The following is a 72,089-nucleotide window of genomic DNA, read 5'->3' as shown; positions in this document are numbered from 1 at the left end:
GATGGCTTCACAACATATCCAATGAGCTGGAAATGCAACTCTCGAGAAGAAAAGTTGAAGAAATTCAACTCCAAGGCAAAAAGACGACTTCGGAGACTGAAATGCCTATAAGGAGGCTTTTTAGCTAAACTGGTGACTTTGTAAGTTGAAAACTAGTTAGCAGGGCTTAGGGCACTAGCACAAAGCATTCTTTGCACAAAAAGACCAACATTTCAAGAAAAGACATCAGACGCGTATGATGTCTCACAGCATGAATTTCACATCCATTTCAACATTTGAGTGCATAGCCTCACTCCACATGTTAATCACATCCTATGAACCAAGTATCATGAGAATTGGAGTTAGAAAACCCAAGGAAAACAAAAAAGACGCAAAGTAGGCCATAAAATTGATTTTTGGTCTTAATTTTGTCAAAATAACTCCAAACTCATTGAAACTTTGTAGGATTGTTGTTAAACACATCTACAAGCTATCTGGAACCAAAAAGCACCATTTTGACACAAAAGACATCATACGCGTATGATGTCTATTTGCACTTACAGAGCCAAAACTGCTCATTTGTCATCATACATCCATTATATATATCTAATACATGCTACATATGAAATTTGGAACCATTTGGTCAAGAGAATCACCCCATTAGCCCAATTGAGGAAAATCCTTCACCTAAAGCCTATTTTTGGCCCAAATCCAACATACTCAAGTCCAAACCAAGATTTGAGTAGGAATAGTCCTTCACTAGTACATGGGGAGTCCACAAAACCAATCCCATGCAAAATTGATGAAAAAGACATTATACGCGTATGATGTCTCCAGAGCCATTTTTAGCCCAAAATCTATCCAAACTTCATAAATCCACTGAATAAGCCTATCTAAAGCCAAATCCAAGCTTATAGAGAAATTTGGTCCAAAAATACACTAAAAGACATCATACGCGTATGATGTCTCACTATGTGATTTTGGCACCTCAAGGCTTCAACCACCAAACAGAAGTGATCTACATGCCATTTGAAAGTGAACCACCAAGTTTTATCCAATTTGGATCATAAAATCCAATTCCCTTTCAAAATTTTGCCAAGAGCCGGAACTGGACTAAATTGGCCAAAACTTGACCAAATGGGATCCAAACTCAAATCCAAGCATATGATAATCATGTATACACTATCAGCTACAAGCACAACCAATATGAAGTCATTTTGACACAAAAGACATCATACGCGTATGATGTCTCCAGCATGATTTTGAGCCCATTTTGCATATTTTTTCACCTACCTTGCATCCTTAGGCCCTGAATAGCTCATGTTTCAATTTTCAAGTCATTTGGATAGTTAAAAGCTTCATTTCGGCTTTCAGTACTAAAAAGACGCTAACTTTTGAAATTGGAGTTACAGGATCCATGGATTCCACCAAGTCATCGGCAACGAAGAGAAAAAGACCGACAATCAAAGATGCTATTGCAGAAGCGGAACCATTTGACATTCCAACAGAAACCCTCAAGCCAACCAAAACTTGGGTGGAGGAAGCAGTATTGGAGAAAGAGGGAATAAAGATCTACCAGGGGACTTTCAGAGATCCTCAAGGGCAAGCGGTGGATGTACCGATGATCCCACAGGAATTGGTAGATTATAGCAGGTCAGAAGACATCAGCAGGTACCTGGAAAGGGCAGACTTGCACAGTTTCTTCACCTCGAGACCATCAGGTGTGGATACAAGAAGAGTGTACGAGTTGGCAACATCCATTCAGAAGGATGGAAAAGCCACATTGACAGCCATGGATGGAGAGAAGGTAGAAGTACAGATCACTCCACAGCTAATTGCAGACGCATTGAAGCTGCACAACAAAGGGAGCTCGATCAGGGAAAGAAGAGAGGCCATAGAGGTCTATGGGCCCAAGAAACAGAATGCGACCTATGGAGATATGGCGGACCCAAGAGCGGCAACCCTTTGCCGACTGTACAACCAATTTCTTCATGTTTGCAGTAAAAGACCGCAAAAGTATACGACACCACCCCATGCCATTGCGACCACCATCACATGGGCATTAAAGAGCAATATGCCAAAAGAGGTGAATTACGCTCAACACATCCACGAGCAAGTAATTGCCATGCACAACGAGAAGCCAAAATACATAGGAGGAGCGGAAATTCTGACAAGAATAGCTTATGAAGCTATTGGAGCTAGAGATCAGTGGCCAAAGGCTCCCTCCCAGAATGAGTGGCTTAGAGAAGCCGACGAGGAGGAAGAACAGCCTGAAGTATCCAAGAGGGCATCCACAAGAGCACGCCGGAAACTAGAAGTAGTTTCAAAACCTGAAGAGGATGTGGACGAGCCACTTAAGAAGAAAGTAAAGAAGAAGGTTGCTCCCAAGCAAACCAAAAGTCAGAAAGCGGCAAGGATGGAAAGATTAGTGGAGCAGTTTAGAGCGGAAAGAGCTCTAAAGGGTGACTTTGAAGAAAAGTGGGTGCCAGACCCCACTAAAGTCGGAACTAGCTCGGCCTGGCCACATATTGATCAATACGATCAATATATTAAAGCTTATGAGGAGTCAGAGGCTATTTTGGAGCAGCAACCTGTCGAGCCATACACTGAAGAAGAGGCCCTTGAGGCAGTTTATGGGATCACCCTACAAAAACAAGATGAACGGAGAGGGACAGAGAAAAAGACAAAGAGTAAAAAAGGAAGTGAAGAGAAACTGGACGAACCAAGAATACTAGAAGAGCCAAAGCCAGTGGAGGTGGTGGCGGAAAGAGATTTAGAGTTGACAGATGATGATGAAAAAGACATGCACATGATGCATGAACTGCTCAGCAAGATAAAAGAAAGGTCCAAGGCAAAGGAAGTAGAGATTGAGACAGCCAAACAAAGGGAAGCGGAGTTGCAGAGAAATTTAGAGAATGCTATGACTGAATCTGAAAGTCATAAAGCCTCACTCTATGATGCGAAAAACGAGAGAGACGGCTTGATAATCCAACTAGCCGAGGCTTCAAGAGAAGTAACAAGTGCACAGGAAGCAAGGGAGCGGATAGAGGATGAGTTGGAGGCGGCTAAGGATGAGCTCATTGAGCTAAGGGAAAGAGTCGAGCTCCAAGAAAGAACAATCACTAGACTCAGGTCTACCCCTAGAGCTAGCAGAGCAGGAACCGAACAAGAGGGAGCTATCGTACCAGTTTTGGAAGACCAGGTCCGAAGCTTACAAAGAGAGCTAAGATTAGAGCAAGTGCAAAGGTTGCACATTGCGGAGGGATCATTGGCAGCAGAGGAGAGGCTCACATTAGAAAATCAAACACTACGGACAGAGAATGAGACCCTCCGCAAATAGCTCCAAGATCTACAAGAGCAACAAAGAAGAGAGACAGAGACACCACACGAAGAATCAGGTGGAGCAGCCATAGAGCTACCAGAAACTGGAGAGGCAAGCACAATTGAAGATCCAGCCCCAGCTCAAGAGGTGGCCTCGACTTCAAGAATCTCTGAAGAAGAACAACAAAGGCTCCATGACCAAATAGAAAAGTCAGTAGAGGAGAGTGGCAAGGCGGAAATGGAATGGGAGAAGAGACTCCTAATCTCCATTAGACTTCAGGGACTAGACACAAAAGTGCTCCATGAACAGTGGATGCAACCCAGCCTGCCTTTCCCTTTGATGAAATTTGAAGTGCTAAAGACGAAAAAGAGAATAGAGGAGGAGCAGTGTGTCGCTCTTTACGAAGGCGACATCACAAAGGAGGAACAATCAAAGAAGATAGTAGATTCACAATCTAGATGGAGGAAAGGTTGGCTGAACAAATACCCAGCCTACCTCATCTACTTGGTGGAGGAACCAAAGGAGATTCGGGAGGATGCAACCTTCTGCCTGGTGCCAAGAGTCAGAAACTGGAAAGAGCATGGCAGGATTGCAGAAAGAAGCCAAATTGGCTTAATTATCCCAAGATGCCAGGACCAAAGGCAGGAGAGAGAATAGATAAAGCCTACATGGTGAAAACCCTAACGGGCACCATCAAGCTCTTTACTGGCTCTCCTGACCTTTCATGTCAGATGCTCAAGAAAATCTGCAGGACTCTCTTAGCTTGCATTGAAGTGTTTGCGCCAGATAAAGCCACGACCTCGAGTCTACTATCGACGGTCGACACGGTGACTGATATGATGTATGATCTTTCATTGCAGCCTTCTCCAAAAGTGTTACACCTCCTATACCAAAGGATTATGTTTTTGCCTAGCTTCCACATGCAAACATTCCAAGAAGCTTCCACATGCCTAGCTTCCACATGCAAACATTCCAAGAAGCTTTCTACACCGGCTTTTTCACCCACGAAAGCAAAATATTCGGCCCAACCTTGACCATCGGCAACCTACGATACGAATCACATTTGCAGATGCTCAAGACGATAGGACTTTATTGACCAAGCATAAAATTCATGTCAGGGACGACATGAACGCGGAGGGGAGGGAGTGTTGAGCCAGCAGAGGATCACACCCACATTTTTGCTCACACTCATCATTTTGTAACCATTGATTGTAATAAATGTCTTTCCGACATTAATTTTGATTTGAGCCATTCATTAAGTAACGGGACTCAATTGAGTTTCCAGCTTGTAATCCCGAAGTAATTTCACTTGCTGATGTAATTAGTTAGAGATGTTCTCACCTCCAAGGCTGAGGTATATAAGCCAAAGTTTTTGTAACCTAAGGGAGAGGAGATTATTAATCAAAGTGAGTTTTTTGAGCGCCGTGACTGTGTCTGAGAGAGAGTGAGAGAGAGAGAGAGTCTTATCTACTTGCTACGCGAGCTACGAAGCCACCATTAGAGAAGCGACACCGCCATTGTGTTAGCAACGGCGAGAGCTACGCACAGATACCAAGAGTGCGCGCTATCGGCTTCTATGTGTGGTAAGTTCCTACGAGCTTCGGTGTGAGTTTTCTTCCAACTCGTGTGTCGGAATGGAGCGTGCAGCATATCTATAGAACCACAACGAGTAGAGCTACACATTAGTACCATCGGGGTCAAGCTTCGGTCACCTGTATATTTCGGCCTGTCTTCATACGCGTTTACCGCACGGAGTGGTTATAGGTTGATTTTGCAGTTCAAGTCTTTAGGGTGTTGTTCTTACCTAGTGTATAGACTTTCCCTTGAGTTTGAGATCGATTCAATGATTCTAGATCCTGTTTCGTATAGCATTCGTTCGTAGTACGGATTTTAGTCACTTGCGTATTTTAGAACTTAGATTTGATTTCCTTAGTAGTGATTGTCATTAGAAGGTCGAGTAGGTGATTTGACACCCACCTAGTTGTTTCCATGCGCCTGCGGGTCAAGCTCCGTCCTCGTCTGACAAATTCTGTTGTTGGTTGAGTTCTCGCTATTTAGCTTCCGCTAGCGGCGTAACCGCCCTAACAGGCATTGTGTGCCCTGCCACCAAATTTTCTTATCCTCGAGCGTTGCTATAAGCGTCACTATTTTGGAATCTGCAATGTCGTTATCAGTGTTGCTATATTGGGACCTTGTAGATTTGCTATGGGTGTCGCTATATAGAGACGCTTATTGCGACCCACATAGTGACGCTTCCATTGCAACGCTCATAGCCATGGTTTTAGCAACATCGGGGAGATCCCCGTGTATTTTTGCTAAGGCTGTCACAAGCCTTAAGCACGTCTTGTAGTGATCTTCAACATCGCCAGCATCCTCACAACCAAGACGTACATCAATGACCTACACAACATTCCAAACTCCCTTTGACACAAGAACTGTCACCATATACATGTATGATGTGCGTGAACACGCTTAGGACAGTCTGGGCATTTTTTCCCTCACTATAAGGTTTTTTCCCTCATGCATTGTTCATACGCCCATCACTCTAGGCCTATCTTATCTTTCCATTACATACTGTGTAATACACTCTCTATTGTGTGCCTTGAGCTTCCTTTGTCTTTTCCAAGTTGTGTGTGTTTAACTACAACCCTAATTCCAATAATTGGTATCAGAGGAGATTGTATCCTCTTGGGCTTAGTCATCAGCATAGCCAGCACATGCTTGCTCACTTTCTCAGATTTCAGTGAGCTTTGGTGAGTGTCATCATGTCGACAAATACTTCGGGCAAGCTTGTGGAGTGTGGTCTACTCAGATATTTGATTCGGGCTCATTTCGGCCTCCATTTCCACTACAGGTAGTGCTGCGTAGGCAATTTGTCATTTTGTGCAAAATTTTTATCATTGTCATTTTTTGCATAAGAGGTCCCTTACAGTCTTCTACGGGTTGTGCTATATAGCACGTGTTGGTCCTGCTTAGTTTCTCCTCTTTTTGGGCAGTTTTCACATCAGGTGCACGCATTCACCTTGGCTGACAACAACACAAATGTGTTCAAGATGTTTTTTGTTGAGGATAGATTGGATGGGGACAATTACCCTATGTGGGCTTACATGATGCAACATGTCCTTGTGTAAAAGGGCATTGTGAATATTGTGCAGGGCATTGATGTACGTCCCTGTTCTAAGGATGTAGGCGATGTTGAGGATGTTGCAGGTTTTGGTGGCAGGGTTGCTACTACCAAAGCTGTTTTGCCTACGATTGAGCAAGCTCATTGGGATGTAAGGGATGTGCAGGCTCATGCATTGATTGCATTGTCTGAGAAGCGCACTATTACTCCTCACATTCATTCAGCAAAATCTGCAAAATAGGCTTGGGATATTATGACTGGTCTTTATGCAAGTCGCAATGAGGCTAAAATTGCATTACTACGTGAAGAGATGGAGTCGAAGATTATGCATAAGGAAGATGAGATGAACACTTTCCTTGCTGGTGTCAAGGTTATTAATGAGCAACTTATTTTTGCGAGCGAAGTAATTTTTGACAGTTCCCTTGCAGACTGTTCTTGATGCTTTGCAAGATTCTTACCAGCATTTTGCTAGTACTTGGAGACTTATGACCAAGGAAATCTAGAAGGTTTCAAGTTTGATGCATTATGCACATTGCTATTGCAAGAGTCACTTTCCAAAAAAAAAGGGCTAAACAGCATGCACTTGAACATGCCTTTATTTCTACTCAGAAAAGGTGGTAACAATGTAGCCACTTCTCATGGTTCTTCTATGAGTGGTAAATCACATGTTCCTGATGCTTCTACTGACAACAATTTGTCTGGGAATTCTGGTGAAAAGTGCAAAAAGAAGATGTGTTGCCATTATTGTAAAGCTAATGATCACTTCATCAAGCACTGTCCTAAGTTGAAGGCAAAAGAGGCTAAGAAGAAAGAGGATGGTTCCACTACAAATGCAGCTATTGTTGAGTCTTCTGTGAGAGGAGATTATGATGTTGATGTTGATACAGAATGGGCTTTTAGTGCAGAGTGCACTTATGATCCTTCTATCCTTGATGCATGTATGTCAGTTGCTACAGATGCTCATGTGTGGTACTTTGATAGTGGTGCTACAAAGCACATTACCTCTCATCATGATTTTTTTACCTCTGTCAAGGACGTCCCTCATGGGAATTCATTCACATGTGCGAACAATGCCTCTTATCTATGTAGAAGGACTATATTGTAAGCCTTAATAAACCTTATGATAATTGGAGATGTGAGAAGCCAGCCTGATATTCAAAAATCTATATATGGAGTACTTTTCTTGAATCGTACGTAATAAATGTAACTAAATTCCTAAAACTGTAATACGACTATCGATTGCCACCATCTATGTGTATTCTGAGTGTTTTGCATATTATCTGGGTTCATGAGAGTGTTCTTATCATTCAAGTATGAGGGAGAAAGTGTATTGTTGTTTGTGTTGTTTTAGAGAATTAGAATTCAGTATGATTGTATCTTTTGACACTGTGTTGGGTAGTTATCAAATTCCATGTGTATGTATCTAGCATCTGTGCCAAGATACACATTGGCAATCCTGCATGTTCCAATCTAGAAGTCGGGATTGTAGAATTGGGCAATGTGTGTGATAAATTGGCGTATGCATTCCAAAAGCGATGAATCGAGAAGAGTTCCTGGGGTGTATTTCACCAGGCAAAAGAGTCGCACTTTGCTCAGGAAGCAAGTACTAGTGCATCACCCATTCCTCTTCATGAAGGGCATGTACAGCCTGATCCATTTCAGTATGATGAGGTTGCAAAAATGTCCAGTTCACATTCTGATTATGAAGATTCAATTGTAGTAGAAGAGGGGACAGAGATTATTGAAGAGCAAATTCAGAATGAGGAACAAGGGGTGCCACCTAGTACAGCAGAGGAGCAGCCATCAACATCCAATCAAAATCGGCATGTGGTAAGTCCTTTGTCCTCTAAAGCAATTTTGGGTACATTATTTTCTCTAAGATCTAGAATGAAGTTTCAATTTAATCCATTGGGGGTAAGGCAGAGACAACCAACAGTTATGTTAGGGAACTCAAACCCAATAGTCCAACCAGCCAATCCGACAATTGAGGCAGCAAAGTTTAAAGGGAAGTCCAAGGACTGTGTGGCTAGTGGATATCATGGGATGTATGGGGATGCAGTTAATTTATCACAATTTGCTGCAATATTGGAAGGAAAGGCTATGAAATGGTATACCCAGTATGGGACTGGCCACTTTGCTAACTTTGATGCATTAATTGATGCCTTCTTATCTTCAGAGAGGAGAAGACACCCAATGATGTTTTAAAAAAATTAAAGAAAATGAAGTAGGGGAATATGTTAGTTGAGGATTTTGCTCAGCAATTTAGGGTGATGATAGCAAGGTTGCAAGGTCTTGTTAATAACAACGTTAGCCTTACCTACTAGATAGACTAACAGTGGAGACCTTGGCAAGGTTTTTTCTCAAGGGTCTAAGATCATATATCAAGGTAGCATTGGCTAATGTTGATTTGACCAATGGGTTGCAGACATTGATTACAGCTGCAACAAGAGTGGAAAAGAGGCTTGGGCTAATTGGGAGAAAAAAGAAGGAGAGTTATTCTTCAAATTTAGATAGTAGTTTAGAGTCAGAAGTGCATACAAAAAAGGATTCTGAATCAGACTCATATTTAGAGGATGAGAAGAAGAAGAAGAGGAAGCACAATTCACCTTCCTCTAGTAAGCAGAAAAAAAGGGAAGTCAAAGAAGGCAAAGGGAGTACAAGAAGGGTAGTTGTTGAAGCAACTTAAGGCCTTGGGTTATCCTCCCATTCAGCCCAAGGACAAGCCTTTCTATGATATATGTGAGAGAGAAGGACATCTGACCTTGTTTTGTTAGTATCACCCAAAAATAGGGGAAAGCCTCATTCCTTGAATAGGCAAGGCAAAGATGTGGTTCAGGCAACTCAAGTATACCATGTTAATCAAGGCAGAGGGAATTTCAGAGTTAATAGACCCATGCCAAGATCAGCCTGGCAGGGTCAGGGGCTTGCATATAATCCAGCCCTCATGAAATGTAATTATTGCACCAAGGAAGGCCACAAGGTGGGACTTGCTTGTGAGCTATGGTGTAAACATAGATAAGAAAGAGGCATGCATGTAGTGAGATATGGGGGCCCAATGAGGAACTTACAAGGGAAACGTGAAACTTCTTTTAAACCATTCACTCAGAGCAATGTGGTCTTAATTGACATGGATCGGTTACCTCAAATTAGTTCAGGACAACACTTGAAGAAATTTCAGGAGAAAGGTAAAGCACTGGTCTCTGAAGGGGGGTCAAGTGTTGAATGTGATTGTTCCAATTGCATTATTATTGAAGATGTGGAAGACCCAGGGATGTTCCTGTTATGCCTGTGACAAGGTCTAAGAAGAAAGGTCTTATCCCATGGAAAGATCAGCAAGAAGTCAGAAAGACGATGACTAATAAATTGCAGGAATTACCTCCATTTATGGAGGAAGTTGAGAAGCAATAGGAAGGTAGCTAGAGTTTAGAATATGAAGTTCTAGTGATAGAAAGGATTCCCATCAACAGAAGCTTAGAGGAGTTGACGCAGGCATATATGCAAATTACACTAGATCAATTGTTGAAAGTTGTGCCCAATTTCAAAGAACTCCTCTTTCAAAAATATGTGGGATAAGGAGCACAGGTTAATGAAGAGTTGGAGGCGGCTTACATTGAAGCTCAGGAAATTCCACAGATGAGGTTGACTTTAAAGTACCAATTATTCAGGTTGGGTTTGCAGGAAGAATATTTCAAGAAGTCCTTCTTGATGGGGGATCAGGAGTAAATATTTTACCAGCATTTGTGTATTACAAGCTAGGAGCTCTTAAGTTGGCACCTACTCCATTTCAGGTCAAGATGGCTGATCAGAGAAGATTACAACCAATGGGGATATTGAAGGATCGGGAGATTGTGATAGCATTATTAAAATTCAGGGTTAATTTTGTGGTGTTAAAGATGGAATTTGACAAGGAAACATATCCTATGCTTCTAGGTAGACCTTGGTTTATAACAGCAAAGCTAAAATAGAATTGTAAATCCAATGAGGTGAGAATTAAATAGGGTAATAGAAGGTCAGATTGCCTATGATCAGGGAAGTCAAGCTACAACAATCAAATAGACCATTCTGGGTACAAGCTATTAGTTTGGCACCTGAAGTGGAAGATTTGGAAGAAGAGGACTTTTTGTTAGCAATTTTTTTTGTGGAATGTGTATTTGATATTGATGTGATGACAATATTGGGACTGAAGACACTTACCTCAGAAGGGGAATCATATCAGGGTTGCCAGGAATAGTGATCACTAAGGGTGAATTTTCAATTTTGGAAATGAAGCAACTGATGGAGCAAGAAATAAAAAAGGAAATGGAAGGAGCTGAAGCCATTGTGGTAGTAGAACAGAGGTTTGAGGAGCAGATGTCAAAGTCAGTTAGAATATCAGAAAAAAAATTCCAGGAACTAAATTTAGGGACTGAAGAGGAACCACAAATGGTCAGGATAGGGAAGAATTTGGAGGGAGAATTTGTGAAGTCATTGAGGAAGTTGTCGATGGAGTTTAAGGATGTTTTTTCTTGGGACTACTAAGATATGAAGGGTATAGATCCTAAGTTTGCTCAACATAAGATCAATCTCAAAGAGGATGCAGTTCCTATTATACAACAAAGATATAAGATGAATCCAAATTATGCAAAGCAAGTAAAGGAGGAATTGGACAAGTTACTACAGGTTGGGTTGATTAAACCTATTCATGAAGCAAGATGGCTATCACCTATTGTGGTAGTGCCAAAAAAGAATGGAAAATTGAGGGTATGTGTTGATTATAGGAAGTTGATGCAGCCACTGTATCAGATCCTTTTCCATTGCCACTTACTGATACGTTATTGGATTCAGTTGTTGTTGGAAATGAAATGTATAGCTTTTTGGATGGGTTTTCACGGTATAATCAACTTAGCATGGCACCAGAGGATCAGTATAAGAGTGCTTTTATAACAGAGTGGGGAGCCTTTGTGTATACAGTGATGATTTTTGGGTTGAAGAACGAACCTTCATCTTTTTCAAATACAGCAGGAAAGGTGTTTGATCCCTATCTTACATCATTTATGAGGGTATTTTTGGATGACTTTAGTGTGTTTGGAAAGAAGTCATAGCATTTGGAGCACCTTTGGAAGTGTTTGGAGAGATGCAGACAATTCAGGTTGTCTTTGAATCCTTTCAAGTCAGTTATTGCTATCACAAAGGGAACACTATTAGGATACATAATTTTTGAAGAAGGTTTAACTATTGATTCAAAGAAGATTGAGGCAGTTCAGAAGGTTCCAATTCCTCACAATCTGAAGCAGTTGAGCAGGTTTGTAGGAGGACAAGTGAAGTTTCATGCTAGACATTTAAGGTATCTATCTGATATCAATGCACCATTGAGTCACTTGACAAAGAAAGATGTTCCTTATGTTTGGGGTCCTTCTCAAGAAAGAGCCTTTCAAATTTTGAAGAAAATGTTGGTGGTGGCACCAATTCTTCAACCTCCTGATTGGCCATTACCATTTCATGTATTTGATATTGCAATATGAGCAGTACTTATGCAACAATCAGTAAAAGGGTGGTATATACTCTAAACAAATTCAGACAGTCCTTATGCAACAGTCACTAAAAGGGAAGCTTTAGGGATGGTATATGCTCTAAACAAATTCAGACACGATTTGTTGGGGAATATGTTTATTTTTCATGTGGATCATCACGCATTGCTTTGCTTGATTCAGAAACCATTTGCATGGTAGATTGGCAAGATGGATGTTACTCCTTCAAGAGTTTGACATTGTTATTCTTCATATACCTGGGAAGGAAAATGAAATAGATTTTCTGAGTAGAGTAGAGACAGGTGAACTTGCAGTGGGAATTCAAGATGAGTTATCTCATGCAGAATTGTTTGGTGTGAAAGGATTGATTTCAGATTCTTGGTATGATCAGATGTTAACCTTTTTTACTAATGGACCGATGCCTGATTCTTTTACAACGGATCAGAGAAGGAAGTTTGCTTTAAGAAGTAAGCCATTTTTAGTGATATGAGGAGCATTATATAGAAAAGGCATAATTTGATTATTAGGAGGTGTGTTCTCGATGAAGAACAAACAGTGGTGTTGCAAGAAGCACATTATGGGAATGCAGGTGGACACTTTTAAGGAGAAATAACAGGTAGGAAGATTCTTCAGGCAGGGTTGTGGTGGCCAACAATATTGAAGGATGCTCATACTTATGCAAAAGAATGTGTATTATGTAAGAGAGAGGGCAAGCCTTCTAACTCAGATAGGATGCCTTTAAATCCTGTATAACCTCTATAACCATTTTAGAAATGGGGTTTGGACTTTGTTGGACCATTCAAACCAAGGGCAAAGAATATAGGAAATAGGTACATCCTGGTGGCTACTGAGTATTGCACCAAGTGGGTGGAAGTTGTGGCATTTAAAGGACAATGCAGCAAATTCAGTGGCTAAGTTTTTGTATAAGAACATTATGACTAGATTTGGGTGCCCTATTGAGTTAGTCAATGATCAAAGTGGTCATTTTCTGAATCATGTTATTAAAGAACTAACTCAAACACATATGATTTTGCATAAGAAATCATCCACTTACCATCCTCAAGCTAATGGTCAGGCAGAGAGTTCCAATAAGGTGTTGGTCAAAATTTTGAAGAAGATAGTTTCAGAAAATAGGACTGATTGGGATACAAAGTTGGATTCAGCTTTGTGGTCTTTTAGGATAGCTTATAAGGTGACAACATGAATGACACCTTTCAGATTGGTATATGGTTTAAAAGTAGTGGCACCTATGGAGTTTGTAGTTCCCATTTTGAGAATTGCAGTGCAGAACAGGTTATCACCAAAGGACTCAATTCAACATAGACATAGATATTTGTTATAGCTGAAAGAGGATAGAACAATTAGTGCTTACATTGTTGAAGTGATTTAGAGGAGGAGACAAGCTTGGGTGAACATGAACATTCAATTCAAAAAATTTCAGGTAAATGATTGGGTTATGCTTTACAACTTAAGATTAGGGCCACATACATGAAAATCAAAATTGAGGTACATTGGTCCTTTCAAAATTATTGAGGATCTAGGTCAAGGGACATTCAGATTGCAAGATTTGTATGGTACAAAAGATCAAAAGCCTGTCAATGGTTCCAGAATGAAAAAGTTTTTTGGAAGACCTCCTATTCCTAATATTGTGCCTAAGCAAAAAGAGGTGGTTTGTTCCAATTGTGTAGTGGTGGTACCAAGGTATGTAAGAGGTAAGCAAGGAATCATAAAGTGCAAAAACTTGAGGTCAAAGTGGAGTGGCTATTAAGGTAGAAGGAATTTTTTAGATCAAAGGAGATTGGTAGATCAGTTCAGAGATCAGAATCAAAATGAGTGGTATCATGGGAGTGGAAATTCATATCAATATATTCAGAGTTCTAAAAATAAGCAAAAGTATTGGGTTGAGGATAAAGGACCTCACTCACTTAAGGGATGTACATATCGAAGATATGACGGGGCTAAGTCATTTAATAAACCGTGTTTTAAGGAGGGAATGTATAAAAAAGCGGGAACCCACTATTCTCCTTGTACGAAGTGGATTGACACAGCCCTGTCTCGTATGCATGAAAAGTACTTAACTAAGAGAGTGGGAGTGAAGAGTGCAAAAGAATTTGAGTATTTCCGTCAACCTAAGTGGGAGAGAAGAAAAATGCATTCTACACAGCTTGAGCACCTTAATGCTCTGCGAGCGTAGGTGACACAGATAGAGTCCGAGTTAGCTGAGGAGGGTATGTGAGTGCCCAGTAGAAGAGTATCACCTCAGTTAGCAGCATTGAGCGCGATGGTTCAAATTGGGCAGATGGATTTGACTGAGGAGCTAGAGGAGAATCTTATGGAAGAGATGAGCAGGACTACTAGAGTAGAAGGGGTAGAGCCTCAGTTTGAGTTTAAGCATGACTTGGATCTCACACAAGAGGAAAATCGGGTATGGCTGAAGTTGATTGGACTTTGGGAGTTTGCTAATCTTCCCTGGGATGATTGGTGTTGTAATATGAATACAAATGCGCAACTAGCGTATGTGAGAAGCACTAGGGGTAGGACACTAAATGAGTTGCAGATATCAGAGTCCCTGGTGTCTATTGCATTCCGAATTAGGCTTAGCACTTACAAAATGGATCCAATTTTTGATGTTGAAATGAAGAAGGAGTTTAGAGCTCCAACAACAAGCAGGTATTATTATCAGTTGAAAGGCACTGAAGTGTTTAGAAGAGCACAATTGAGGTGGTATTTGGAAAGGATGTGCTTGCTCATTAAGTTTGACTACATGTCTAAGGAGGCCTATGGTCCTCTCAGAGCGGCTGAGAGGGGGGGTTTCCTGTTAATCGGGTAGGTTACCTATTTGAGAAGTTAATGGGTGATATTGAATTGAAAGATAAGAGGAAGTCAGCAAATAGGTGCATAATTGGACCCTATCTTCAAGCATTGTTTTCAATCAGCTTGGGTCCAGTGCCATTACAAATTGTGGATCTAGCAAAGGAACAACATGAATCAGATCCTAAAGTAGGTAAGATTATGAAGGGAACTTTGAAGAAAACATTTTCTGAAATGATTCAAGGGAGTGTTGATATTGTGGATCAGAAAAGAGAGAAGATGCAGCAGGTAATAGCTAAGGAAGAGGATGTTTTCATTTCATCCTTTAATACAAGATCTGGAGGAATTCCAAAGTTGGGGATCAAGTTTTCCAGCAAAAAGAAACAGTTGTTTGAAGATGACAAGAAGGTTACTACAAATATTGTACGAGTGGCTCAGGAGGCTAAAAAGGAAGTTTTGAGCAGAAAATTTGAGGAGAGAAAGAAGAAGAAAGAGGATATTTCAGAGTCCAGCTTTACATCTAGCATGTCTATGGATTGCATTATGAAGTTGGGAAGTCATGTAATGGATCAAGCCAATTTGGTTCATAAGCAACATGTGGAGTTGTTAGATGCTCAAAATTCAAAAAAGTGGGAGAAACAAATGGAGCAATTGGAAGCTGGTCATGAAAATGAGATAATAGAATTTCATAAGAAGCTGAAGGAGGAAAAGAAGAAGTCTTTGATTTTGTAAAGAAATCAGTATAGGTGTTTGATACTTGGTTATCTGAAGCCAGGAAATTTATTAATAAGAAACTAGAAGAATTGGGGAAGGAAAACAATGTGTTAGTGGATGAGAATGAAGTGTTAAAGAAAAGAATCGAACCATTGGAATAGATGGAGAAACAGTTTCTTCAAAATGAGGGTGTGGATGTTCAAGGTGTTTTACTTACTGATGCTGAAGTGGATGTGTTACAGGAACAATTGGTTCATACACGTAGAAATGTATGGCAGGTATTGAAAGAACAACTGGAAGGAATGATTGTTAAGCCATTTCAGGAATGGAGAGAGGGAATTATCTCTGATGCAGACTATGACATAGTCATGGAAAATGAGCAATTGGATAAGAAAGTGGAGAAGCTGGAAAAGGAAAATATAGGTTGAGGATGCAATTGGTAGAATTGCAGAGTGAGAAGGAAGAACATGACATCTTAAGTTTTCATACTCCTGTTGTGAGATTTTCTGATACAGTGCATCAGACTCCAGTGAGTCAGGAAGTTGTTAATCAGAAAATGGTTTTTCAAAACTCAAAAACAGGGAGTGTTATTGAAGGAATGAACATACCAGAGGTGTTGCTGAATACAGGGGATCATTTAGTGTTACCATGTGGACAAATTGATAAGGGGAAGTGTACGAAAATTAAAGAGGGGAAGACAGTTGATGTGGAGATGAAAGAAGTTGAATCAGAGGTTCAGAAGACTTTGAAACAGGGGAATGAGAAAGAAGTGGACCAAGGAGTGGTCCAACCAACTGTTTGATGTTGTGTTTGTGCTTCAAGGGAGTTAAATTTTTTTGTATAGTTTGAAACTTGGATTTAGTTCCAGGCACTTTAGTGGATACAAGAAAGCTTTGACTTACATTTTATTTCAAAAAAAAAACCAAATCACATTTTGAGAAAAGGTAATTGACATATTTTGTGCAAGTTTTGATCAGGGATTGTGGGTATCAGGTCAAATTTTGGAAAAATCAACCATTGGGCTGTGCCATGTATAGAAGGAGTATATTGTTAGCCTTAGTAAACCTTAGGATAATTGGAGATGTGAGAAGGCAGCCTGATATTCAGAAATCTATATAAGGAATACTTCTCCTAAATCGTACATAAGGATGTAACTAAATTCCTGAAACTGTAATACGAATGTCGATGGCCACCATCTCCATGTATTCTGAGTGTTCTACATATTCTATGGGTTTATGAGAGTGTTCTTATCATTCAAGTATGAGGGAGAAAGTGTATTGTTGTTTGTGTTGATTCAGAGAATCAGAATTTAGTATTGTATCTTCTAACACTGTGTTGGGTAGTTATCGAATTCCATGTGTATGTATCTAGCATTTGTGCCAAGATACAATCTAGTCAAGAGAGTTGGAAAGATTGTGTTGACTGCTGCAAATGGTAGTTCTTTCACACTTGTCGATGCACTTTATGTACCTGAGATCAAGAAGAACCTTTTGTCTATATCTACACTTACTAGACTTCGTCTTGTTGTGAAATTTGTGGATGACAGATGTACAGTTCATGATCTCAGTTTTGGTGATGAGATTGTTGCATTGCCCATTTTATATCGTGGGCTTTATAAGCTCACTTTGTATGACAAGTGTGGGCAAAAATTTGCAAATGCAGTTGTGGATTCTAAGGCTATTTCAGATGCAAAATTTTGGCATGCACGTTTATTGGGCATCTGAATTTTGCTAGTTCATTGCATTTGCAGAAATCTGATGTGGTTGCTTCTTTGCTGCCTCTTGAAGCACTTGTTAGGCATGTTAGTGAAGGTTGTATTTTAAGTAAGATGTAGCACTTGAAGTTTCCAATGGATTGTTCAATTAGGGCTACATGCAGGTTGCAGCTTGTGCATAGTGATGTTTGTGAACCCATGCATACTCCGTACATGGGCACTTACCTTTACTTTGTGACTTTCATTGATGATTACTCCAAGCATGCATGGGTGTATCCGCTTAAGGCGAAGTCCGAAGTGTTTATGTGCTCTAAGCAATTTCTAGCTATGGCTAGAAATGTCTCTAAATGTTCTATGGGCACCCTCTGTTTCGATCGAGGGTGGGAGTATATCTGATGAATATAATGCATTTTTGGCTATTTGTGGGATAAAACACCAATTGTACAGTGCCGTATACACCTCAACAAAATGGTGTTGTTGAAAGGAAGAATAGGTCGCTTACGGAGATGGCAAGATGTATGGTCAAGAGTCAAGCTTTGCCACATTCGTTTTGGCTTGAGGCCATCATGTGTGCCACTTATGTACTCAACATGTGTCCTATGAAAGCTTTGCAGTCTATGACTCCATATGAAGCATGTCATGATAGAAAGCCATCTATTGATCACATGCACATTTTTGGGTGTTGGCTTATGCTTTGTGCCACAAACGCAACGCAAAAAATTGGATGATAATGCAGTTAAGTGCATTTTTGTTGGTTATAGTGTTGAAAGCAAAGGTTCCATGTTTATGGTTGATTTCGATGTTGGATAGGACACTACCAACATCATCTTTCCGCAAAGCTTTGGGCTTGCTCCCCTTTGTGGACTGATCCTACTCATGGCATGGCACTTCTCTATACTCTATGTGCCAGCTCTCGTTCAACACATCACTCCCAAGGGGGATTTGTGAACATATACATGTGGTAGTGATGTGTGTGAACACACTTAGGACCGTTGGGGCATCTTTTCCCTTACATTGGGGGTTTTATCCCCCGTGCATTGTATATATATCCATAACTCTAGGGCTATCTTCTCATTCCATTGCACACTAGGTAATACACTCTCTGTTGTGTGCCTTGAGCTTCCTTCGTCTTCTCCAAGTTGTGTGTGTTTCCCTGCAACCCTAATCCCAACAAGAACATGTTGCATTATGTAAACCCACATTGAATAATTTTCCATGTCCAATTTATCCTCAGCAGTAAACATCTTGAACACATATGTGTTGTTGTCAGCCATGGTGAATGCCTGCACCCTAACGTGGAAACTGCCTTTAGAGAGAAGAAACAAAGAGAGACCAACACGTGTTATATAGCACAACCCATAGAAGACTGTAAGGGACCTGTTAAGCAAAAAATGGTACTGACAGAAATTTTGCACAAAATGACAAAATTGCTTGCACAGTATTGCCTCTAGTGGAAACGGATGCCGAAATGCGCCAGAAGTATTTTTCGACCCGCTAGCGCTCACCAAAGCTCACTGAAATTTAAGAAAGTGAGGAAGCGTGTGCTAGCGGCGTTGACGCAACCTGCTCTAATATCGATTGTTGAAAATAGGGTTGCAGAGAAATGCACACAGCTTGGAGAAGACAAAGGAAGCTCAAGGCACACAACAGAAAGTATTATATATATAAATATATATATATACACACACACACACACACACACACACACACACACACACACATATATATATATATATATATATATATATAGAGAGAGAGAGAGAGAGAGAGAGAGAGAGAGATCCCTTCTTTATTGCACACCCAAAGGAAGGACAATGGGTTATTGTTGCTTAACTTTTGGAGAGCATTTGTCTCCTATCCCATGGTTGAACTTTTTTATTAAAAAAAACATGAAAAACCTACAAGTGAGAAATTACAGAGCTAAATTAACTATAGTTTACAATAACTTTCTCCATATTTTGTAGGTTTTCTCACCCTCAATTTGAAAAGTGTTCCCAAAAATTATTTTTGCAACCAGACCCTTTTTTTCTTCTACGTATCACTCTTTTCCAAATAATCTAAGTGAGAGTTTTTGTTTTCCTCATCATTTTAATCGACATTTTTTAATTTCAAAGCGGCACAATTGTAAGCTAAGACACACTTTTCTCGAAAACTATTTAGAGATAGAATTGTAAACATAATAACACTAAACCCATGTTTTTCGAGCACCATGGTCCTAGTGCTCCTCGAGTGTATCTTAATGGCAAAAAAAAAACTTCTTTGAAAATTTTAGAAAACGCATATGTGAGAAATTAGAGAGGTAAATTGTCTATTTCTGAATACATTGCATAGGGTTTCTCCAAATTTGTAGATTTCTCTGGATAAATTGCATAGGATTTCTCCGCATTTGTAGATTCTCATCTTTGAATTGATTATTTTTGAATAAATTCCATAGGATTTGTCCACATTTGGAGATTCTTGTGTTCTAATTTAAAATTTTGAGGTATATCTTAAAATTTGTAGGTGGGATTACACTAAGCCTAGGTTTTTTAGGAGCACTTTTGTTCGCTTCACCCCGTTGCTACAACCCCAGCTCACAACCCGCCTCACCCAACTGCTATAGCCCTAACCCACAACTCACCATCTTTGGTGCCAACCTGTAGCCCACCTCGATGAAGCTAGCTCTACTATCCCTTCCCTCCTCGTCGGATAGATCTTTAAGGTCTCTTGGGATAGTTTCCTACGACGTTAAAATTCTCTTCTTCTTCTTCTTCTTCTTCTCTCTCTCTCTCTCTCTCTCTCTCTCTCTCTCGTTGTGCTGATAATATATAGCTCTCTCTATCTCTCACTCTTTGTGTGATCTTTAAGGAGTTCAACTCTTCTCGTCGGATAGATCTTTAAGGTCTCTTGGCATAGATTCCTACGACGTTAAAATTCTCTTCTTCTTCTTCTTCTCTCTCTCTCTCTCTCTCTCTTGTTGTGCCGATAATATATAGCTCTCTCTATCTCCCACTCTTTGTGTGATCTTTGAGGACTCCCTCATCGAGTGGCCTAGGCCCTAGGCCCAAATGGGTGCAATGAAGATAGCTGCGATCGTGTGCGTAAGCTACGAACTCCAAAGCGCTCCTTTTGATAATTCTCATTCTATGCGTTCATAGCGACAGATGGCACCCCATTCGAGTTGCCTTTATAGAATAGTTTGAGATATATCCCTTATACACTGATGCTTAAACATTACACCATAAGATATGAGTTTGTTTGTTGTCATAGGTTGATATCCTTGATGTTGGGTGTAGCATATATTTCGTTCATCCAATCGCTCGTGGATGTAAAGATAATGGAATATATGCAATAATAACATTTTATATAGAGGGGATTAGTCACCCAATCACTAAACTAAGTAGAATTGCTTGTGAAAATTGACTAAAACTTATCAAAAGAGCTTTTTCATAAAGGGTAAAAAGAAGGTAAGGACAAAACATTCCGGTCTTTGGTGCCCGAAAACTTTTAATTTTCGGGCTTCTTGACAGTAACACCTTGTGATATACATAAAAGTTCAAGAAACGAAAAGGTCATTTGGGTTGAAACGCCCCCCCACCCCCCCCCCCCCCCCCACCCCCAAAAACCCCAAAAAAAAAAAAAAAGCCAAAAATAGTGCAACTTCTGAACAAAATTTGATTATAAATTCTTTAGTGGCTCAAAGGACATAATCTTGTTCGAACAAAGTCTCCACTTCAAAGATCTTTTGAAAGCAAGTGATGTGTCCAATTGGATGATGTAGCCCATAAAAAGTTGTGAGAGAGCAGTTATTAATGGGGTGGTAATATCATCTCACTAAGTCCCACGGGGTATTTTATGCAGTTAGAGAGATGGGATCAATGGGGTGGTAATATCATCTCACTAAGTCCCACGGGGTATTTTATGCCGTTAGAGAGATGGGATCAATGGTTGTAAGTCGAGTGGGAGGATCTCGAGGTAGTTGGATGGTAAAAAAAAAGGCCGCGATCAATGCTCGCAAGGTGACTTGAACCTTGCGAGCGCGTATATTTTAATGACATCTAAGGCAAAACACAACCTTATATTGTGAATGCAAATGAGAGAAAGTAAACTCGACCAAAAAAAGTAAATTCGAACACCATTCAACAATGCATGCCACTTTTGATTTTCGAGCCCGGCTTGCACATCGTTGACCCCATGGCTTGAGGTTTATTAAAAACCTCACGTTATGTAGTGCTGAGGGTAGTAATACGTTGTCATACTTGTTTTTGAAGACAAAAACTTTTTTTTGGTGGTTTTCTATTTTTATTTCTTTTTTACTTTTTTTTTGGGGGGCAGGGGGACCGTATAGTCCATCATGTTGTATGTGAGCCATCGATTGTAGTGGTAGAACTCAATCACACATAGATACTACACATTAGAGAATGAAGGTGGTGACCATGTTTGCGGTTCATGGTGAGGGCGTTCTACTATCGCATTGTCACTAGTCATGCCATTGTGGACAAGTAGGTCACAACAACTAAAGCATGGTTGTGAGGTGATTATTCTCATTTTCTATGACTTAATGTTAGATTAACCCTTTACAGTGTGGTAGTGATCAACTGTTAGGGCACGTTAGAGAGAGAGAGAGAGAGAGAGAGAGAGAGAGAGAGAGAGAGAGAGATGTTGTAGTGAAACATAATGGTGGTGTGGAATGAGGGGCCTTGAGATGCAGGTGGTGATAAATGAGTATAAGCTGGTCAAGAAGTTGATAGCGAGAAAGTAAAGAGGTTAACGAGTTACGTGGACATATGCTCAAACTTTGCGTGTAGAGAGTCACAATTGATTGTTGATAGCCTATTCTGTAGGTTGGGGTCATCATGTGCTAATGCATAACCTCCATTTGGGCAGTTGATAAGGTTCTCACAGCGGGTTGTGGGGGACAACTCGTTAACCCCAGCTTAAATATAGACTTTTTCCACGACATGTAACACTGTGTACTATGAATAATTGTACATTGGGATGGTGGTCCAACGCCATCACCCATGCTTGTAATGCTATTTTCAAGTTGACGAAGGCCCAACTCATGGACGTTTAATCTCCATTAGTGTTCTAGGAGTAACCCTTGCCCTAGCTTGCGTTAACCTTCTCTACATCTATACTATCTATAATGGGGGGAGGAATCCCCCCCCCCCCCCCCCCCTTCCCTGCCACGCATCAGAAGCACCTTTATCTGATGGGTGTGGCCTACAAGTCCGAGTGCATAGCGATCAGAGAGAGAGAGAGGCAGCCTGCTCGAAAATCTAGAGAGCGGAGCCCGCGGGCCACACTAGTGTTGAATGGAATGCAAGCATATGAACTAATCATGATCATAAAGCCTTTTGCCACGCAATGTGAGTACTAGGGTGAAGGAGCTAGTTTTGAGATGCTATGTTCAAAAATAGCGATTTAAAATTGGGGGATTTTGCAAATACGGTCATTTTTGAGATGTGAAAAGTGTGTTAGATATATTGTGACAAAGCAAATTAAAAGATACGTAGATTGATATTTTTTAAACTTCATCTCAATAGGGCCTACTCTAATTTAGGGTGCGTTTAGACTGCACGTCTTCTACCCAACGCTATTCCACCCGGAACAAAAATGAGCTTTTGAGACTTTGTGTGCGCAGTTCACACACACACCCGGAAGCCATGGCCACATAAAAAGGAAGGCCCACAACTTGGGACTCTGTGTGTGCTCCCATTGGCTGTCGTAGGATGAGCCAAAGAACGGGTGGGGTGGGGAGGCTGTAAGAGCTTCATTGCGAGTTGGGCATGACTCATCATGTCATGTAGGCATTGAGCATAGTTAGGCTTTGTGTAGTCTAAACCATGCATGCGCAGGTGGCTACCCTCATTGGTTGAACGTTGGAAAAGTGCCCCTTAGGTGCGCAGTCTGAATGGGGCCTTAGTTTTGACGCTTCTTGAGCCATTAGAGACGATCAAGAGCCAGTAACGATTTACTTTTTAGCAGATCACAAAGTGACATGTAAGCAATATTCTAAGAATATTTCAATTTAATGTCTCTAAATTGGTTTGGGTGCATTTCCTCTAGAGCATGTCTCATAATTGGCTCCTCTATTGTATACACTTATTTTGCTCTCCTCTTTGATTGTGTGGACATTGTGCCACCTTCATATGTGCAAGGCAATCATATGTGAGAGGAGCCCAAGAGCGCAACCACATAGGCCAAGTGTTACTGGAGTTCCTAGGCAATATGGTGTTCATATGCCCCACCTCTAAAACTGGCAATTGTGGGTAACTAGATAGGTGCCCTTGCACACATTGGTCTTTGTAGCACAACTCAATGCACACCCTCCTTGAAACATTTTTTAGGCTGTAGGGGTCTCATTATTTTGATCATAGGGCATTCAAAATGTGGAAAGCCTCCATTATATGTGGTATATGGGTGGACCTCTTGGACCCTTCCCTCAACACTAAGTCCCATGGGGTTTTAAACGAGCCTCCCAGGATGGCACTGACGATGTAGAACTGAGCGCGTGAATCTCAAGGAAATTGTATGTCAAATAAAATGTCCAGATGGTCAGCGTTCCTCAAATTTGAACCCGAGACTTGCATTGCGGCAACCCAATGCCCTATCCACGCACAAGTAATCGGAAGCAAACCTACACTAGTTCTTGTATGCCCTTCAGATCAAATTAGGGGTGTTTAGATTGCCCGCTCAAGAGAAATGTGCAGGGTTGTGGTGTTAGTGTGGCTCAATTTCATTTGTCCAAAAGAGAAGCAACCTTTTTTGCACCCACCACATCCATGGGAGACCTCATCACCCCAAAAATGCAAGGCCTTCCTACCTTTTGATGTGCTGAACAAATATTTATTAAAGAAACCTTTGTGGGCAAAGATAAACTAGGACACAAAAAGTAAACTCGGACATGTTTTTTTAAAATTTGACGGTGAGGTTTACCTTGCATCTCGCGCCAGAGGACCTGCAACACATAGGGAGCATTAAAGCGCTGCAACAACACGATCTTACATCAAACACATAGGGTTTGGAGCGCATGTTCCTTGCGCAGGAGGCGCTACAAGCTTGCAAAAATGTTGACAATTGTAGCACATGGAGAAGCCCGTACTCTTTTTGGCGAATACTGGTAGTGTTAGGCATGGCTTTTATTCTCATCCTTGAAATTTTACAGCGAGCTCACTCAGGTCATGCAATCCCATGCTGGTCCTTCAAAGCGAATAGCGAGCATGCTCCGAAGTGCTATATGTGCTTAGTGAGACACATCTCTAACTATCCTGCCCTAGGGGACCCTTCCTTTGGTCTCAACACTATTTGACACGCTATATTGAATGAAGTTCAAGGGATGGGATCGACGACGTTGAAGTAAAGCTCGTTTTCCATGAAGCTAGGATGTTGTCCGATTTGTTCGTGTCCACTTTTTTTGCTGTTCGAGTTTACTTTATAAGGGAGCAGAATGGCCTAGGAGATGAGAAACCCTGTGCGGGCATGTGGTTAGGCCAATGGGCCTCCATATGAGAGGTATTGGGTTCAAATCGCAAGTCTTGAGCCTCTAGCAGTTCATCGTGTTGGTTTTTTGGTACGTGTTCCCCTTCCTCAAGATTTGCGTGCAACAACGTCCGCTGTCGATCCCACAGCTCCTGGTCATTAAGACTCGTGTTAGATAGTGCCGTGGTTCCTTTGGGCATAGGGAGGGTGGTTAGGATAATGCTTTGTTATAATTAGATTAGATTTCTAGAACCGAGTTCAACCAACTGCGAAAAAATCAGCTTAAATTCCGCAGGATCGAGGAGGGTGTGTGGTGGCTACTCTCCTTTGTAGTGCGCACACACACACACACTAGCTATTATGTCTACTCTCACTACATTGTGATGAGAGTGGTAGGTTGTAATAATCTCACACAATTTGTAGCAAATGCATAACGTGCCGTCAAATCATAACCAGTGTAGCAGTCTCCTTTCTCTCTCTTCTCTCTCTCCCCCCCCCCCCCCTCCTCTGTGCCCGTTGGAGGAGAATGGAGCTGCTAAAGTTGAACTGCAGCTGCTGTCCTCTGGACGAAACGGAGCTGCCCTCCTTCTTCCCCTGTTCCAGCGCACTCATCAACAGTCAACATACACTATAACACACATTGACACTCACAGCTCACTCTCCTCTCTCTCTCTCTCTCTCTCTCTCTCCTTCCTGTGTGCGCTTCTGACGCATCCAGGCCTATCTTTCTAGCTCACTTGAGTACTGGCGAGTGGCGACTCTCTCTCTCTCTCTCTCTCTCTCTCTCTCTCCCCCCCCCCGCACTCAGTTTGTCTCTCTCTCTCACACACACACACACACGCGCGCGCGCGACAAGTAGAGTTCTCTGTCTCTCCCCGGCTCACAGGGCTTTTCCGAGTCAACTTGTGGCATCTTCTCCGACATCTTTACAGGCAGTTATCAAGACTCGTAGAGCCAAATTGAGTCTTTCACCCCCTTAGGAATGCAGAGTTAGGCATGGATCCCTGCATTCTTGAAGAAATTTTGGATGAAACAGGGCAGGACCTCAAACACAACAAAGCTCCAGCAGGGCAAGCTGTAAGACAGGAAAAATCGTCATCCTTTGGATCCATCGTGCGGGGCAAATCGGAGTAAATGCATTTCAAGAATGCGCTTAATGGGGGACTAAAAGGGAGCTCATATAGCAGGAAAAATGGAGGAGTGTTGGGCGCTTAGCTTGTGGATCTCAGGATGTAGCACCTCTTATGAGCCCTGTTGTTGTCTGTGCCTTGCAGACAAGACAACAGAGACGTTCGCAACTAGTATTTGCATTTGTAAGCTTGCTGCACAGCAATGAGGTCCCCCAATGAGGTCCTCAGATGATGGCAGGCTTGCTTCAGCTGCTTCATTTCTTCCTCTTGCTCATCATGAGCTCAAAAGCTGTCTGCCAAGGTACATCTTCTTTCCTCAACACGTTTAGCTTTTCACAATGTTGTTATTTATTCTTCTGAGAAATTCATAGATCTGCTTCTCCTTCTTAATTCTTGAAGTGATTGGCCCAATCCTAGTTTGCAAGCGGCTACAACAGAGACTCTTCAGAGATGTAGCACCGGTTGCGTTTCTTATGAATGCAAATGGCTTTACTGAATGGCAAGCTTTTCAACAAGACATGGCTTCACTCTAAGTCAAGCTTATCACCAAGTGATAAACTTCATACTAACAGCTTCACTTGGCCTGTTCTTCATTGTGCATGAGCTTGGGAAGCTCCTATGTCACACCTTTTCACAGATATAATGTCGCCTTTGTTTGTAACACAACCAAAGGGTTACTTGAGTGAGTTGTAGCTTTTATACGATCTACACTGCTATAGTTGGTATTATTTAACTTGCAAGTGGCTCTAGTACTATAGAGAACCCGTGTTAGTATACACACAATGCTCGCCTCTCACTCAGCACATATCTCATAATGTTGTATGTTGCACATTTGTCAGACCCCCATTATGAGGAGAAGCCATTATTGTAGACATCTTTGGTGGGATTCCGGCTTAAACATCGAAGTGATCGTTGAAGTGATCATTGATGGTACTAAGCTAAGTCCGGATACACACGCGTCCGGCCCAAATTCTGGGAGGGAATATTTCATTTGATGCTATAGTATGTGTAATTGACAAGCATAGAATTGCTCTAGATTCTCTTCTTTGTTTTTTTTTTTTTTGAAATCGTAGGCATATACTTGTTATATAGTTGAGCTCAACCTATGTGAGATAGTTTCTCTCCAATTGGTCATGTATGTTATGTATTCCTTGCAATGTATCACTGGTGTCGTGTGATCTTTCCCTATTTGTCCTTAAAGGGACAAGAGTTGGTTTATCTTTTAGGGGTGGCCTGGGGCTTGTATCTTGGAGCATTCCTCTTATACCCCATTTTTGGAGGCATGGATGGGCAGCTACATTGCCTAAGGGACAGGGGACACACTTGGGGCATCATATCATGTTGTATTATTTGAGCATACCTATCCAGTGTAAGCCTTTTTGTGGCTCTCTTTCTCTCTCTTCTCTCTAGCATTTTCTCTCTCGCTCTCTATTTCTGATTGCCAGCTACACTTCTTAGGCTAGGTTCGCATAGGGCGCGGAAGAAATTGGAAAAGCTTGCAAACCAACAAGAAAGTGCCATGTGGACTTTGCTGCTTACATAGGGAGGCAGAAAAGTGAGATAGAGATTGCCACATCCTAGATGAGAAAAAGGAAATTTGTTCCGACCCCCCTTGCCCCCCCCGGAAGTTCTTTCTTCCACCCTCCACCTTGGCAAAAAGTGCCATGTTGGCACCAATCACGTTAATGCAACCCTTCCACCTCTTTGTCCGCACTTGCCTCCTACTCTTTCTTCCTCCGCCTCCCGGTGTTCACAACATGCGGTGGAAGAAAATTGTCTCACATTTTCTTCCGCCATCAATGTGAGCACATGGGCAATGGAAGAGGACATGTTGGAGCTTTTCCACCTGGAAGAGCTCATAAAGTTGCATGTCTTCCACCGGTGTGATGTGAATCCAACCTTAGTTGCGTTCTCTAGTGTAGCGGTTATTGGTCACCCTTGGCCCTCAGGCTTCTCTATTGAGTCTCATCTTCTTTAAAGTCCCTCGGCAGTCTTTTGGAGTTGTTTCCTCATCCTGGTAGAGTTGGACCAACTTTGGAGGCGTAGATCTTGCATGCTCTCTGCCCCCATGTATTTGACACTCTCTTCCCACTGCCTAGGTGACCTCTCTCGAGGCTAGGGATTGGATTTTGAGAGTTTGTGATTGCCGAGTGTTGTACTAGCTACTATTAATGTTCTCTAGAGTTAGGACAATTTCGGAGGTCCATTGCAGAGAAGAGGTGTACTTGTACTTATGCCAATGTTATTGATCACTTCCATCATCACTATTGCTTGCAACATTGTAGCAAAGCTTCGGTGTTGATACTTTCTTGGAGGTGGTGTTGGCTTTGACTTTGGTAGTATCATAGTTACCCGAAACGGGGAACGGGAACGAGAACGGTAACGAGAGGTTTTGGAACATCACGAGAACGGGGAGGAGGAGGGGGTGTTGGAACGGGAACGGGGTTGGAACGGTTGATTTAAGTAAGGCTTGAATTACCTTCATTCAGCTTAGTCCCAAATCAACTCCTAAACAATCCCAAAACTACCCCCAAATCTACCCCCAAACCTGCCCTCAAACTGCTCCAAATTTGTCCCTCAAACAGTCCCAAATCTTCTCCCAAGTGCCTACTTTTTTGCCCCCAAATGCCTACTTTTGCCCGTTCCAACTTTTGGTTACACCCTGTTGTCGAACGAAGTTCTGTTCTCGACTCTGTTTCGGGAACGGGAGTCGTTCGGAACGCCGCTTCGGAACGTTTGGGCTGCGTTCCTCCCGTTCCGTGTTACACTAGGTAGTATGCCTTGTGACGCCTAGTGTGTGCTTGAGGGCTTGTGAATTGGCTGATGAGAGGGTTGTTTTTGGGTAGGTGGTAAGGCTACTCATGTAGAAGGGGAACATGCATTTTGGCATCTAGAGGGGGACTCGCGTAGATTTGCTTTCTATTTGATCTATTTCTTTCAGCCGAGATCCGGTCCTGGAGCTGCTGGTGCTCTGACATAGCATCGAAGTTCTTGTTCTAGTGTGGTCTTGGAGTTAATGTTGTGGCTTGTTTTAGTACTTGCTTGGCATGTTTGAAGAGGTTCGACGGCTTGATTTACTATCCATCCAATTTTGGGACGACATTGAATTCTCTTGTTTGAGGCCAAAGTGCTCGTGTAAGGAGATTCTTTGTTGATTTTGTAGAAGATGTAGCTGGGTCCCATTGTGGATGCTATATTCGAGCAGTTATAGCAAGGTAGGAGACATTATGTGATCCGGTGTGGAGGTGGTTGGCTGGTTGCTCGTTTGTGTTAGATTTGGTTTTGATTTGAAGTAGTGTAGGCTGATTTACACCATGAATAAAAGACTACCCACCTTGGGCACATACATAGTGAAGTAGGCAGCTGTTGCGATAATTCATAGTTGCCAAGATACTCGTTTCTTCAATCAAAAAACCTTACGAAATGTTTCAAACGTTTCGAAACTTCTCTTGAACGGGTCAAACACGAATGCTTTCTATTGCGTTTTAAGTCAGGCAGTAGGTACCAGTTGGGGAAAAATTGGGAAAAAAGCGGAATCCCAAGTGATACCCTCTCGGCAGCTAGCGTAAATGGAAATCTGAGAAGGTTGCTACGGCACCGACTGTTGGAGCTGGATGGAGTGTGGGGTCTGCACTTGGGGGGTGACGCTAGTAGGAGAGGGCAGTCGAGCAATGGGGAGGGCGTGAAGTGACCCTTGAATACAGCAGCGGCTATTGCGAGCACAGGTGACATTGGATTTTGATCCGGCGTCTTGACTCTTGAGCTCAAATCCTTGCTATGCATGGCCCTCATTTGCTAGTGGAAAAATAATGGTATGGAGGAATGCTTGCTATGCAGTAGAGTAGACCCATGGTACCGGAAATCCACAAGAACAAGCATGTATAGGGATCCAGTCTAAACAAAGAGATCGATTGAGAGATCCAGTCTGCGAGATTGAGAGCAAATGTTGGGCAATCCCTTCTCAAGAGACTCCTAGATGCCTTTTGCAGCTAAAGTGGCTAAATCTTGCATGCCACAGTGAAGAAGAACCCGCTCCACAATGAAGAAGACGAGTAGTGAGCTCGAAACGAGAGCCTTCTTGCTTACCATGTACAAGATCTAATCCATTCATGGGCTAGCCACAGAAAGTAAGTCAAAGCCATGTTTGAAACATAAGCGTCCCCATTGTACCGTATTTTGGATCTGTCGAAGAACAAAAGATTGGTATCTAGCCTGTTTCAGACACGAGAACCTCATGACAATCACCTAAAGTGATATACTGTCCATGGCAAGCAACGAGACACCTGTTGTGGCCTTCCTCATCCTTTTCTTCTTCAAATATTCATCTTTCTTGTTCCCCTTCTTGCAATATTGGTACTGGATGCCCTTCTTCTTCTTCTTCCTTGATGTCTTGCTTCTTATCTTTTATGTCAATACCTTTTGCAACAAAGGTACCATCCGCTCCAATAGCTCATCCAACCGGATACTCGGAGTGGCTCTCAATTTACTTGAGCTGGGGAACAATCTCCTTTTAGATCGGAAAAGTCGTACGGTTGGAGGTTAGCATACTTTGAAAGTATGGTTCACTTGAAGAGTAGAATCCCTGCCATGCGATTTACTCCTTTTGAGTGTTAAGTATCCTCTGCTAGAAGCCATGTGCATGTTCCTCTTTGTGAACCTTTTTCTGAAAGCCTTTGAGCCATAGCTTGATGAAGGATAATATGGTCTTGATCTTGGTTTTCCAAACGTTGTAGTCGGTCTCATCTCACTTCTCCGCAGCCGGAAAAGTAGGCAAAGTTTGTGTAGATCTGGATGTAACACATCTATCTCCTTGGCAATGCACAAGTTGTCAATGGCTGTCGAGGTCCGACTGGAAAGAATGGACCCAAGAATTGAATCCACTGCAAAAATTTTCAAACAGTGAACAAGAAACTGGCAAATCTGAATGCAGCAGTCCACAAAGCTTACAAGGGCACACCATAGTTACCCGGAACGGGAAATTGGAACAGGGAACGCAGAATGGCAACATGCATGAAATGCCATTCCGTGTTTCGTATACTCGCATCTGAAACACGGAACGGGGATCCGGAACGGGAAATTGGGGTAGGAACGCAGAACGGAGACCTGAAAATGGCCATTCCTTGTAACTGTGGGGCACACCACGGGATGGGAAGGCGTCGTAGGATCAAAAAGCAACGGGGAACGGAGACCTGAAAATGGCCATTCCGTGTAACTGTGGGGCACACCATGGGATGGGTGCCAGATATTCCGAAGGCGTCAAGTGAATAAACTGCTGTGCACCCAAAAAGCAGCCTGTGGAGGGGCTGAAAATGCCGCTGTACTGCTGTTTTCAGCAAGATCACACTCATGTAATTGAACAAGGAAAGTCAAGGAACTTGTAGGAAGGTGGCATGCTGATTTGGCAGCCTATGGAGGGCTGAAAACAGCGCCAAACAGCAATGGAACTTACTCCAAATGTGGCCCAAGTGAGGTTGACCTGCTAGCAATGCACTAGGTGCCTTTTGTCTCTAGAGCCATCCAAGGGGTACAGCTACAAAACACGCAAGCAAGGTAGCTTGTAGGGGAGAGGGATCACTTTCTGCAAGACAAAAAATGCAACCAAAGAAGAGGGATCGCTTTTCCTTCTAGGCGAGCCTAGAGGCAGCCGAAGACAAAACGCAGAGGGAGGGGGAGAAGAGCAGAGAGGTAGGAGAGTCCTGCGGTCGAAGGAAATGAAGAATTTCTGTTATGTAAGTTGTAACTTAGCTGGATTAACACCCTCCAGAGCTATTCAGTCATGGACAGCTAGAGAAATGACAGGAAAAGTCTCTAAGGCTGTAGAGCAGCAGTCGTAGCAACTTTATGCACAAATATCAATCCACTAGTCAGAAGAGCCAAGTTGATAGTATTGTGTTTTTTATAGGTAGTATGCTCTGCTTTAAGCTGTCAATATGATTGGTAGAATTAGAACTTTTAATGTATACGTTGGTTGCTGAAGTGCCAAAATTATCTGGAAGGGGATAAAATTCACATGGCATCCAATTGTGTGGTTTGCATAGTTAAGTAGTGGATGATTTTTTGATGTGTAGTAAAAGAAAGCTGGTGGTTTTATGGGTTACTTCCTGAAGTTTGTGTCACTTTTAATGATGCAGATAGTGAGCATGGGGGACATTCATTCTCGAATCTGGAAAATGCAAGCTGTTATCCTGGGCCGTGTAGTTCAGTTAAACCTGTGTCTATTGAAGAGAATTATTTACAGGGGGGTGCATCGTCGGCAATTTTGCCCAACGTGTTAGAATTTATAAGCTTCATGTTGGGCTACAAAATCAGGCACTGCGTATCCTCAACTAGTCTTGCTGCACCTTTACCAAGCTGCCTTGAAGGCATATCATCACAACAGCAAGAAGAACATGCCATTCAGCAGTTGCCAGCCAAGCCAGTAAAAAACAGATTTCACACCTATTCTAGAGCTCGTTCTCTGCTATCTGAAGCTGGACAGCGTCACCGTTCGTCCAGGGCTCCTCCGCCAGTATATCCAGCACCTCCACAGCATGAGATGCCTCCACCCCCTATGCCCAATGTGAAGCATCCCATATCCAGTGCACCACCTCCAACACCAGCTCACAAGAAACATCATCGTAGGCATCATCACTTTGCTCCCCCACCTCCAAAGCATAGACAAGTTAAGCGTTCACCTCCACCAACGTTTCATAGTTTAGCACCACCACCATCACCACCGCGAAGCAGATCTCCCCCCAGAGCTGTGCCAACACGCAGATCCCCTCCACACTTCCATAGACACTCAAATGCTCCTCGTTCAACCCCTCCAGGTTTGCACATGCACATTGCTGTGTTTTTCCGTTTCTTCAGCTCAATAGAAGGTTGCTTTACACTCAGTTTTCCTGTGTGGAATTATGTGGTGATAAGTACATTGACTGTTTTGCATCTGCGGTGAATAACAGGTCATTTAATCGCTCCTCCTCCCTTGGCTTCTCCGAAAAGTCCTTTAGTACCTGTTATCACTGCACCCATGCCATCTTCACAGCCTCCACCTATTGAAGGTATTTCTTGATTGAGATCTCAGCAGGCAAAGATAATAAGTCTTGTTGGTGAAATGCTGGAGAGATTTATACTGTGCTTTCTGCAGATTGTGGGGCTGTGGTGTGCTTGCCACCCCTTACCAAAACGGCTTTCATGTCACCCTGCGGATGTGTGAGACCGATCCAAGTTCAGATTCAGCTGACTGTGCCACTTTATTCCCTTTTTCCTTCGATATCTGTGCTTGCAGCAAACATTGCTGATGGTATAGTGCTTGCTCCGAGCCAAGTTGAGATCACAGGAGCAAATGCAGACAGCCAAAATCCTGACTACTCCATCGTGGTTGTGAACCTGGTACCTTTGGATCAAGAGTTTGACAACCTTACAGCTTTCCTCATATTTCAGAAATTTTGGAATCATGAAGTTGCCCTGAATGCCTCACTTTTTGGGAACTACAGTGTTGCATATGTTCACTATCCAGGTATACCTCAGCAATTGATAATCTCCTAGAAACGCATCAATATGGTTTATAAGGTGGCTGATTGTTTGTATGGTGGGCTTGAAGGTCTTCCTCCTTCACCTCCTAGCCAAATCGACAATGGAGGGTTAAATGGAACAAATGGGAAGGCAAATCAAGAGCCCTTTGGGGTTGATGTAAATCAGAAAAGTCACAAGTTGGGCATTGAGATTATTGTCGTTATTGCAGTGTCATCAGCCATTGCCTTGGTTGCATGTCTTGGAGCTCTTTGGTTCTTGTTTCGAAGATATAGCCACTCTGAAGTTACCTCTCCTAAGACTGAACCAGGGATGGTATCAACAAGGACAAAACGATCAGGTAAGGCTACTGGCGTGTGTGCATGCATGTGCTCTCTCTCTCTCTCTCTCTCTCTCTCTCTCTCTCTCTCTCTCTCTCCCCCCATACTGGCGTGTGTGCATGCATGTGCTCTCTCTCTCTCTCTCTCCCCCCATGCTGTGACGATGGCTGAGAGAACATTGGAGCGAAGTACAAGAAAAAGAGCCAAATGGTCTAAAGAACTGAGTATCTCAGCAAAAGCTGAATTGTGTCAAAACCAGCCATGTAGCTTCTTTTCCAAAGTAGATAGAATACATTACACCTGTATGCCACAATGACAACAGATGTGCATTTTATCAACTACCTGAGATTAGCAAGCAGGTGAGATACTTTATGAGTGCTTCGACCAAACATTGCCAAGAGGACAAATGTTGCATGGTGCCATCTAATCCCTGAATGATTATGAAGTTGTTCTTCCATAGTTTGCGATATTTGCCCATAACCCAGTATGAGATTTGATCCATGATTGTAGCATTAGACTTTACATGCTGTATGCTAGAATGGTAATGGGGACCTTTAAGTTGCTGACTTTGTGAGATTAGGTGCAAATTATAGGAATTGTGTTCCTTGTGGTTGGGGTGTTGAGCAGGTCCTTGGGGCTTTCGTCTTTGAAGATGGAGGTTGTATATCTTTACATTTTGTACCATAACTCCTGTTTCTGGCACTTTTTGTAAGTGAATATGGGATCTGCAATCTCTGCTCCTTCAGGCACTTGGTCTTCTTGGGTAGATGATTCTTTGATGGTCTAGTGGTCCAATCCCGTTGCTTTTGACTTCATTTGCTGCTTATTCAGGCTCTCTGACTTTTCACCAGCTTTGAAACAACTATTAGCTCCATATAGATATGATTTTCTGGTTGTTGTGCTTCTGACACAGAATGAGGAGAACTTTCCACCTCTTGTATCTGACAGAGTTGTTTATGTTAGGAGATCAAAGAGGCTGAAAAATCAAGAAAGAGTCTTGGTTTTGACTTTTTTTACACTGATTATATTGTTTGGGATTACTCCCCTACCAAAATCGACATCATGTATACTTAGTACTTAACGAGGAGAGAGAGAGAGAGAGAGAGAGAGAGAGAGAGAGAGAGAGAGAGAGAGAGAGAGAGAGAGAGAGAGAGAGAGAGAGAGAGAGAGAGAGAGAGAGAGAGAGAGAGAGAGCTCAATCCACCGACAAAAGAAGACACACTTGCCATACAAGTATGCCCTAGACCAAGGTGAAGTAGCAAGAGTGTTGAACACCCTCTTAGCATTTGATGCTGAACAAACCAGGAACGAGAACGGGAGGCCCTTGAGGCGGCAGAACGGGAACGGGAACGGGGGCCGGAACGGTAAACCTAAACTATGCTTAAATTAAGCTGGATTCAATCTATAGGTTAGTAGAGAGCCACACACACCCATTAGTCATTTTTGTGAGACTCGAGGGAGGGATGGACCCATTAGTCATTTTTCTGAGTCTTGAGGGAGGGATGGAGCTTGAGCCTTGAGGCTTCAACTTCAATGAAGGCTTGGAGGCTTGAGGGAGAGAAAGAGAGATTTTGAGGGAGAGGAAGAGGGTGAGGTTGAAAGCTTGAGAGTGATGGAGCTTGAGGCTTTGATCCTTGAGGCTTGAACTTTGAAGCTTTGAGGGAGAGGGAGAAGGGGAGAGAGCCTTGAGGGAGAGGGCGAGGTTGAGAGCTTGAGGGGAGGGTTTAAAGCCCTTCTTTATATAGGAGAGGATGGGAAGGACACCCCCTCCCCAAAGTTCAAAAGAGCTGCCCCAAACAACCATTTTTTCAAATTTGGGCGTTCCGGATAGTTCGTTCCGCATTTTTCTTGCCGTTCCGGCTATGCTTGGGAAGGGAATTGCGTTACGTTCCTGTTTCCGTTCTGAGAAAGTGTAAGGTGTAGCGGAAGTGAATGTTGAACTTTGCTCAAGATGAGTGCTCCAAATTGTGCTCAAGGGTTTCTTTTACTTATGGAAAGGAGAGCCTTCTGTTCCTTTAGTGAGAGAGTGCAAATGATCACAACAAAGTGGTAAACACTTTGAGTGAAGGTGCCGAGACTGAGAGATAGAGAGAGAAGAATACGACACCAGAAAAGTTGTCAAACCCTTCTCCAAGGGCCCCTCTCTCGATGGCAAGAGAAGTCTATGCTATTGATTGCACAAATCTCGTACAATGGTCTAAATGCAATGGACTTGCCGACGATGAGGACGGCGACGAGATGGGGCTGAAAACTGAAAACGCCAAGGGCTGAAATCTGCAAATCTTGTATCTGTTGAATTCTAACTCTATGTCGGTGACGATGGCGATGACGACGATGCTGAAATCTGCAAATAGGGGGCTGAATCTGCAAATGCTGGCTGATCTGATTGTACGGCGAGGATCTGCTGCGGGAAGGTGAGATTTGCGAGGTTTTGGGGCGGCGGTGTGGAGTCTAATCGCTGAAAATGCAAAACGCTGATGCTATGGATGTTCTGTCGCCAAGGAACTGCAAAAACGCTAGGCTGATTACTGCCCCAAAAACGCTAGGGCTGATGTTGAAAAACGCTAGTGAATCTGCTGTCGCCCGGCTGATCTGCAACTTGCAAAACGTTGGGGCTGATCTGCAAAATGCTGAAAACGTTGGGCTGTTCTTGATGGCTGGAAACGCTAGGTTGTCCTATTGGGAGTCTCGTTGAGAAGGTGCACTGCCAGATGCTTGGTACCTGTTGCCTCTTCTGCCAGAAAGTGCTAGGGCTAGTTTTCTAATATATATCCTTAGCCAATTTGCCCTACCTAGTTTCCCAACAGAGTCACTTATTAATAATAAGTGAAAAATGGCTAAAATAGGAAAAATAGGTTTTGTGCACTGTAAAATGCTCCTGATGGATTCTGATGGTAATGTTGATGATCATGCTGTGTGCAACCAGAGGAAATGCAACTACTCTAATCATCTGGACATGCACGGTTTGTGAACAGACTCACAAAGGTGCTAGAATACTTCCTAAGCTAATTGAACCCTTGTCATGAAGTAGCTTGTCCACGTACACATAGGGTTAGATGTGCACGTGACATCTCCTCCTTTTTAAAGTGAGATACTGATACCGAATTGTATGGCGTCGAGGGAGATCGCCAACATTGTTTGGAATCCTGGAAAGGATTCTTTGTCGGCCCACTCTGATGCGTGGGTCATGCGATACTTGAACTTCATAAAGGTCTGCAACGCTTGCTTCTTTGGGCCGCGCCGAAAGCGACACAAAGTCATTTGTGGCTCATTCAATGTTTCAACTCTGTCTATAGTCATGCGTCTACCTTCTTCAAGAATCTCCGAGGATAAAAATTCCTGAAACCACTTCCAACACAAAACATGAACATACCCTTTCCATGTAAAGTGACTGGAAAAATTCCAGTCTTCTTTAGAGACTGTGCATGCAATGTAGATGAACATATAGACGGAGTGCCAAACCGTTCATCAAACACACGCAAACAATGGAATCGAAACTTGTCATTCTGATCTAAATCTATCAACTGTGGTAAATCACAATGAAAATGTCAATGCTGATTCTCAATCCTTCTTGTGCTCTTTCGAATACTGTGTCATGCCAAGGAAGAGACATGGAATGTGGATTCCTTGAATGCAAACATTTCATCGTTTCATGAGTAATCCGCATATAACCGTGCTCATTCATGAGTGAATCTTGTTCATCGTACAATATGGCATGCGTATGAAAAGTGAACACATAAAGACGGTGACTAAAATACAATTGTCACGAATGAAACACTCAAACAATGCGTACTGACTAATCATGCGTATACACAATACTTCCTGTGGGGGTTCCTTAGATCTTGACTCGAGAGCGATCGAATCTGCAATGAGGTTAGCTTCACTAGAAAAAGCATCAACTAAACCATCATCCTTGTGAACAATCACATCCTTATGTCTTGCTAATCTCCAAGCGGGCTCTTTCGACAAGAGAGTCACTAATCACATCATGCATACTGCCTGGATCAAACAATATGACAAAACGCTGACCCTTCACATGACCATAGCACTTAATGAGAGACTCATCAATGCGAGGATCATGAGAAACTTGGGTCGCACTCGTGTTCTCATTTATGGCATTAACAGAGAATGTGGATTCTGTGAGTTCTTTAGATCTGTTAAATTCAATCTTAGGACATGTTTTCTTTATATAATCCTTGATGTGACGATGATAACATCGACCTTCCTTAGAATAAATGCTTTGTTCTTCTGACGTAATGTATCCTCCTAAAATTCCTTGTGCTGCTTTTTCGTATGGGGTGAGCTTAGGTTTAGCAATTGTGTTAGCTTTACCCTTAGATTCATTCTGTGAGTTCTTTTCTGAGAGACTAGAGGAAGATTGGTTAGAAGAGTTACCATTCTTACCGTTCTGCGGGTTCGTAGAAGTCTGAGAGATACTTTGCGAAGTCTTGTTCTCCTTAGGCTTTCCCTTATTGTGCTTCATCTCCTGTGAGAGAGCAATCGCTACCGCCTTGTTGAGATCTACGGGTTTAGGACTTCGACATCAAACCTGATATAGTCGTCCAACCCAAAAATGAAAGCCTCCTTGCGCTCATCATCCAATTTGCGTAATTGGGTGCCGAGCTACAAAACACGATTAGAGAAAGACATAACTGGCAAACTATTTTGCTTGAGATTGCGCCAATCGTCTTTCAACTGTGCTAGGTACTGTGGTGGCATAAACCGCGTCTTGAGCTTGTCTTGGAAGTTGATCCAATTGAAGGAAAGGTGCGCGGCCAATTGTGTCTCTTGCCATGCGTGGCACCAATTAATGGCATCACCGGCAAGATGCATGGCTGTCGTCAAAACTTTGCTATTGCATGTCTTCTTAGTTGTTGCAAAATAAGCATTAAATTGATGCAACCAAGAATGAATAACATTAGCATCCATCATACCGTCATACTTATTGAATGTCAACTTCTCTGTGGCGGGGTTGTTGGAGTCCGAATCTCGGCTTGTTTCACTTGATGAACCACCACCATCTTTGACCGGCTCGGGCTTTGAGGTAAGTACTTGTAGGACCAACTCTTGCATGCGTTGGTCTCTCTTTGCCTCATGCTCTAACTTCAAGGCCGCTCGTCTGTCTTTGGCTGCCTCACGCTCGCGCTCATGCTCCAAGGCTACCTTTCTATCTTCGGCCGCCAAGCGCACTTACTCGCGCTCACGCTCCAAGGCTAACCGTCTTTCTTCGTGCTCGCAATCCAATTTTGCCTTTCTTTCCTTGCGCTCGCAATCCAATTCTGCCTTTCTTTCTTCGCGTTCGTGCTCCAAGATTGCCTTTCTTTCCTCGGCCGCCAAGCACTCTTGCTCATGCCTACGATCCAAGGATGCCTTTCTTTCTTTGTGCTCGCGCTCCAATGCGGCGCGTTGCGCTTCTTGTTGTGACATCATGTCCATCATCATCTTGACCAAAGCCTCCATAGGATTTGGTGTAATCCTTGGCGTAGATGGGGAAGGGGGAGGGTCGGAAAAACCTCTTGGTGGGGATAATTCTTCTTCTCCACTTCCATCCGCATCACCTCCATGCGAAGATCTATTCCGCTTCGGGTAATGACCATACACTGAAGTCTTGGGTTCTTAATTTCCGAGGGACTTGGGTTCTTGAGGTTCTTTCTTTAGCTTGCTATTTGTGTTAGAGAAGGATCTTCTCTTACCCGAGCTCTTCTCTTTCCCGCGGGCGCACCCCTTGGCGGCCTTGCGCTCACACCAAGGTTGCTTTTTCCCTCCTCATGTCGATTTTCCGGCCGCTAAGTGCACGGCCCACTCTCAATGAGTGAAAAAAGAAGCAAGGGGAGGTTGGACAAGCCCTTCTTTCTTGGGTTACCTATCACTCTTCAAAAAATCGATTAGGAATCGACACGCCCAAGTGGACTTGGGTTACGTGCGATCGCAACAAGCAAAAAAATTTCTTGTGGTTCTTTCCTTGAGTGATACAGAACACTACCAAAGCTCTAATACCAATGTAAGGTGCAACGGAAATAAATGTTGAACTTTGCTCAAGATGAGTGCTCCGAACTGTGCTCAAGGGTTCCTTTTACTTACGGAAGGGAGAGCCTTCCGTTCCTTTAGTGAGAGAGTGCAAATGATCACAACAAAGTGGTAAACATTGTGAATGGAGGTGCTGAGACTGAGAGATAGAAAGAGAAGAATACGACACCAGAAAAGTTGTCAAACCCTACTCAAGGGCCCCTCTCTCGATGGCGAGAGAAGTCTATGCTATTGATTGCACAAATCTCGTACGATGTTCTAAATGCAATGGACTTGCCGATGATGTCAACGACAATGAGGACGGCGACAAGACGGGCTGAAAACTGAAAACGCTAAGGGTTGAAATCTGTAAATCTTGTATCTGCTGAATTCTGACTCTATGTTGGTGACGACGGCGATGACGATGATGCGACGATGACACTCTGAAAACGCAAACGTTGAAATCTGTGAATAGTAGTTTGAATCTGTAAACGTTGGCTGATCTGACCATGTAGCGAGGATTTGTTGCGGGAAGGTGAGATCTGCGAGGTTTGGGAGTTGCGGTGCGGAGTTAATCGCTGAAAATGCAAAACGTTGATGCTGTGGATGTTCTATCGCCAAGGAACTGCAAAAACGCTAGGCTGATTGCTGTCCCAAAAACGCTAGGGCTGATGTTGAAAAACGCTTGTGAATCTGTTGGCGCCAGGCTGATCTGCAACTGGCAAAACACTGGGGCTGATCTGCAAAAATGCTGAAAACGTTGGGCTGTTCTTGATGGCTGGAAACGCTAGGTTGTCTTGCCGGGAGTCTTGCTGAGAAGGTGCACTGCCAGATGCTTGGTACCTGCTGCCTCTTCTGCCAGAAAGTGCTAGCGCTAGTTTTCTTATATATATCCTTAGCCAATTTGCCCTACCCAGTTTCCCAACAAAGTCACTTATTAATAATAACTGAAAAATGGCTGAAATAGGGAAAATAGGTTTTGTGCGCTGTAAAATGCTCGTGATGGGTTCTGATGGTAATGCTGATGATCATGCTGTGTGCAACCAAAGGAAATGCAACTACTCTAAGTGTCTGGACATGCATGGTCTGCGAACAAACTCACAAAGATGCTAGAACACTTCCTAAGCTAACTGAACCCTTGTCATGAAGTAGCTTGTCCACGTACATGTAGGGTTAGATGTGCACGTGACAGAAAGGGCCCGGCTTGGAAACGTGTTCCAAGAACGGGAAGGCCCCGTTCCGCTTGTTCTCTGTTACTCTAAAACAAACTGCTAAAAGCATAAGATGTTAGTCTATCAATTGAGATATTTGCTGCGCTGTCCATTGGAGTGTAGCAACAGACTCCCAACCCACCCGCCAAGAGATCGCCATATAAGATACCATCACAAGCGGTGTTGGAAACTGCTCTAAAGTCTCAACTAAACGTGGCTAGCTGATTGAATCCACGAAAACTCGAGGAAGTTCAGACTAAGGAGTCTTCACCATAAGCACCCTTTGGAAAAGCCGGACTCAATGATCTTCGACGTAGAAGCTATCGTATGGTGCAACCGTCACCATAGACTGCGAGGACAACCACTCGATGATATTCAGCTAGTAGGTAGTGTCCTCCAAGGCTCTAAGATAAGGGAAAGTGAGAGTAAATAGTTTGAGCTAGGTTTATCCTCCTTGAAGAGGGAAAGCCAATTGAAGACGTCTTTAGTGTGAAGAGAAGAGGATGGCCAAACTAATCAGTTTGAGCCGTCTTTCTTGTATCTCCCACCTCTAGTCCTATAGTGTCAACCAAAGCACGATACCAACAATGTCACCAAAACAATGTCACCAAAACACAATTGGCTGTGGCTCTCAATCTGCATGAGCTTGGAGAGAACCTCTTCCTAGGGCAGGAGACAAGTTTGCTATGAGGTTACCAAGGGTGAGTGTAAACAACTGTCAAGCATAATTTCTTCAGACGGCAACATCAAATTTTAGAAGTATGGTTCAAACCTCCAAGAAACTCCTTATGAGCACCATAATCCAATGAAAAAAAGAAGCTACATTTGAAAATTATGCAATGTTGCTATTTGAAAAACTTGATGATTGTCACTTGAAAAGTTTGCTTGAACGGCTATCTATCAATGTTACATATGAACAATTTCCTTAGTTCACAGTTTCTATAAATTGGGCAAGTATGTTTCATCATATCATACGCTAAATGTCATATAAGTAAATTAATTTCACCATATGAGTATGAAGAACTATGCACTAAAGGTAACAATCCAACCCATTGGGAGGGTAGAAGAGCACATGCATTGTCATTGAAGCGAATCTCCTCGTGACTTATGATGTAATGGTATTGTGCTTGATCTCATGTGATCTCCTGCATCTCGCGAGTTAACTCCTCAAAGGATTTCAAAGCATTGAAGTCACACTCTAATCTGTAGATGGAGGCAATGAACTTTTCCAAGAAGAGATCAAGATTCTCTTCCTAAGTCCATGAAACTACTCCTCTATAGGGAAGGAATCTGTCTTGCCAAGGTCAAATAGTAAGTATCCGTCACTCAAAATGGTGGTGTCGTCTCAAGGAACATCATGACCCCATATGCTGATGTTGCAGGCATCTCCTCTGATAAGTTATTCAAAGCAATCCACAAGTCACGACCCCCTCTAGAGTACTCAATTGTCTAGCAAGGACTGGAATGGAATTTGGACGGATCTCCAAGATTTGTACGCCTGTAGATGATCAAGCTGAAGTCGAAGCTACCGTATGTTGCAACACTCATCAAATAGACCGCACTCACCACCTCTTGATCGCCTCCTGTTAGGGGGTAGCATCCTCCAATGCACAAAATGCAAGCCAATAGGCTGCTGTCCAACCAAAAACACAATTGGGAGGGGCTGAAAACACAGCTGTAATACGAATTTCAGCTTGCTTGTGTGCTCTTGGAAAGTATTGGAGGTTCAAAGGGTCCACGAAGGACAAAATTGTGTATGCACAGTTGTTCATGGGCTAGAAAAAGAAGAAAACAGCACCATGACTCCTGCAAAATGTTTGGATCTCGCGGTCGCAGCACATAATGCCACATTGGAGAAGGAGGGGATAGTATCCGGCAAGATCTGAGAGTAGTAAGCCTAGCGATCACCCTCTTCTTTTGTGAGTGTTTTAGCCTCTCGTATAATGTAAGTCTAGAATTTTTTTAAGGTATATATTTCTTTTTCTAGGACCCATATATATCACTTTCTCATATATACGACATGTATTATACTTACTAAGTTATATACTCACTCACTTAAAAGAGATAGAATCTTCACGAAGAATCTTTGATTTTCAAATTTTTTGTTGTGGTAGAGACATGTCAAGACTTGGGTTGCGCAAAAAGAAATTTGCCACGTGGACATACTTCATCGACTTCCAGAGCCAGTTTTCCCCTTCTTCCTAGATAGGGATGTCTAGAATCCTAGGAGGATAGTACCGGCAATTTTGTGAGCCTGTTCGCAGGACATGCATGTCCGGACAAATCCATTAGATAGGTTTTCCAGTTTGGAACTCTCTTGCATAAATGGTTTGTATACGCGTTTTGACTGATGTTATTACACTATGGTGGACATCTGGCATGACGAGCATGTAGTTCTCGGTTAGAGGAATCCGACCTGCCAGATTGCACGTGTCGATCGGATTCCCAGGTGGGCAGATGTGCGACAATCTCACCAAGTTTGGACCAATTTTATGATTTATTTGTTGGGAAAACTGGTGGACGCTTGCCCTACCTAAGGCCTAATAATTACTTAAGGCCTATTCTTTCCCTATAAAGGCACCCAAGGAGCTAGCGCTATTCTCATTCTCGATTGCAATTCAGCCAGCGTTTTTGAAGAGGAGCAACCAACGTTTTCAGAATTCAGCCCTTGGTGTTTTCAGCCTTGCACAACAGCCAGCGTTTTTAGTTTTCAGCCCATCGCCGTCGCGGTGCGTGTGAGATCTAACCTACACGACTACGGTCTGGTACTTCGGCAGCCCATCGAGCCTCCTCTCAGCCATTCCCTCGCCGGCATCGAGTGGTCACATTGCTGCCCATCATCGCCGTCATCGAGGTTTGCGTTTTCAGCCTTGCTGTAATGGGAATGGCCTATGAACTTAGAGAATAGCGGAATTTAGAGTGAGCAATTTTGAGAGCATAGAGGGTGAACTTAATTGGTAGTAGCAACTCTATCATAACACTTAATTAACTAGGCATGAACAATACTTTTACAAGAGAGAGAGTGTAGAGAATATGACAACAGTTGAGGACCGGATTTATGTGGAGCCGGTCCCCCCTCCAAAAGGCATTTGTATTATAGATTCTCTCATTAAGAGAGACTTGGTACAATACAATCTTTGTGTTCCTTGAGACCTCCTTGGCAATATGGAGATGGAAGGTTCACACACCAAGCTTTTGCATAATTTCAACAATCAATCTTAGCTTGAAAACAATCAAGAACTTGTGAACATCATTAATCTTTGTGTTCCCTAAATCATTTGAGTGCATGAAGATGTATACTTTTATGCATCAACTTGTGCTTAAAGCAATAATTAATCTACCTTGCAATACAATTAATCTACTTGCATTAAGTAATTAATCTACTTGCAATAAACCATTAGCCTTCTTGCAATAAGCATAACATGCACTTGTAGAAAGCATTAACTATCCCAAGCCTCAATCCCAAGACCTCAAACACCTTTGAAGGTGGAGAGAGCTAGCAGGGAATGAGGGTAGGGAAGAGGAAGAAGAAACATTTCATAGGAGAAAGAATTAGTTCCTCACTTATCATACTCTTGTTGCTAGCATACATAATAGCATAGTAATGGAGAAGAAGAAGATGGCAAGCTTAAGCATTGAAGCATAGCTCTTGGTTGGATTTGCATTCCATAGCCAAGAGAGTTGGTGTAGGCTCTCTACTTCTCAAGGAGCTTCGAGAAGGAGATGGAGCTCTTGCACTTTGCATAGCACTCCTTGAGAGTGTTTGTGAGTGTGTGTGGGTGAGTATACCCCCTAAGCAACCCCCTAGCTTGCTTGGGTCGACCCCCCCTTGTAGCTCATGCTTGAAGCTCATTGGACCCCTCCAAGCCTAGCCAATCACAAGCAGGAGCCATTACAAGCAACAAGGGTAGCCTTGGGACAAGTGTCCCCCTTTCCCCTAAATTATCATTGGACCCCTTGGGTGGCCAACCAATAGGCTTCAGGCACACCATGAGGGCAACATGATGAGGAACTTGACAAGTGTCCTTGCTGCCTCTTCAAGCTGGGGTTTCCCTTGTGTGTGTGTGTGTGTGTTCTCTCTCATCTCCTCCCTTGTAGGCTCGCCCCCCCCCCCCCCCCTTGTAGGGATCTTTTTGACTTTGGATGAGCAAGCCCCTTAGTCATCAAGCATGACAAAGCACTTGAACTAGGGGGTGTTCCCACAAGCATCTCAGGCAAGCATCTCAAGGCACCTCAAGCACCTTAATCATGTAGCAAGTGAAGCACCTCAAGCATCTTAATCAAGCACCTCAAGCACGACAAGCACCTCAAGCAGGACGAGCACCTCGAGCTTAGGCCAGGTTCCCACCTCAAGCTCAGCCCTAGCTTGCCTAAGGTCAAAGGACTTTTACACACATTATCGGAGGTCTTCAATGAAGCTAACCCTAAGGTCTTATGCTCCATTGGTTAGCCTTGCTCTTTGATAGACCATCTCTCATTTGGGCCCCTTAACCATTGGCCCCGTGTTGAGATAGATCTATAAGCACATGTCTATATCTTAACCCTTGTTCCTGTGTATTCTCCCACATTAAGTGATCAGTTTAATATGAGAAAATCATTTGGGTTGGATAGATATTAATTTTTATGACACCTGCTCTACGCGAGAGATCTGTTGCGTTTTTCGTCGTAGATCTGTGTTTTTGCAGCCATCATTCCCCCCTTTATTCCTCTCACATCGGGAGTGCAAATCAGCCCCAAATCTACCCTTGGGGGTCATCCGCAATCCCACATCGAGAAGGATCCAAAGGTGCATCAAATCAGCCCCGGAGGTGCCTCTTTCCAAGGAGTTACCGCGGTGATTTGTCATTGTCAAGTCACTAGAGTCTGCATTGAGGTATTGCATTGTGTATACATTCCATTTACGCAATCTAAAGCAAATACCAGGCCCTTGAGAGGGTTGGTTGGACCCCATCGAATGTCGCTCTCTTCTTCTCTCTCTTTCTCTCTCTCTCTCTACACATCTCTATTGCATTCTCTCAACCCCTCTCTTCAGGGGAACATAAAAGGAACATTCATTGAAGTACAAAACATTCACTGGCGCAAGGAAAGAAGGAATGGATTTTGTGGAAGTGTAAAACTAGATCTCACCATTTTAATTCCGTTGCACCTGACAGGAATCTCCCTTCCCCTTCTGCCCACCCCTTCCCCCGCTCTGCGTCTCCTCCTCGACCCACTCCTCGCGAGCTAGAGATGATCGTGCGATAGAGGGCCAGGAGCTGAGAGAGAGAGAGAGAGAGAGAGAGAGAGAGAGAGAGAGAGAGAGAGAGAGAGAGAGAGGAGGAGGAGGAGGAGGAGGAGAGAGTTTTCACGTCGTAGGAAACTATCCCAAGAGACCTGAAAGATCTAGCCGACGAGGAGTTGAACTCAAGACCTGTTATTCAAGAGGGAAATGGCATAACCAATCTACCACACTTGGTTATAGAAAGGTCATACCATTTCCTCTTTTTATTAGGACACACCCACACCCACACACACGAGAGAGAGAGAGAGAGAGAGAGAGAGAGAGAGAGAGAGAGAGAGAGAGAGAGAGAGAGAGAGAGAGAATGACTCCAGGCATCTTAGAGTTTTTTTTTCTTTTTTGAGTGGTGCAAACATAATACTCACTTTTTGTAGTTCTTTCATGCGTATTCTCTCAAGGAATCATATCAAAGGTCTTGTAGAAGTCCACAAACCAACGATACAAGCCTTTCTCTTTCGATCGACTTTCGTGCCATGAGAACTCGAAGGGTAACAAGATGATCATACAAAAGCGTACTTCACAGATCACTTTCTCATATATACGAAAAAGTGCATGCATGTATTCACTTAATATTGAAGTTCCTTTATACGTCTCCAAAGATTCTCTCAAGGAAATGGAAAACTTGTATGATGGTCAGATTCTTTATATGTATGATGGTCAGATTCTGAGCTACATTGTTCAAACGGAAAACTTTTATTCTATGCATGATGTTTTTAGAAAGAAGCATATATATAAGAGAGAGAGAGAGAGAGAGAGAGAGAGAGAGAGAGAGAGAGAGAGAGGATTTATTCATTCATTCTTGGAACAGGCGGACGCTCACTTTTATTCAGTGATCTTGGGAGTTCAAGCTCCATGTCTTTGTCATCAAGTATGGCTACATATGCAAGCACTGCTAGAACGTTCACTTTGGCAGAGCTGGAGAAGGCTACAGACAATTTCAGGATAGAGAATGTGGTTGGAGAGGGAGGGTTTGGCAGGGTTTACTGTGGTATTCTGGATGATGGGACAAAAATAGCTGTCAAAGTGCTGACAAGGGATCAAGGAGGCAAGGAATTCATTTCTGAAGTCGAGATGCTGAGTCGCCTGCACCATCGTAACCTTGTAAAGTTGATCGGTATTTGTACGGAAGAGCACACCCGTTGCCTTGTTTATGACCTTATTCCTAATGGAAGTGTGGAATCCCATCTACATGGTAAGCGGTCTGATGGTTATGTGGACATTGTTGCAATAGTGCATTGAATGCATGAATTCGTCTGCATGATTACAGTCTTCAAATACAGTTTTAGTTTTATGAAATGTGGGACTAAATGGCATATATATAGCTAGATTAAAAGCTCTAATTACAGTATCAAGAAAGCTCTAATCAAAGGTGGGACTAAATGGCATATAAATAGCTAGATCAAAAGCTCTAATTACAGTAGCAAGACAGTGTTTGAATCATTGTGAACTTATTAAGGTTTTAATTGCCAGGTGTGGATAAAGAGTCATCTCCATTGGATTGGGAGGCACGTATGAAGATAGCCCTAGGCGCTGCTAGAGGTTTGGCATACCTCCATGAAGATTCTAACCCCCGGGTCATACACCGTGATTTTAAAGCAAGCAATATCTTGCTGGAAAATGATTTCACTCCAAAGGTTTCAGATTTTGGGCTGGCAAAAGTTGCTCCCGATGAAGGAAGAGAGCACCTTTCTACACGGGTGATGGGAACCTTCGGGTACATTGTCCATTTTATCTCGTGATGTTTTTTTTTCTGCACTTGGTTGCCTGCATTTGTAAGATACCTCACATTTGATAAGAAATTCTTGGCTTTTGCTCAAAGACTTTGTATTGTTGTGCAATGCAGGTATGTTGCTCCGGAGTATGCAATGACCGGGCACTTGCTAGTAAAAAGTGATGTCTATAGCTATGGGGTTGTGCTGTTGGAACTGCTGTCTGGAAGACAGCCTGTTGACATACTAAAGCCCCCTGGCCAGGCAAACCTTGTGACATGGGCTAGGCCTCTTCTAACAAGCAGAGAAGGTGTGGAGCTTCTTGTAGATCCTGCTTTAGGAAGAAATTTCCCCTTTGACAATCTTGTTAGAGTTGCTGCCATAGCTTCCATGTGTGTGCATCCGGAAGTGTCCCATCGTCCATTCATGGGTGAGGTGGTGCAAGCATTAAAACTGGTCTATAATGACACTGAGGTGCATAATGAGATTGGATCTAGCAATGCAAGCCAAGAGGATGACTCCTTCATCGGAAGTGCGGATGCAGAGCAGGTTTGGCTCAACCAGAAGACAAGATATACCCTCGATGGCAGTTCGTTCATCTCAATTGATTATGACTCTGGGCCTAGCCAAGTGGGTGATGCAGCTTTGAAAAGGCCGTTGTCTGCGTCTGCTCTCTTTCCGGACTCCTTGAGGTTTATGCGTCAGAAGTCCAAGTCTTTCAGGCGGCATAGCATGTCGGGGCCACTGAGGCCACAAACAAGTAGAGTTGAAGGATACAAGCTCCGCGCTATGAACAAACAGGGCAGCATGAGTGAGCATGTTGCACTATCTAGTCACTTTGGTACAGGCCTTAATAGGGACTTCCTTGGAATGCTTCCCTGACAGAGACTACTGAGGTTTGATCTCTATAGGTGGGCAGATTTAACTCTTGTAGATGATTGGACATCGAATCACAGAATTGCAATGCACTTGTTGATAGATGAAACGAGGATTGAAGGATGAGGATCTGTGCTTTTTGTGGGTGTATCCAATTGGAAAGCCTATGATGTCAAAAGATGTGTTCAAGGAGAGGGAGGCTCAGGGAAAAACTGTCGCGTCACATGTCGAAGCTTGGCGACAACATCCTGTTGTCGAATGTTCATGATTTGATTTCAGCAATCAAAGCAGGCATTGTAATGATTTCAGAGCTCTGCATTTGTCAGAAAAATCCTTCACCTTTTGAATAACCCTGAACTGGTAGTTGCGGTCTGTCTGGTAACACTCGGAAAGTCTATCCTGTATTTGAGCAGGCTTATCAAACCATGTCTCTCTTCTATGTGCTGCTCCAAGCAACCCTCGGCAGCTTCCGGAGGATTTCGTCAGCCTAGGGTCATTAGCATCCTGCTAACACTTTTGAGAAGGCGTCTGTATGAGGAGCATGTAGCTTGTGCCTTTCTCACCATGCTCCTCAGCAGTCAAAGCAAGTGTAAATCCATTTTTTGTATAAGATAACATTAGCCAACCATTCAAACAATGAAGAGAATCTTTTCCAAGGCTGAAAACTAGCTAGCGATTGAAGAGAGGGACTTGATCAATTTGTTTTTTTATGAAAGATAAAGCTAGCCTTTTCTTAAGTTGGAGTCTTGATGGGTAAATATGGCTGAGTAACTATGTCAACATGGGCTCATTAGAATTACTGAGCGAGTCTTAGATGAAGAGAGAGCCCCAAGAAAGGCTTTTGTTTATTTTTCGAATATGTGCAGGGTATACAATGATACGGTTGCACCAGTGAGGGGTCGAGCCCATAACCTTGGGGCAAATACATCCCACCTCATAACCAATTGAACAAATCGTGGGTACTAATGAGCCACAGTCATCCATGGATTGTGATACTCAATTGCTGTTAAAGAGATGCATAAATTTATGATTTGTATCCTCTCATTATGATTTGTCAAAGGAGCATTTTGAAGAGTAAAGACCTTGCGGTGTTGTACTACTTATCCGAAATGAAGCCAAAATTATGCGATGTCAATTATTTTGACCTATCTGTTGTTGGCACTGCCTGCTTGCAAGTAGTGATATAGGGTGCCTATCAGATCTTGTACACAATTTTTAGGCTTCCTTTTAGACTTTTTAGGCGTAGTAATAAAAATAGCTTCTCTCTCTCTCTCTCTCTCTCTCTCTCTCTATATATATATATATATATATCTAACAGCAGGTAGTGCCGCCGGTTGTGTGTTAGTGTCGGCCTTGTTTACACAGTATAAGACAAGGAAAAAGTGCACCATTGAGTTAGGTAAATAGTTGACTATGTCAGAAGTGATGAAGTCAGAATAAAAGCACGTTTGAGATGTTCTAGCAAACAATTCAAACACCAACAAATGTCTCATAGTCAGCTAAGCACAATTAATAGAAAGTGTAGTAAAGAATCCGCCATTTTGAGATCTCTTTATGGTATTGAGTCAGCTCATGCTTGGATCGATGGGCATGGATCAATGGGTTGATGAAAAAATAGTTATCATTACAATCACAAGGTAATTTATCAAAGTCTTTTCCCCCCCAAATATGATGTTGACGCTAGTTTTTACGGGATTGTGCCCACACACCCACACCCGCATGCCCTGGGGGTTGGACCATAGAGGACATGCTTAAAGCCCCTCGCTTTTACTACTAGACCAACTCCCCTTGACAATTTATCAAAGTTTTTGTTCTATTCTCCTCATGAGACACATAAGCTACAGTAAATAGCTTGCTACTCAACTCTTGAGGTGTTGAGATTATAATCTATCGACTTGAGAGTGTGTTTGTGTGTGAGTAGTGTTCTTGGTTCAGTGTGATGCCATATTTTCCCCTCATGTTCTGAAATAAATTTTGTTCTTGTTCGCTAGACACGCAGGCTACTTGTATTGTGTGCCCCCTCATTTGGCATCCAATGAAATTTTTTTAGAGCTTCCTTGGGCCCCAAAACAAAGAGAGGAGTTCTTAAAGAAACAACTGGAAGTCTGGAATTACAGGCCAAGAAACGCTTGCACTGCATTTGTAGAAAACAACCAAGACCTTCCTCACCATTTTGTGATGGCATGGCCTCTTGAGCCCTTTCTATTCCTTGTGTACCTTGTGACCGCTTGCTAAGTTGGTGTCTTATCCTCCTGCACCATTTACTCCTTTGCAGATTTGTCTTTCTTAGGGGGCTCATCTTTCTTCTCCTTGTCTTGTGGTGGTGGCTTACCACTTTGCCTCTACCTCTATGGATGAAAGCATGGAATGGCGCCTCAATAGTCGTCCATAAACACTCAACTATTTGGTCAAATGACATCCATTTTTTTAAATTAAGTGCAAGAAAGAAGTGGGAAACACCTCCATCCCTTGTTGGCGCAATCAATGCATTCCAAAAGATCTCATTTTTTGCCATCACTGCAATCCAAGAAATCTCATCTAGGACCAACATTCTAGGAAAATAACACACAAGCCTTGTAGTTATTATTTTTTGGAAGAAAATCTCAAAAATTCGACCTAATATTTACTATGCAGACACTCATTTCCTCAAAGTCTATGCGGCATTTTTTCCTTTCTCTCTTTCGCTCGTCGGCATATTTGGATTTGAAAACTGCACAATTGTAAGCTAAGACATTTTTCAGTACTGTCTAGGACCGAAAGGTCATGGAGAACTTGTAAATTTTAAAGGATACCAAACATGGAATTGTACATGGCCACCAAAGAACTTGGCATATGTGCCAAGAGCCTTTTGGAGAGCTTTTGCACAACGTCGTCATTATGTTGACATTAAGAGAGCTTGTTAGCGCAATAATTGCCATGTCTGCTACGTGCAGGCTCCTCCAAATGAAGCTTTGCCTATGCCTCCACCAAAAATGGTTCTCGAGGTCTTTGTTGAGCACAGGTAGCCAAAATCCCTCAGTGCAAATTGTTAATGTCATCTCAACGAAGTCGCCTCTTTGCAAAGCCCCTCTTAGTACCGATACTAAGATGCAAGATGTGTGTGCCCTAGTCGTAGACACAGAAAGGTTGCAACATGGACACACTTTCATTCCTGCAGTATACAAAGCCGTCATCAAACCTGATTCTATGCTTGCCACACTTCGCACACAGACATGCTATTGATGCTCCAGTAGAAGCGCTGACAAAAATGAGTACGCTTTTACACCACCCACACACACACACACACACACACACACACACACACACACAGAATGGGTGGACAAAAAAGCTGTGTCCGAGACATAGCTATTTGGAGAGTGTAAAGCTCTCTAAACCCTTGAGAAGTCAAATATTTCAAAAACATTCTTCTGAATGGCAACAGTCGTGATTTCCCTAGCCTCTGCCTCTATCTCTCTCTCTCTCTCTCTGGCAAGAATCCAGAGCTTTGTTTTGCTCCCCCTCTCCATCTTTATCTTGTGTGGCTGCACCAAATGAAGTGCATTGAGCCTTGAGGCTTGGATCACAAAGAAGTGCCTTGGGACACAATGCTTTGACTCTCCTGACTTGCCTGTATATATACGTGCCTTCTTTGCAAGCTCCCCAAGTTGCCACACCGACTTTGACACAGAGAGCATGTCACAACGCAAGGCCCTGAAGCTGTCTCTCCTCTCACACTCATAGATGTATCTATCTAAATTTTACCTTTTAAAGCGGCACTTTGATTATTCTAAGTGTTCTGTTGAGGACATATGTATTGAGATGATGACCTGATCATCACCATTGTTATGTTTATCTAAATCATTTTCCATCTTCCTCTTTCGAGCTAAAAAGTAGTAATGGTAGAAATTGCATGTTTCAAAGAGGGTGATAATGTGCATGTTTTAATCTCTCTCCCTCTCTTTTTAGGTATTGAAAATTGGACATGTAAAATTGGGTCTTTAACTGTATGCTTCTGGTCTTATTATTTCGATCACAATCGTATGCCATAGGTTGAAGAAATCCCATCCCACAAGCACAACCTCATTAGGAAATATGAAGCTCAACACAAGAGAGAGCAAAGATCAAGAACCAAAAGAAAAATAGAGTAAGCAACAACAAGGGACTATGTAGATATCGTTGATGATGTCACAAAAGCAAAGGTAACCATAGAGATTGTGCGATATATTCTTCAACGAACAAATGGAATGGACATGGATAGTAAGAAAGACATCTTCAATCACCTAATTCAACATCCATTACTAAATGATTTCCAAATCCACAAGGCATCAATGTTATGTTCAGACATGCTCATAGAAAATATTCGCAACACACTACAAATGTGGAAGAGGCCATGAACTGAGGATCAAGAGGTCTACAATAATGATACTTGTGAACTCCAAAGAACCAGATGAATCAGGAGGCTTTAACGTAAGTGCTGCCTCCAAGCTACTATCTATTCATTGAAGGATCTTATATGGAGCAAGAGATCAACTACTCCAAAAAAAATGACAACTCCACTTTATCTTTTTCCACATGTCATTGGAGGCTTCAAAGAAGATGCATACCTCAAGAGGTAAAGGATCTGATGATCAACTTTTGGGCGATCAAAACTTCTGTCCCCCAACAAAAAGGACATATGTCAAAAATCAATCGGAGGGACTACCTCACACATGCCATTCATCCATTTGGAAGTATCACATGTATGTGTGAATTTGATGTTGTGGAGGTGAGTGGTAGATAGATAATTGATAGATTTTTGACATGTCTATTGTCAAATAATGGCTATGTAACAATAGTCAAATAGCTATCGACTAGCTATATGTTAGAACTAGGTACGTAGCTCATCAATATTTGATAGCCATTAGATTTCTATTGAAAACTGATTTTGATAATTTTTTAAATCAAATGATTGTTTTAGAGCATCATAACTACTGGGTGGCTATGTATTAGCATTCACAACTAAAAACTACCTAATATCTACTACTGAGATAATAGTATTTTGTCAGCTATGGAAAGCTAATTGCTATCAAATAGTAAGCTCGTCGGTTGTAGGTAGCTTTGCAACACATAATGTAAGGATCGGGAGGGGAAAGGGAGCTCAAGGAGGTTCAAAGTTGAAAGGCTCCATTGTTACACAGTGAGCTGCACACACTTAATAAAAGATGCACTACCACTAAAGGGACAAATTGATGTACACACAAAAGTAGGATATCATATTGCATAGCCTATATTATATGTACAACACAAGGCTTTATATAGGGCCTTGATATTACACGGCTGGCACAAATGCCTATACATGGCTTATTCTTATGTTTACAACAAATATACTAAGGTGTCAACATCAACTCAAATGAGGTGTAGAGGGATGTCCCATGCCTATCTCAACAATCCTCCCCTTAGGCATGGACTATACTGAATGAAGCTGAATCGAGACCTAAGGCCACACAGGCTAATGGTCACACAGACCGAGGTAGTCGCACAGACTATAGTCACACAGACTATAGTCACACAGACTGAGTGGTCTCATTACATGGTGTCACACAGACTAAGAAGTCCTCCCCTTAAACAGAAAAGGTGGAAGACTATCCATTTTACAGTAGATCAGTATATTCGCAAAAGTAGTTGGGGGCGGCACACACATGGAGACAATTCTCTTCCTGTTCAGCTGTATCTCCGTCCTTTTCTTTTGCAAGATTGACTCTATTTTTGTTGCTTCCTTGGCACTTTGATGGTGGATGACCTTTGATGCCGCAATTGCTACAATATTTGTTCTTGTAGCAGTCTTTGGAGAAGTGTCCAGGTTTTCCACATTTATAACACTTCTTGTTATTTAATCTAGGTGATGATGATGACGCCCTAGATGATGATGATGATGATGATGATGATGATGTGAAATAAGCTCCTCCCACTGATTCAGATTTCTTCTTATTTTTCTTTTCTTCTTCATGGATTGCCCCTGTAACATATTGCAGAGAAGGAATGGGTTCCTTTTGCTCTAAGACTGTTACTATGTTGTCAAAACTTTCAGGTAGAGCACTTAGCAGCACAGCGACTTGATCTTCTTCCGGGACTTGGCACTGAATGTAAGTGAGCTGCGTGATTATGCTCATTAGTCTGTTAACGAGGCTTGAAACATCCTCCCCTTGGAGCATAGTAAGTTTGTAAAGGTTTTTCTTTAAGCTAATCTTACTTTGCTTTTGTTTAGCACCGAAGTTATGTTCCAGAATATCCCATGCTTGGATTGCAGTGGTACAGCTATCTGTAAAATGCACATAATTATCATGCAGTGATGTGATAATTATGCCGAGTGCCTGTTCATCTTTAGCTTGTGCCTGTGCGATTTGGGCTCTAGTGAGAGTGCCTTCAGCAGAAGTGGATGGTTCGCTTATTTTCGGTTTTACAATAGACCATAGTTGCTTTTTCATAAGATATCCCCGCAGATTGGTCTGCCAAGTGTGGAAACCATCTCCATTGAATTTTTCAATCCTGTTCTCTCCCATGATGCAAAGTGGTTCCAAACGCAGAGGGTCTCGGTCTTACCAATAGAGATACTATCTCTATGGTAGTGTCTTGCCCTTTATAGGAGGTAATATGAATGTCGGATTATGCTTAACTTGCGAAGTCACTCTTTGCAAGTAGGATTTGCAAAGTTCCTCTTCACAAACAAAGAAGGTTTAGCCCTGAAGTCGAGGGAGAGCTTTGATTATCTGCTTTGCACTAGTTGCTTGTAGGGAATTTACAAAAGCTTTAAGAAAAAACTTTGTACAAAAAAGTTGTTGCTTGTTGTTGCTTGTTGCTATGTGTTGCGGAGAGTTTTGTCGATGTTGTCGAGCCACCACGAGATGAGGATCCTATGGTGCTACGCTTGCAAATGATTTATAACTATGTAATACGCAGTGCATGTGGGACATGCTACTTAAAGGGATAAGTGAGCCAAGGCGTGGGTACAAGGGCTTATATATCATAAAAGGTTACAAAATAAAAATAAAAATGAAAGCTTCCGAAATCTGTCGATTGCCAGGAACGAGCAGAACCCGTCGAAATGCTTGGGAGTGCAAGCTTAAGCCATTTCGAAAATCGAGGAGGTAATTAGGAGCGCTTTTCTGTTGTGATTGCATCCTCGTGGGCTGATCGGGATTTTGTTGAACGTACTGATGATGAGCTCGTGTGTTTGTGTGTGTATGTTATGAAGATAGCGCTGCAGCAGAGCTTTGAATTGCATTGAGTGAGGCTAGCGCTGCAGTTTGTGTGTGTAAAGCAATCATGTCTTGCTCAATTCGGTCTGCCCCAATGAAGTAGCGCTATCCAATCTGCTCCAATCTCCAAGCTTCAATTCAATTTGTGTGCTCTCTCAGCTCGGTCTTGCTGCCCACTATCTACTGCAAATGAGTGTGTGTGTGTGTGTGAAGCAATCAAGCTCACAAGATCAGTGATTTCCTCCTGTAGTGCTATCAAGCTCCCTCATGCAGCACAATTTCTATTGAATACACCTTATAGCGATTTTACTCGCTACCTGATTTCACTGGTGCCCGGCTTCAGACTTTGATGCAATGCGTGAAGAGTGTCGTGGCTCTAATTTGCTCAGTCTTGTCTCCTTGCCTTGGCTTAGATTGCTCCTTCTCTTGATCGGAAGTTGCAAGACAAAATGCCTCTCCGATATTCACATCCGTGGATTCCGATCGGCGTAATTCCAAGTGAATAGGCTAATTTTCTCACAATTTAGGAGGGTGATTAAGGATGTTAATTGGATTCTAATCGACTGTGTGATTAGTAGAAAGCGGGCAAGTGGGGTGTCTATGTAATGAGAAGAAGATGGCTAAGCTAATTATGGTGCTCACTGGCTCTGATACCAGTTGTAAGGATCGGGAGGGGAAAGGGAGCTCAAGGAGGTTCAAAGTTGAAAGGCTCCATTGTTACACAGTGAGCTGCACACACTTAATAAAAGATGCACTACCACTAAAGGGACAAATTGATGTACACACAAAAGTAGGATATCATATTGCATAGCCTATATCATATGTACAGCACAAGGCTTTCTATAGGGCCTTGATATTACACGGTTGGCACAAATGCCTATACATGGCTTATTCTTATGTTTACAACAAATATACTAAGGTGTCAACATCAACTCAAATGAGGTGTAGAGGGATGTCCCATGCCTATCTCAACACATAATGATGGCAAAGATCTATGTGATAGCTGTCAAATATCTTGTTGATAGCTACCTACTAGCTATTTGATAGAAACAGGTAACTGGTGAAATATTTTTCATAGATTTTGATGGTTGATTGTTTGGTAATAACAATCACATTTATGATATATTTCTATGTATTCAATATTTTGATAGAACGAGGTAGCCAATAATGTAATTTTAGTCCTAATAAACAACTATTAACATTTGATATCTATAATAGCTATCAAATATCTATGTGCTAGAACCTGATAGCTATGAGAAACTCTAATAATTTTCTACTAATATACCTATGTCCTAGAACCTAATATCTCTGAGTAGATTTGTTATATCTCTTATTTGCTAATATGGCCATCTAATAACTCTCTATTAGTGAATCCCAATATCTCTCCACCCCAATAGATGCTAGATAACTATTGTTATCTAATTACTACCTAATTGTTGCCAACTACCTAATAGCGCTTAGGTAGCTTTGTGATATTTATTGCTTGGTATTAGCTATCTAATAACTGTCTAACAGTGGATCCTAAATGTTATCTAATAGTGACTCCCAATAGCTATCTTCTAACTATTGAATAACTTTTGGTATCTAAATATCTATCAGGCATCTATTGCTAATAGCTGACATATGGTTTATTATTTTTTTGACATCTCTTAAATAACAAGTACGAAAATAGCTATTGATAATTTATAGCTATTAATATTGGTTACCTAGATAACAATATTGTAATAGCTATGTGATAGCTGTTGTGATAACTATGGGATAGCTATTACATAGTTGGCAAAGTAATTTAATATCTATAGATACATGATAGCTACCTGATAGATATTAATAGAAATTACCTAGCTAGCATCATTGTAATAAATTATATAGTTGACAGATAGATGTTTGATAGCTAATGGTAAACAAGAGTTTTAATAACAAAACAATAGGTACCCAATTGCTACTAGAAACAATATAATTAGTATGCTCCTTGATAGCCATTTATACATAACATATGTGTGAATCTTATTATCAACTATCTACTAACAATTTAAAATCTATTGAGGAGCTAGTGGAACCATCTAATAGCTATAGCTAGCTAACAACTATCTAGTAAAAAACATAAGAGAGCTACCAATAGCTACCTTATGCCTACATGATTTTTGGTATTCAAAACTTTCTATGTTGTGGATCACAGGTTGAGTTGAGCACGTTTCAAGGGTGCCAATCTTGATGTTGCAATCCAGCTTTGTGCCTTCAAATAAGAGAAACCCTACTTTATACCAAAGCTAAAGGACATGATAACATGTTGCTGTATCTACCATGTGCAAATTTCATATTTGAAGGAGACCGTCAATCACATGCGTACTCAGACATTCGGAATGCATGGTGGGTTGTGCAAATTTACATGTGTGGTGTGCATGAATTTATCACTTCCATGAACATGTTCTATAGCAAAGCACATTGTGAAGAGCTACCATGTGCAAATTTCATATTTGAAGGAGACCGTCAATCACATGCATACTCAGACATTCAGAATGCATGGTGGGTCGTGCAAATTTACATGTGTGGTGTGCATGAATTCATCACTTCCATGAACAAGCTCTATAGCAAAGCACACTGTGAAGAGAATTTCAAAGCTTATAGATTCTATTTTGTGTCCCAAGTAAATTGGTTATACTTATCATGGTCTAAAATGCCACATGGGTGAATGTACCAATTGTGGGGTAAAGATTTTTTTTGTTGTCCACATGAACTATTGCAAGATGCCAAAACCATTAAAGTGAAATTATTGAAGGATGTGGAAATGAGCACTTCTAAAGGTGGAAAGAAGAAGAAAATAAAGGAACTTATATGCCAAGAGACGAGTTTAGCTAATTTATTGTAGGTTTTTAAGGCGCATCTTCAAAAGTTCATCAAAAATCACTTTGTATATAGACGGTAGGCTAAAAAATTCAAATTGTGCATCACAAATGTCCAAATGATTCCGTTGTATTTGTGGTGGAATTTGTTGAAATTTACTCATTCAAGGAGCAACATGAAATTCAATCCATGCATTGGTAGTTTACCCAAGTCACCATTTTTTAATACATTACCTACCACCATGTCAAAGGTGAGGTGAGCAAGACTTTATACCTTTTCATTTCTGACGATAAGCAGTATGACACATTATTTGTTCAACATTGCTTCTTGCTACATTGGCAATGGATGAAGGACAAAGAAATATTCTCTCGGTTTATATCTTCCAGCTTGATCTCCAAAAATAGACTTTGTACATGCCTGTGCTTGGAAGGGTAGTGTGCAATGGATCCATCGGATAGGTGTTGATAAAAGAATTTCACAACATCAATAGCACACTTAATCCAAGCTCCATTGCACTTCAATTTCTCATGTGCTAGAGCCCTCTTCACAACTGCTTCTTCCCTATCATGTTCTCCCTTTCCGTGACCACTTCTAAAGAAATTCCATACCATGACTTTTCCTATCATTCCATCATATCTGCCAACAAAGTAGGAGGGCCTCTTCGTGGCTACTCAAAACAAGATGGCTCCTTTGTTGCACACACAGGAAGCTATCTTCCTATTGTAGTGCATGCATGCAAAATCAGTGGAGGAAATGTAGTTGGAGCTGGAGCTTCTATAAAATCACTTAAGTGACAATGGAAATAACTATGATGAATTGCAAGAGCCTACCTACAAAGGGCAGTATGAAGCTTTGAGTGAGGCAATTCAAGTAGGTGATAACTTTGCTGTCAATGCTGAGGAGGGAAATGAAGAAGGTGTGGACTTCTACCTCATCAAGTGCACAAGTACAAAGCATCAACTCAAAGCACTTGAAGTGGACAACTGAGGTAACAAAATCAAAGCATGGTCGTACATTTTGAAATGAATCTATTATAAGCAAGTTGATGATTATTGACACAAGCCGCATTGGGCAAAAACCTGTCTTCATGTAGTCCCATCTTGTTAGATGTATTGCAATCCCAATGAAACATGTGCAAGGTGCTAAGAGATTGTATATGATCTCACTCGAGGTCTTCAAATCTGTATACAATAGCATGCCATGGGAGATGTAATTTCAAAAATTTCTTTTTGATATTTCTAAGAAAAAACAATAGGGATCATCATAATTTCTTTAGATATGTGTTAGTATACCAACATTATTAGTCATTCTTATTAGTCTCTCAAATATCATCATATGACAACACGCAACACAAAGCATAAGAGAAACGTTAACGAGTCATAGCTATTAGTACTGGTTTCTTGTATTTTTCTTTTTGATAGAAGTTGATGGCTATTTGATAGCTATGTAATAGTTATTAACCCTGTAACATGTAGATAGTAATTTGATAGCTACATAGTAGCTTTTGATGGTTAATACCAACCCAAGAGTTATCTAGATGCTGTCTAATAGCTTATTTGATAGCTATAAACTAACGAGATTGTCTATAGATAGGTATATGATACCTATTTGGAAGCTATTTCATACATGATTGCTATCTAATGGCATTTGTTAGATGATAGTTATCTAATAGGCGTCCAATTTTTTTTGGTCTAATAGGCATAGTTAGGAAATAGAGATGTGTGAACCACTACAAGAGGCTCTTCATATTAGCGACGCTCACACAGCGACGCTCAAAAAAAAAAATTCCCGGCGTCGCTATGAGCGTCGCTATAAGCGTCGCTATGAGCGTCGCAAATTTACAAAGAAATTTGTGACGCTCATAGCGACGCTTATAGCGACGCTCATAGCGACGCCAGCTGGGGTAAAAAAAATAACCGAGCGCGCCCAAAAACTCAGATCTCAGATCTGAGTTTTTCGGCGCCCTCAAGCAAAGAGCAGGTAACGCTCTCCCTCACTCTCTCTCTCTCTCTCTCTCTTTTTCTTTTACACACACACACACACACACACACACACACACGAGGAGAGGAAGGAGAGCCAGGTATGCTCCTTCCCTCTCCTCATTCTCATGTTCCCTTCCCCTCTTTCTCTCTCCCTCTCTCTCTCTCTCACACACACACATACACACACACACATAGTGTTTTTGAGAGAGAGAGAGAGAGAGAGAGAGAGAGAGAGAGCGAGAGAGAGTGCAAAAACGCACACACATACATAAACAAAGAATGCACACACACATTGAGAGAGAAAAAGAGAGAGAGAGCATGCATAAACAAAAAACGCACGCATTGAGAGAGGAAAAGAGAGAGAGAACATGCATAAACAAAAAACGCACACATTGAGAGAGGAAAAGAGAAAGAAAACATGCATACGATCCAAAAAAACGCACACACATTGAGAGAGAAAGAAAGAGAAACTAAGGGAGCGTCGTAGGAAACTAATTAAAATTAAAAGACCTAAAGATCTAGCCGACGAGGAGTTGAACTGAAGACCTATTATTCAAGAGAGAAATGGCATAATCAATCTATCATACTTGGCATGGGTGATAGAAAGCTTATACCATTTATCTCTTTTTATTGGCACACACATCCACACACGCGCACACACACAGGAAGAAGAGAGTTATAACGTCGTAGGAAACTATCTTAAAAGACGTTAAAGATTAGGTTATATGTAGACTTACATTAAATTAGATTTAGGTTTATTTTTAACTAGATTTACGTTTATTTAAGCTAGATTTAGATTTACGTTATATTAGATTAGATGCGGGTCTCCATAGACTGCGATGCCTGCATGAAGCGGGTGAAGACAGCCCTCAATGGAATATAGGGTATTGCTGCCTTCACTCATGGTGGGCTCCGTCGATCCAAAAGTACTGGTGAAATGTCTTCAGAAGATAGGGAAGAAGGTGGATCTTCAGGGCGGCAAGAGTCACTACATCCCCGACACAATGACCATCTAGACAACCTCTAGTCATTAGACTTACGTTAAATTAGATTTAGCTTTATTTTTAGTTAGATTTACGTTTATTTAGATTTACGCTTATTTACGTTAGATCGAGTCCACGCAAGAATTACTTACGGTTTAGGGTTTAGAGTTAGACGAACAGTGAAAAGATCTACTGTGAAAAGATGTTAAGATGAAGTGAAGTGCTACAGCTAGAGAAGAGGCAAAGGGATTTTGTCCACTACATGCAGTATCATGTAGACGTGGGTGTCTAGATTTCTTGTACCCACAAATATAGGTATTGACCAATAAAGACGAGATTATAACCCGGTGGTTCTGATCTCCGTGCACCTCTAGACCGAGGTGTGCGGGGATTGGACATGACTAGAGAATGTGAGAGAGAGAGAGAGAGAGAGAGAGAGAGAGAGAGAGAGAGAGAGAGAGAGAGAGAGAGAGAGAGAGAGAGAGAGAGAGAGAGAGAGAGAGAGATAAGACGAAGAATGCCAATAGAATATTAAATTTGTTGTCCAGGTTATAAGTTTTTTATCCTCATTATGAGTAGCGACGAGGATGTGGGACCGTCCAACCGAAACACCTATCTCTCAACGAGGGTCTTATGTCCTTGTAATCAATGCAAGCATGCTGTGCGACGGACAAGACGTGTTTCTTTGCAGCACGTTCGCGAATTTGGCGAGTTCGATCCATCTATTATAGATCGAGTTGTTGCCAATTATAACTCGTCGGACTCTGACGCTGGCCAACAAGCAGCAATCTTGCAACCCAATAGACGTATTCGCAGGCGCTTTGGTCAAGCAGCATATGTGAGGCCACAAGATGTAGCCTCTGACAGCTCGGGGGATGATCATGCAGAGCACATTCCCAACGAGGCAATGTTTGAGCCCGAGATTGATGAAATGATCGAGACGATCATGGATTCAGAAAGGCTTATCTATGATGATATGAAAAGTGAAGCCGATACATCATTGTATAATGGAGCACGTATGTCTAGATTGAAAGCACTCCTGGTTCTTCTCAACATGCAGGCAAAGTTTGGATGGAGTGACACTAGCGTCACAACGCTTTTCAGGTGATCTATTACAATTAGTTTACTTTAATAGAACTCTAAATGTATAATGATCTGATAGATTTTTACACGACTGTATCATATTTTTATGTTGTGTAGATTACTGAAAGAGCACATTCTACCAGCTGACAATGTGATGCCAGATTCCCGAGATGAAGCAAGAAAGATTTTGCGAAACTTGGGGATGGATTACAATTCTATCCACGCTTGTTCTAATGACTGCATTCTTTTCAGAGGGGAATACACAGACATGGAGAAGTGTCCGAAATGTGATTCCGAAAGATATCGAGTAGATCTCCACGGGACAAAAATTCCACAAAAGGTTTTGCGACATTTTCCTTTGCTTCCTCGCATCAAGCATTTCTTCGAATGTAAGTCCATGGCCGCCCTAGCATCATGGCATGAGGAGAATAAATCTTCGGATGGTGTGCTACGAATTCCTGCAGATTGCGCAGCCTGGAAACATATAGATGGAACATGGTCGGATTTTGCCAGGGAAGCTCGAAATTTGCGCTTAGGCCTGGCTATGGATGGCGTAAATCCATTTGGTCAAAGATCAACATCTTACAGTGTATGGCCCGTTGTCATCGTCAACTACAACATTCCCCTGTGGTTGACTACGAAGAAGGGGCACCTATGGCTAAGCTTGATTGTGCCAGGGCGATATAAAGTGGGGAATATGGATGTGTATCTTCGTCCACTATTGGAAGAGCTACAACAATTGTGGATTGGCATAGAGGTGGTGGATATGAGCCGACACACAGGACGACGGAATGCTTTGATCAGAGGTATTCTAATGTGGACCATGCATGACTATCCCGGGCTAACAGAATGCTCAGGTGATCTATTGACACTCCTCTCTCAGACATTGTAAATCTTGTTTTTCCCCATAGTTGATCTATTATCATGTGTATACATGCAGGGCTTCAAACAAGGGCTTCAAACAAGCGGATACAGAGCATATGTCACATGTGGACCTAGACTGAATGCACGTAGGGCACCCTCACTGAAGAAGCAAATCTACGAAGGTCATCAAGCGTATCTTCCGGAGAATCATGTGTTACGCGACGGCTTTTTGGGAAGAGAGCCACCAAGGATGTCTGCACAAGCATGGTTAGAGCAGAAGGAGATGTGCGATGACGGATTGCCTCCAGGGATGAAGAGACTATCTCTATGGTACGAGTTACCATACTGGCCCCGACTCGTGATCAATCACTTGCTCGATCCAATGCACATATTCAAGAATGTGGGTAATCTACTATGGGACCATTTGACCGGCAAGAAAGATACTTTGGGAGCCAGAGTTGACCTTAGAAATGTGGATCGTATGGAGCAATATTGGCCGCAAACAGCGTCTGATGGATCGATAAAACTTCCTAAAGCACCATGGATTTTCACAGGAGCCCAAGAACGCAAAGTAAAAGAGACCATTTGATCTTTGCGGACCCCCACTGGCGTAATGCACTCGCTCCGAACGTGTTTTACTAAAGAAGGAAAGCTTACCGGTTTGAAGTCACACGATTGGCATAAAATGTGTCAGGTACGTTCATAGTGGACTTTAATATCATTGCATAAAATGTGGACTTTAATATCATTGCTGCACATACTTTACAGTTTATTTTACCGGTTGCCATTGAGGGATGTTTGTCTCTCGACATCCGTAACACAATCTACAAACTTGCAAAGCTGGTGCAATGGATCTCACAAAAGGAGATCGACGTAGACTCCATACCATTCGCCAAACTAAATGCTGCGGAGCTTGTGTGCATGTTTGAGAAACATTTTCCTACTACAATACTAACCATTCAGGTGCATCTTCTTATTCACATAGTTGATGAGGTGGAAATAGCTGGCACAGTTCATTCCAGATGGATGTTCTTCTTAGAGCGTTTCATGAAAACGCTTAAGGGATATGTGCGTCAAAAGGCACGTCCGGAGGGTAGCATGGCAGAAGGTTGGTTGGTATCAGAGTCCCTAGTGTACATTGGAGAGTGGCTAGACGGATTTGATAAATCCCGGGACACGCTATGGCGAACCATAGATGATGAGCGCATATCTGGGATTGTCATGTGCAATCTCGGTGTTGAGAAGAAGATGACGGAAGATCTAGAGGCTAAAATCAACCGATTTTGCATGCTTCACAATCCAGTGATGCAAAAGTGGATTTCACAATATGAGGATGCAAAGCAAGAGCGACAAAGGGCACGAATCGAGTGGAGACGGGGAAGACGACCACCGATGCACTATCCAGCGGTTCTGGAGAGCCTACCAACCTTCATGAGCTTAAGATGGTTGCACAACCAATTGAAAAGCGCACAACAATGCGGTGACGAAGTGACTGAAGAAGAGTGGGAGTACTCTCGGGGTTGCGCGACCAAGGTAAGTTTGCAATGTACGACTAGCAAGTGACTTTATTTATAAACGTTTGAACGGCCACTCATAATCTTTGTTCGTTGTAGTATAAGTCATACACAGCAGCATGGTGTAAAGGTCGACATTTTAGGGTGGAACGAATCGACAAAAAGCGTTTTACTCAAGATTGTGGAATCATGGCAAAATTTGAACAGTCTAGTCGACGACGTTCCTCTGATGCAGATCCCGTGGTGGCGGAACTCACTTACTTCGGCACGCTGCAAGAGATTTTGAGGATCGATTACAGAGGATTTTTTGTCGACTTGTTCGACGTGCAATGGTTCAAGATAATCATGGAGGGTCGAAACGCTACTGTGCGTAGAGGAGAGTCTGGTTTTCTTGAGGTGGATTCTACTAAGAAATGGACTGACCTAAGAGACACTTTCGTACTACCCGAGCATTGTGAACAAGTAAGTATATAAATAGTTAACATCCCCCTTTTACAAGTTATGTGCTTGAAAGCTCTCATGTAAGTTATGTGGCTCTGGCAGGTAGTATTTCATCCTACAAAGTCTACATCAAACTGGTGGTACGTCATAGAGGTAGCCCCTCGTAGTGCAAGGACGTATGAAGGCTACCATGTGCCAATCACAACGACATCAATGGAGGAGATCAGAGAAGATGCTCAATCAGAAGCCGCTGCGGTGGTGCCAGACGAGCATCAAGATGCTACTACTCTATATGGGGTGCATGCAGAGGAGCTACAAAATGAAACAGAGGATATGTGTTTAAACGGAGAGCTCTATATAGATATAGGAAGTTATGCTGAGTTATGCGAGGATGAGAGAGAGATCTCTTAAAGCCACAAATATTGTATTTGAACAATTTTGCTCCGTGCTGTAAAAGCTCTAGCTCTCTAAGTAGCTTCCATGGTGTGTAACGCTCTTTTCTACTCGCGCTCACATCTTTTGATTGAAAATTCTGAGTTTTCGACTTGCCTCTTCTATCACTCGATTCATTGCGTCATTGTATTTATATGCGTCATTACGTCATTGTATTTAATGGTCTTTGCGTCATTGTCTACTCTATTCATTCAATATTAAGTTTAAATATTCGTGTGTTTAATGCAGGTATGGATGATGAGGAGTTTCTTTCTTCTTTGTCACCGCAGCAGAGACAGTGGTACGTGGAGCGTCATCGCTCTGGCGCATCATCGCGTGTTCCTACACCATCCGCATCTCCCTCTCTTTCGGAGCATTCGGCGCGCTCCGAAGCTTCGGCGTCGACGAGACGAGCGTCACACTCGTCTAGACACCGGTGCTCTAGTGGTGGCGGTGGCGGTTGTTGTGGGGATTCCGCCATCGATGCCTCCACACCGCCTCGTGTTCGACGAGGCTCTTTACCCTCCCCTTCTTTGCCCGCCCCCACACCAGCCACAGCATCGCCGTCTATGCCAGGTTTTGCACGGCTGACTGTTCCTAGAAGCTACACACCTCTACCTACTCCGCCAGGAGCCACCCCACTCGACACTCCTCGCTTCGGCGCCCAGACGCCGATGGAGACACCTGACGTCCGTACCCCCATCGACACGCCGCTAGAGACCCCTGCCGGGACACCCAGGTTCACGCGTCACCGGCCAGAGGGCTTGCCTTACTCCGTCGACATCAGCGGCGGCATCATCATGGATGATGACGGCAAGAAGGTGATCTCGCGCATGCGTGGTCTTTGCTCTCAGCTGTTTAGACACTATATACTAAACAAATGGAGTGAAGTACCAAGTGATTTAAAAAACAGAGTCATCAGCATACTTCATCATGAGTTTCCCGTTCCAACACGGGATCAGCGCTTCAATGAAGACCTGATGAAGATTCAAATGCGCGAATACTGCAAACACAAGCGTTCCGAAGTGCAAAAAGCAATCAAGAATGGGTGGAATAGGCCAGATTGGCTGGCCAAAGAAGATTGGAAGAATGCGAAGAAAGCAGCGCGCGAGAATCCCGACAAGTGGAAGCAACAAAAGGATGCAGCCAGAGCGCGAGTAGAGGCAGGGAGCTCGCACTACTTGGGGAGCGGTGGATGGGCATCATTTGAGGCCGATTTTGTAAGTCTTTTCACATTGCTCTTTATGCATGTTCGATAGTTTAGGGTTTATGAGTTTTTTAGTTCTAACATAATGAAATCTTTGTATGTTTTGACAGTGGTCGATGACAGGACGTGATCCCACACCGTACGAGCGCGAGTACGCAGGCAGGAAGGGCTTAAACGCCCTGATGGACATTCTCAGTTCTCGCGGCGGCATGGTTAGTATTAGGGTTTACTCTTTTTTATTTTTTGTATTGTTTTATAAATGTCGTTATATGTTTATATTTACTGAAAACTGTCTTATTGTCTTTTTTTGCAGAATCCGACAGATACGCCGCTTGGACGCGATGAGACGTCTGATTAGACGACGTCAGTTTAGCCGTAGCTAGATAGCATTAGTTTAGGGTTTCTCATAGCTTATGTATCATGAGACGGATTTTATACGTCTTTTTGAACCATGTATATTATTACATTTGTCACCGCAATTCCTTTTGCCAATCAATTCTTTATGCCTATGATGTTGTACAATTGTCATTATTACATTTGCCAATCAATTCAGTTTGTCTATGATGTGTACAATTGTCAATTTTGCAAACAATGCGTCTTGTGGGTGACTATTTTGGGTCTATTATTTACCTTTGCACTTTTTTTAAAAAGTGAATCAAGTACAATATGGTTGATGGGTGGCAGGGCATTCAATGCCCTGCCACCAAAAAAATATTCTCTCAGGCGTCGCTATAAGCGTCGCTATTTATGGCTCTGTAGCGTCGCTATATGCGTCGCTATACTCTTCTGTGAGAGCGTCGCTATCTGCGTCGCTATAGGCGTCGCTATGAGCGTCGCTATATAGCGACGCCTATAGCGACGGCTATAGCGACGCCTATAGCGACGCAGATAGCGACGCTCTCGTAGCGACGCTTTTAGCGACGGTTATAGCGACGCCGGGGGTTATAAAAACCCAGTGTATTTCCGTCGCTAAGAGCGTCACAAGAGCACACAACCTCTTGTAGTGAACCAATGGTTTACTAGCTATTTAATAACTGTCTAATAAGTATCTAAATTTATGGTAGCTATTGAAATGATATTATTATTTAATAGCTACTAATAGCTGTAAAGAACCTATCATATATTTATGTGCTTGATGCAAGCTGCTATAATAACTAGCCTTAATAGCTCTTGGACAACTATCACTGGCTAATAGCTTCCTAAAAATTGGCAAGTATCTATCACATATTTGTCAAATATTTATGTGCTAGAAGCTAGTAGCTATCAAATTCTAGAATTGGTACCTATTAGACAGCTACCACAAGCATAACTGTCTGATCGCTAGCCAAAGTTTATTACATACATATATGTAATCACTAGATGATAGCTGTTAGCTATCTAATAGCTAGCAAATATCTATCACATATTTTTGTAGCTAATAGCTACCAGATAGCTATTAGGGTCCTATCTACCAATAATTCCTAGTGGTTGTCTCATAGCTATTGGGCACATATTTATTCCTAGGTATGTTAGAGCATGTTATAACCAATAGCTATTAGGCACATATTTATTCCTAGGTATGTTAGAACATGTTATAACCAATAACTAAGAAATCTGCAGGTTTCTTTAGCTCAACAAAAGAGCTTGAGAATTTTTTGATAATATTCTTGCAGTAGTCAAGTGCAATATATGTAGATCCTATGGTTTTGAGTACTTCTCAACTAGCACCAATTGCCCTATTGTAATGTCCATTCATAATGTGCAAAGATCTTGCTATCGGAGATATGAAACTTGAACCCATTTCAATTACACAAATACTTGGAAATGAATGTTCAAGGAAAAATTAATACACAAGTATGTTGCTATTAGAGCAAGCCACAATTACATCTTGATATTGGATCGCAATACTTTTGCTTACAAGCCAAAATACAGAAAGTTGCATCACATGCCACTGCTACATCAAAAGCTCATGGCTAGATATCTGTACACCAAATTACACGAATGTGTCTAAATTGAGTCTGTCCTACTTGTTTATACATTGGTCTATTCCATACCACCTTGAGCACCTCTTTTCGTTCTTGCTCATCCCCTGCTTTGTCATCTTTCTCCTTCTCAAGCTCGCTTGAGGTCTTTTCTACTATGCAACCAAACTTGATACCACCACCACAATTCAATTTTTCCAAACCATATTGTTCAATGAGTGAACAAACCAGAACATCTCGTCCACTACTCTATGTGTCAAACACATCTCCTGTCCCAAAAAAATTAATTCTATTGTTTGCTTTTAGATAGTTCCATAGACATGGGCATAGCTTGTGGGTAAGAAATAGTATACACCATGTATCATTTGGTGAACTGAACTTTGGTACAATGAAACAAGTGCCATTGGATTGAAAAAGCACTTATATAGGGCCCGGGGCGGTCACTTTTTAGAATGTGTATGATATCACGTGAGTTAACCGGAGAGGATTATTAAAAGACCTAAATGTATAAAAATGTATACATACAGAGGGGGGTGGGGGTTTTTTTAAATAGGGTCACAATGTAAGTATAGTATGTATATTGGGGTATTATTAATTACCTCTTGAACGCACATGATATAGGGGTCTTTTGATAAGTGACTGCCCCGGGATATAGGGTATCATCAACCAATAGAGTATTGTCTTCACCAAACTCATCCCCAGATTTGCTCCAAAAATCATCTATGTGCTTAAACAACATAGGTTTTTTTCCATGCAACAAAATGTCCTTCAAGGAATCACAAGAACCCTGTGCAATGTGTCATAAAATCTAATATCTAACCAACCCAAATGATTTTCTCTTATTAAACTGATTATTTAATGTGGGAGAATAAACGGGAACAAGGGTTAGAATATAGACATGTGCTTATGGATCTGCCTCAACACGGGGCAAAGGTTAAAGGGGTTCAAATGAGAGATGGTATGTTAAAGAGCAATGCTACCTAATGGAGCTTAAAGACCTTAAGTATTAGCTTCATTAAATACCTCCAAAAGTTAGTGTTAAAACTTCCTTTGAACTTAGGCAAGCTAGGGTTGACCTTGAGGTGGGAATGCTGCCCAAGCATGAGGTGCTTGTCGTGCTTGCTAACTAAGGTGCTTAAGGTGTTTGTGGGAACCTTGCCCTAGCTTCAGGTGCTTCTCATGCTTAAATGACTAAGGTTCTTGAAGTGTTCAATTCAAACATGATCTCTCAAGAGGCATAAACAATTTTCATGCTTAAACGACTAAGGTGCTTGAAGTGTTCAATTCAAACATGATATCTTAAGAAGCATAAACGACACATGTCCAGATCCTCACCATTTGGCCCTCATGATGTGCTTGAATCCTATTGGATAGGTTTTAAAGGGGTCCAATAAGAATTTAGATGCATAAAAAAAAAAATTAAGTTCTTTCTCTCAAAGAGGAAAAAGAGGACACATGTCCAAATGATATAAATAAATAATATGAGAGAGAGAGAGAGAGAGAGAGAGAGAGAGAGAGAGGTGGACCAAGCATGAGAGGGGATATACTCTCCCACACACACACACTATCTCTCTCATTGTGTGAAGTGCAAAGTGCAAGAGCTCCATCTCCTTCTCCAAGCTTGTTGAGAAGTTGAGAGCCTACACCAACGCTCTTGGCTATGAAATGCAAATCCAACCAAGAGCCATGCTTCAATGCTTAAGCTTGCCATCTTCTTCATCTTCATTACTATGCTATTATGCTATGCTAAGCAAGAAGAGTGATGATAAGTGAGGAACTATTTCTTTCTCCTATGAATGATTCTTCTTCCTCTTCCCTACCCTCATTCTCCGCTAGCTCTCTCCACCTTTGAAGGTGTTTGAGGCCTTAGGACTGAGGCTTGGGATAGTTAATGCTTTTTGCAAAGTTTATGTTATGCTCGTGATGTATGAAGCTCCATCTTCATTGCATCACCTAGGTCACAAGGAACACAAAGATTGTATTGTACCAAGTCTCTCTTGATGGGATAATCTATAATACAAACACCTTTTGGAGGGGGACCGGCTCTAAATAAATAGTCCTCAACTATTGTCATGTTCTCTAATTCTCTCTCTTGCAAAAGTATTGTTCATGCCAAGTTAATTAAGTACTATGTTTATGTTTCTACCATCAATTAAGTTCACCCTCTATGTTCTCAAAGTAATCTCACAAAAATTCTCACTCTAATTCTCTTAATTCCGCTATTCTCATAGTTTATAGACCACTTCCATTACATTGGTATCGGAGCATTTGGTTTCTCTTTTCTTGCTTAAGAAGAGAGGTCCTTAAGTAGCCTATTAATGGTTGATTTTGTTAATTATATAAGGGTAAATGGGACTTGGATCTATTATCGGTTTTGTTGAACCCACTATGTGGGATATGGTACACACCTCGGGAGCTTTGGCCTTAATAATGGGGTCTTTTTAGACTTTCCTATGGCTTAACCATTATTGAGCCATAAGAATTCCAGAAGGAGCTATCCCTCGACAATTTTGCTATGTTAGACCCACTCCACTACTCTCTATAATTAACCAATTCAAGCCATGGGTGTAGATACTTAAGTGTCGATTTTCAAAGGCTAAGACAGAGCAACTAAGGTTTTGAATTCTCAAAGAATTCACTAAGTAAACACATAAGTATAATTAGCATGGCTGACAATAACCAAGAGAGTAGAATGAATATTGATAACTTTGATTTTGCACATGAAGGTGCTAATGACGATGCCCCCATGTTTGTCAATTATCTTGTTACTAGGTTGCTGCAAGCTATGGGTAACCCTGCTTTGCAAGCCGGAGTTACTCAACAACTTTGTGCTTATGGGGTTTCCCTTCCTCTCCAAGAGGAGAGAGATCTTAGGAGGCCACTTGATGAGACC

General features: G+C 42.1%; 2 protein-coding genes and 1 pseudogene across 2 annotated transcripts; all 3 read left to right on the top strand.

Moving 5' to 3' along the window:
• The first annotated feature begins 10,246 nt into the window (after nt 1-10,246).
• On the top strand, nt 10,247-10,943 carry LOC147427627 (uncharacterized; annotated as a pseudogene).
• Nucleotides 10,944-15,887: 4,944 nt separating this feature from the next.
• LOC147427626 (uncharacterized) lies at nt 15,888-16,259 on the top strand. Its single transcript, XM_086497462.1, has one exon. The coding sequence runs from the start codon at nt 15,888-15,890 to the stop codon at nt 16,257-16,259; it is 372 nt and encodes a 123-aa protein (XP_086353588.1).
• An 8,871-nt stretch (nt 16,260-25,130) lies between these two features.
• LOC147427625 (receptor-like serine/threonine-protein kinase ALE2) lies at nt 25,131-49,339 on the top strand. Its single transcript, XM_086497287.1, has 8 exons — nt 25,131-26,063; nt 31,894-32,571; nt 32,704-32,802; nt 32,889-33,260; nt 33,345-33,614; nt 46,898-47,281; nt 47,560-47,803; nt 47,933-49,339. The coding sequence occupies exons 1-8, from the start codon at nt 25,991-25,993 to the stop codon at nt 48,678-48,680; spliced, it is 2,868 nt and encodes a 955-aa protein (XP_086353413.1). The 5' UTR covers nt 25,131-25,990; the 3' UTR covers nt 48,681-49,339.
• The last annotated feature ends 22,750 nt before the right edge of the window (nt 49,340-72,089 follow it).

The sequence above is a fragment of the Adiantum capillus-veneris genome, chromosome 23 (genome assembly GCF_014529385.1).
Source record: "Adiantum capillus-veneris isolate H3 chromosome 23, ASM1452938v2, whole genome shotgun sequence".
Lineage (NCBI taxonomy): Eukaryota > Viridiplantae > Streptophyta > Polypodiopsida > Polypodiales > Pteridaceae > Adiantum > Adiantum capillus-veneris.
The sequence above is the reverse complement of the archived record's forward strand: the minus strand, read 5'-3'. Positions and strand labels throughout refer to the sequence as shown.

What these genes read in the sequence shown, in the direction of transcription:
- LOC147427626 (XM_086497462.1), top strand. Translation starts at nt 15,888, where the DNA reads ATGCAATTGGTAGAATTGCAGAGTGAGAAGGAAGAACATGACATCTTA.
- LOC147427625 (XM_086497287.1), top strand. Translation starts at nt 25,991, where the DNA reads ATGATGGCAGGCTTGCTTCAGCTGCTTCATTTCTTCCTCTTGCTCATC. An exon ending in TCCTCGTTCAACCCCTCCAG is followed by an intron (nt 32,572 to 32,703) that starts GTTTGCACATGC and finishes GGTGAATAACAG; the next exon opens with GTCATTTAATCGCTCCTCCT. An exon ending in AACAAGGACAAAACGATCAG is followed by an intron (nt 33,615 to 46,897) that starts GTAAGGCTACTG and finishes TTCTTGGAACAG; the next exon opens with GCGGACGCTCACTTTTATTC.